General features: G+C 31.6%; 3 protein-coding genes across 3 annotated transcripts; 2 read left to right on the plus strand and 1 right to left on the minus strand.

Annotated features, from left to right (window-relative positions):
- The first annotated feature begins 5,095 nt into the window (after nt 1-5,095).
- Nucleotides 5,096-6,175, plus strand: LOC125827304 (uncharacterized). The gene is made up of 2 exons (XM_049506616.1): nt 5,096-5,624; nt 5,739-6,175. The coding sequence occupies exons 1-2, from the start codon at nt 5,096-5,098 to the stop codon at nt 6,173-6,175; spliced, it is 966 nt and encodes a 321-aa protein (XP_049362573.1).
- A 9,997-nt stretch (nt 6,176-16,172) lies between these two features.
- On the minus strand, nt 16,173-25,367 carry LOC125827329 (probable sucrose-phosphate synthase 1). Its single transcript, XM_049506632.1, has 13 exons — nt 25,180-25,367; nt 22,332-22,421; nt 21,303-21,541; nt 21,146-21,209; nt 20,302-21,000; nt 19,986-20,102; nt 19,710-19,841; nt 19,437-19,613; nt 18,679-18,732; nt 18,527-18,589; nt 17,502-18,410; nt 17,291-17,418; nt 16,173-16,715 (listed from the first exon to the last, which is right to left on the minus strand). The coding sequence occupies exons 1-13, from the start codon at nt 25,360-25,362 to the stop codon at nt 16,442-16,444; spliced, it is 3,129 nt and encodes a 1,042-aa protein (XP_049362589.1). The 5' UTR covers nt 25,363-25,367; the 3' UTR covers nt 16,173-16,441.
- A 21,495-nt stretch (nt 25,368-46,862) lies between these two features.
- On the plus strand, nt 46,863-50,938 carry LOC125827334 (probable glycosyltransferase At5g25310). The gene is made up of 4 exons (XM_049506639.1): nt 46,863-47,165; nt 47,517-47,641; nt 49,815-50,166; nt 50,265-50,938. Exons 1-4 carry the CDS (start codon nt 46,863-46,865, stop codon nt 50,925-50,927), a joined length of 1,443 nt encoding a protein of 480 aa, XP_049362596.1. The 3' UTR covers nt 50,928-50,938.
- The last annotated feature ends 21,151 nt before the right edge of the window (nt 50,939-72,089 follow it).

A 72,089-nucleotide genomic window follows, 5' to 3' on the forward strand; every position in this document is an offset into this window, starting at 1 on the left:
TCCCAAGAGTTGATACATCAACTGCTTGTTTGGCCGCTCTCACGGAAAAGGGTTCGCTCCAGCAAAGCCACTCCTACAAAGCTTAGCCGTTTTGGCAACCTCACGCCTGTGGAGCTGGGTTCACTCTTGCGGAGCAAGGTAACCCTGTTGACCTCCACACCGATGAGGTATTTTCCGCTCCTGCGGCGCTACTCCTACAACGTCGGGTCCATCAGAGCGGCGTTAAAAGTGATTAAATTTCCATCATCCTTCTCTATCTTTCATTTTGAAGAAGGGAGTGTTGATATTTTTCTTTTTTGGGCGATTTTTGTGGGAAATCCTTGCATTGAGCTGAGAGTTGCTTGGGGATGTCGTAAGGATCGATATTCTCGCTTCTAAACCTGTAAGTTCCCATTAAATTCATCAATTTCAGCTAGAAATAGGTTTCATGGCCTAATTTAATTGTTCGGTAGTTTTAGCCGATACAACTCAAATTGTGTCCATTTTGGGGGCACAAGTTCATTTAGCTAGTTAGAACCTATATAGTCAATTTTATGATTCCTTGTGCGGTTTCACAATGTCATTTTAGACCCGATTTTGGTTATTGCAATTTGAATGTCAAAATAATCATATTGATGTCGAGATCACTATTATGATAATATGAAATTATTTGGAGGCTTCTCAGAAGGGAAAAACCTCATTACAAAGTTTTGGAGAGCCCTTATTTGTCTTCGAGGTAGGCTACGACTTACTATTCTTAGACCTTGCTTCTTTATTGTTATAGCATGGTGATTTGCTCAATGTTGGGATGATATTTAGCATAATTACTTGTTGTTTTCGTTATTAAATTGATTTCACCTTATATTGGTTGTTTCGGGTAAAATCTGTGTTGATCTTGATTAGTGTGATGTTATGTTTGTTCCCTTGAGTTGTGAAACAATTAGAATGACCTTATTTTTTAGGTTGGTGACCTTATTATAGGATTGACTAGTATTTGCCTTAGATGTTGGCTTTTGTGGCATGTGGGGCTTGGTTTGGGGATGAATTTAGGTTAGCTACAACCCTTCGGCCTAGGTTGTCACCTTCGGACAATCATATTAGTATGTGTGACCGGTTTGCTGTAGGGAGATGACTACCTAGACTCATTCAAGACGCTACTACTCTTAGTGATATACCTGACTCGAGGTGAGATTTTGGGAAGGACTAGCCATTTCGATGAAAGATTCAAGGGTGTGCTAGGTCCGATAAGGTTTTCCGATATAAAATTTTGGGAATGTCTAGTCATTGCAATGTAAGATTTCAGGGTGTGCTAGGGTCCAATAAGACTATTTTTTGTAAGAGTTTGGGAAGGACTAGTCATTCTGATGTAAGATTTTGAGGCGTGCTAGGGTCTGATAAGGCTTTTGATGTAACATTACGAAAGATGCTAGGTTACATGGTGTTATCCCGATGTCAGATTCCAAGAAGACATTTTTATTTATCATTGAGTTATGCCTTGTGGTGAAGCTATTGTGTGTGTCGCTGGGTTTATGGGGGTTCAACCGAGTTATTGATTGTATGATTATTCCTATTATGTCTTTGTTTATGGCTTCTAGGCTTATTGGGGTCCAATTAGGGTTTAGATAACTTTTTTGCTTTCGTTATTTACCTTATCATCTTGACTATGATTCCTGTCAAGCTATGCCTTTACAATTGCCTAATTATCTTGTCATTAACTCGCTTAATATTATGTTATTGAGATTAAGACTAGCCGTCGAACCATGTTATTTCAGTACCGTTCTGATCCTATAGTATTCAGTATGAAACAGAATATGTTGAACCAATACTCGAAATGAGATGATACCATAATTTTATATCGATATCGATTGGTACCGGTTGATCCAGATTCTGATTTTAAGTAACTAGTCTTGGACACGTGTAACACCCGAAAAACTAGTAGGTGAAACTTGAACTTTACGTGAGACTTTTAGAGTTTGATGTGTGGGTTAGAATCGTAAAATGGCTTCCCGTACTTAGGATGAGGGGTTTAGGGGTTAAACGTCAAGGTACGACTCCCCAAGGACCAACCAAGGATCGTTGAGGAGGACCCTAAAGCCTAACCCCAAATCTGCCCAAATCTGCCCAAAGTTGGTGACCTACGGATGGGACATAGTCGTGGATCAAGGGCTATGATGAGGAACTGCAGGCCATGAACCACGGACCTGCAAGACGCCCCGTGGACCCACCCACGGTCCGTGGGGCTATGATGAGGAACTGCAGGCCTAAAATTCAGCCAAAGATAATGTCTTTTAGGTAATTTCCTCTTTAGTTAGTTTATTGTAGGGTCGTTTTATATTATTTTAATAGACCTATGTAAGGGTTTTTAAACCATTAACTAACCCATATACCTCATAAATCCAAAGACCTCAAGTTCATAACTAACTTTCCCCTAAAAACTCTCTCTAGAACACCAAAGAAGAAGAAGAAGAAGAAGATCAAGTTAGGGCTTGAAGAAGGAGGATTTTTCACACAAATTTGTTGGATTTCTTCAATTAAGGTATGGTAGTCTTTCATTCATGGATAGCTTTCATCCATGGAGTCCTCAAACTCTCAATTCCAAAGTTAGAAAGTCTCCAAAACCTATGGTTTTCACTCCAAGTCATGGATTCTTTCTAAAAACGTTTTTATGATTTAATTATCTTATATTATAATTGAATTGTTGTTTTATGGTGGTTTTATGATAAAATCTCCCATGAATCCATGAATTACCCTAATTTCTCAAATTGGATCTTAAAGTGTGGGTATTGATTGATATTTGTAGAATGTTATAGAATCATGAATATAATGAATTGATTACTTGAATTATGTATTAATTGAGGAATTTCTATGGTTTTGATGTTGAATTTCCTCCAAGAACCCATGAACCCCCATGTCCCCAATTTGTGACTTTGTGATGTGGGTGAATTGTGGTGAGATGAATATTATGAGAGTATGTTGTATTAGTTGAGTTATTTGAATCATGGTGTCTTCCATGTTTAGTGTAGTAACCCCTAAATGTGATTGGTTGAATGTGATCCTTGATATAAGAGGGGTAAATTATGAGACTTATGCCTAATTGTGGCTTCATGTGTATACTTTATGAACGTGATTATAATCCAAATTGTTGTGTTGTTGAAAGGTCAATATCACATAAACACTTATACATGATTATTCCATTATTATTGGCTTTATTATTGTGTTGATTGAAAGTTCATTCTCATAAACACATAATGAGCATACTGTGAAAGTTTTTCTCACATATTGAAGATTCTAGGTTGAAGGTTAGTTCTCACCTAATTGAATCTAACATGAAGACATGGACTGTGAAAGTTTATTCTCACGTATTATCTAATGAGTTATCCTAATGAAACAAGTTAGGATTCAATAAATTCTTCATGGGAATTATGCTTAGCACCGAGTGGATATTGAAAATGAGATAGAGGCTCTCCCGTCTAAAAGGACAGGTTTGTAATGTTGTTCTCATGAGATGGAAGCTCCCCGTTAAGTAAGGTTGGGTTTCTAGAAGCAATCTCCGTATCCCATAAACTACGTGCCCCCGTAGGTTATTTAGTTATTGGATCCACCTAAATGCTAATACATTTTAGTTCTACCTAAGGCAAGTAGGACACCCTTTTTCGGTGTGGGGCATACACCGAATTCCATGCAAGCTCACATGGTCTATGTCGGTTAAATCTAATTCCCACAAGGTCAAGTCTAGGATGAACTATGGCTACTCAAGAAGTACTACTTAGTGTGGGTTGGGTATAGGACTTCATCCATGCATTGCACAAGTAAGCTTTGAAGGTAGCTATGGTAGGTTCCTCTTTTGTCATGACGACTCATGTAATGAATGTGCTTGGGTATAAATGGAAATTTCATTTGATGTGAAGGATACTTGTAATGTTGTATGCTAACTGGGATTGTTTCTATTAGTTGCTTTCCTTGATATAGTTGACTAAAAGTGATTGTTTCCTAGTCTATGAGAAATAGGCTAAGGATGAGATTAAAAGATGGTAAACATGAATGAGGGTCTAAAAAGACTTGCTTAATATGAGTGGGATTATAGGATCTTATCCATACATTGCACAAGCTTGATTTGAGGTGGATCATGAAGTGTTTTTCTCATGTCATGCTAAAACTAGATTGTATTGACTATGTATATGTCCTAAATGGCATTTCTTATGCTCACTAGTTGTGATTGTTGTCTACCATGTTATAGTCTATGTCTTGTCATGATGTCTCCTATGCTTATGACTTGTGTTTTCACACTACTTTCCAAATGATGGTTTAAACAAATAAAGTGCATGCATTCAACTAAATGTCCCTTTTAGCATGATTTCTAAGGTTTTTATGCATGGCTATCATACTTAGTGCATCTTTGTGCTAACTCATATTTCTTATACATTTTTTCACAAAGTGTAGGGTTTGGCGATATCGACTTCCATCCTCGTGGCTAGGATCATAGTAGATCAAGAAGAAGAAGAAGTTTGGTAAGTCCTCATAGCATTCGAGGGCTTGAGCATTATGTCATTTAAGTCTTTCATTTTATGTTTAGAGCTTTTTGTATGGGCTACGTCCCAAAGATTTATTCAAGTGTTGTAGACGGTTTGAGACATAGTGTTGCAGACTCCCACTTATTTTTATAAAAGACTTCGATTGTAAAGAAAAGTTTTAAAATTCTGCACTATTTCCTATTTTCTTATGTTATGATATGCTAAAAGCCTTGTATGAGGCTCTTCAGAGTCTTATACGTCGTGTTAATTCTAGGGGTACTCTTGGGTCGTGACAAACTTAGTATCAGAGCACAAGATTTTGGGATGGTTCTAGAATGTCTCAAACCACGTCTAGTAGAGTCTTGTTCATAAATGTGAAGCGCGCCACATTTATGAGTAAGAGGCTATTGGATGTTAGGAAAACTTTTCTTCTTCATTCTCTAAGTCGTGCCATAGAGTTTATCTCTAGTAGGTATTTCTCTTAATGTGTGCCTTATGGTTTTCTGGATATGACTACTTCAAGGGATAACATTGAAAGGAATGAGGAAGACAATGTGGAGAAAGAGGTTCCCCTCGAAGCTCCTCCCTAATCTCAAACTGACCCCATGGGGGAGAATATGACTAATGCAGAGATTAGGTTGGCTTTTCTAATGTTGGCTCAAGTCATGACGGCTCAAGTGAGCCGGGAGGTTGTAGCTCTGGTGGATCCGATAATGAGTAGGGCTACTTTGAAAGTGAGAGATTTTGTGAGGATGAACCCTCTGGAGTTTTATGGCTCCAAGGTGGGAGAGGGTCCCCAAGAGTTTATAGATGAGGTCTCTAAGATGTTGGACTTGGTGGGAGTGACTCCGGTAAAGAAGGTGGAGTTGGCTTCTTATCAACTCAAATGGGTTGCTCAAGTTCAGTTTAATCAATGGAAAAAGGGTAGACCGGTAGGAATAGGTCCCATAGAGTGGGAAGTGTTCAAGAGTGCTTTTCTAGATAAGCTCTTCCCTTTAGAGATGAGAGAATCTTTGGTGCTTGAGTTTATTAATCTTAGGCAAGGTGATATGAGTGTTAAGGAATATGCATTGAGTTTCACCCGATTTTCTAGGTATGTTCCAATTCTAGTGTCTGATCCTAGGTTGGGAATGAGTAAGTTTGTATCGGGTTTGTCCGATCTAGTGGAAAAAGAATGTCGTATGTCCATGCTTGATCATGTTATTGATATTTTTCACCTAGCGATTTATGACCTCTAAATTGAGAAAGAGAAACTTGAAGAAAGGTTGAGGGAGAGAAAGAGGCTAAGGATTGAGAATGAAAATTATTCTCTTGAAAGTTCCTTCGGACAAGGTCCTTCTAGGTTTCCCCCAAAATTTAGTGAAGAGAGGGTGTCTAACCATAAGCCTCGGAGAAGGAGAGATAGTAAATCTTTGTTGCCAAAACCTACTTATGCTAGGTGTGTTAAGAGACATGAGGGTATATGTTTGGCCCGTACGGAGGGTTATTATGGTTGCGGTGAGAATGGCCACAAGATGAGGGATTGCCCGGTGCTTAAGGCACAAGGGAGAAAGGCCAAACAAGTTTCTCCTAGTGGTTCAAGTGCTAGTGCTCTAAAGCAAACTAGGTCATTTTCTCTCCAAGCTAGAGGTGAACAAGAGTGTCCTCCAAATGTTTCTCCCGGTATGTGTTTCATGCTTATTTAGATTTTGGTAGTGCTTGTCTTTTGTGACTTGATAGATTTGACATGATGGGATTTTATGTTGTCTTTAGTATGAATGGGCTTCATTGTGGCTTTGTGTATTGAGTGGTAGACCCCGACTTAGTCATGATGAGTTTTGAGGTATGTTAAAAGATTTGATGAATAAGGTGTTTTAGATATGCCTAGATGTGTTGAAGTGAGTAGACTCCTCTAAGAAGGGTAAAAGTGTAATTCACCATGGTTTAGAATCACCTTGGGTGAAGGATGTGAAAGTCGAGTGATAACTTCTCCGACCTTAAGATTGAAAGAAATGAGGCTTAGAAGAGTCTATATAAGCTTACTCCCAAGGGGGAGATAATGTGCTTAGATAGCAAGGTCGTTGGGTGTTTTAGATGTTCATGATTTAGATTGGCTTGAAATTCTCACCTTAAGAGGTGTAGTGAGTTTGAGAAGTTTAGTCCCGGTTTGGTAGGCTCATATGAGATCTTAAGTGGTGTTGGTAAGGTTTCTTGTGAGCTAGAATGCTTAAATGAGAACCTCTCTAATTTAGAAGTACCGGTAGAGGTTTTAGACCGGCAAATTAAGAAATAGTAGAATGACGAAGTTGCTCTCATGAAAGTGGGAAGGAATGGTCTTTGTGTGAAGGTATTAGGTGAGGGTGTTACTTGGAAAGCCAAGAGTCAATGAGATGTCCCGATACCCTTATCTTTCCTTCTATTCCTCCTTTAGCTTGAAATGATAAGTTTCCCTTGACTTGTTTCATGATTGTGAAGTCTTGGATGTTGTATGTGTTCCATAATTTCCTTGTATTATGCATGTTCTTGATGAAATTCATACTAATGAAAAAAAATGAGTTTTCATGATTTATATTCCTCATGTTGTTTGCATGGGTATGAGTTGCCTATTTGACTTCATGAGATGTGTTGATGAACATGCTTTAGTATGCTTTTGAGAGTAATTGCATATTGGCTCCATGATGTTGTGTTGAGCATTATTTTAGTTGGAGAAGTGAGTTCCTCCTATGAAAATGAGAAATATTGAGTTTCGTGCATGTTGGGTTGTTAGATGTAGTTCCTATTTCCTTGTATTGCATTGATTATGTTTTGAGATGGAGTTGATGTTTTCTCATTTGAATTGTGCATTATTTTGATGTTTCATGCATAATGGGCTGCTAGTCTTGAGTCTTTAATTCCGTGAGGTGTTTATAAATGTCATTCGAGGACGAATGTTCCCAAGGGGGACATATTGTAACACCCGAAAAACTAGTAGGTGAAACTAGAGCCGTACGTGAGAGTTTTAGAGTTTGATGTGTGGGATAGAATCGTAAAATGTCTTCCCGTACTTAGGATGAGGGGTTTAGGGATTAAACTTCAAGGTACGACTCTATAAGGACCAACCAAGGGTCCTTGAGGAGGACCCTAAAGCCTAACCCCAAATATGCCTCAAACTGCCCAAAACTGGTGACCTATGGGGCGTAGGTCCATCCAAGCCTCGTGGGACATGGTAGTGGGTCAAGGGCCATGATGAGGAGCTGCAGGCCATGAACCACGGACCTACAACACTCCCCGTGGACCCACCCACGGTCCGTGGGGTTAGGTCATGGGTCAAGCATATAGGCTGCCTCAAATTCGGCCAAAGGTAAGGTCTTTTAGGTAATTTCCTTTTTAGTTAGTTTATTGTAGGATCGTTTTATATTATTTTAATAGACCTATATAAGGGGTTTTAAGCCATTAACTAACCCATATACCTCATAAATCCAAAGACCCCAAGTTCATAACTAACTTTCCCCCAAAAACTCTCTCTAGAACACCAAAGAAGAAGAAGAAGATCAAGTTAGGGCTTGAATAAGGAGGCTTTTTCACACGAATTTGTTGGATTTCTTCACTTAAGGTATGGTAGTCTTTGATTCATGGATAACTTTCATCCATGGAGACCTCAAACTCTCAATTCCAAAGTTAGAAAGTCTCCAAAACCTAGGGTTTTCACTCCAAGTCATGGATTCTTTCTAAAAATATTTTTATTATTTAATTATCTTATATTATGATTGAATTTTTGTTTTATGGTGGTTTTATGATAAAATCTCCCATGAATCCATGAATTACCCTAATTTCTCAAATTGGATCTTAAAGTGTGGGTATTGATTGATATTTGTAGAATGTTATAGAATCATGAATATAATGAATTGATTACTTGACTTATGTATTAATTGAGGAATTTCCATGGTTTTAATGTTGAATTTCCTCCAAGAACCCATGAACCCCCATGTCCCCAATTTGTGACTTTGTGATGTGGGTGAATTGTGGTGAGATGAATATTATGAGAGTATGTTGTATTAGTTGAGTTATTTGAATCATGTTGTCTTCCATGTTTAGTGTAGTAACCCTAAATGTGGTTGGTTGAATGTGATCCTTGATATAAGAGGGGTAAAACATGAAACTTATGCCTAATTGTGGCTTCATGTGTATACTTTATGAACGTGATTATAATCCAAATTGTTGTGTTGTTGAAAGGTCAATATCACATACACACTTATACATGATTATTCCATTATTATTGGCTATATTATTGTGTTGATTGAAAGTTCATTCTCATAAACACATAATGAGCATAATGTGAAAGTTTTTCTCACATATTGAAGATTCTAGGTTGAAAGTTAGTTCTCACCTATTTGAATCTAACATGAAGGCATGGACTGTGAAAGTTTATTCTCACGCATGATCTAATGAGCTATCCTAATGAAACAAGTTAGGATTCAATAAATTCTTCATGGGAATTATGCTTAGCACCGAGTGGATATTGAAAATGAGATAGAGGCTCTCCCGTCTAAAAAGACAGGTTTGTAATATTGTTCTTATGAGATGGAAGCTCCCCCGTTAAGTAAGGTTGGGTTTCTAGAAGCAATCTCCTTATCCCATAAACTACGTGCCCCCGTAGGTTATTTAGTTATTGGATCCACCTAAAGGCTAATACATTTTAGTTCTACCTAAGGCAAGTAGGACACCATTTTTCGGTGTGGGGCATACACCGAATTCCATGCAAGCTCACATGGTCTATGTCGGTTAAATCTAATTCCCACAAGGTCAAGTCTAGGATGAACTATGGCTACTCAAGAAGTACTACTTAGTGTGGGTTGGGTATGGGACTTCGTCCATGCATTGCACAAGTAAGCTATGAAGGTAGCTATGGTAGGTTCCTCTTTTGTCATGACGACTCATGTAATGAATGTGCTTGGGTATAAATGGAAATTTCATTTGATGTGAAGGATACTTGTAATGTTGTATGCTAAATTGGATTGTTGCTATGAGTTGCTTTCCTTGATATAGTTGACTAAAAGTGATTGTTTCCTAGTCTATGAGAAATAGGCTAAGGATGAGATTAAAAGATGGTAAACATGAATGAGGGTCTAAAGAGACTTGCTTAGTATGAGTGGGATTATAGGATCTTATCCATGCATTGCACAAGCTTGCCTTGAGGTGGATCATGAAGTGTTTTTCTCATGTCATGCTAAAACTAGATTGTATTGACTATGTATATGTCCTAAATGGAATTTCTTATGCTCACTAGTTGTGATTGTTGTCTACCATGTTATAGTCTATGTCTTGTCATGATGTCTCCTATTCTTATGACTTGTGTTTTCACACTACTTTCCAAATGATGGTTTAAACAAATAAAGTGCATGCATTCAACTAAAATGTCCCTTTTAGCATGATTTCTAAGGTTTTTATGCATGGCTATCATACTTAGTGCATCTTTGTGCTAACTCATATTTCTTATACATTTTTCACAAAGTGTAGGGTTTGGCGATTCGACTTCCATTCTCATGGATAGGATCATAGTAGATCAAGAAGAAGAAGTTTGATAAGGCCTCATAGCATTCGAGGGCTTGACCATTATGTCATTTAAGTCTTTCATTTTATGTTTAGAGCTTTTTGTATGGGCTACGTCCCAAAGATTTATTCAAGTGTTGTAGACGGTTTGAGACATAGTGTTGTGGACTCTCGCTTATTTTTATAAAAAATTTCGATTGTAAAGAAAAGTTTTTAAATTCCGCACTATTTCCTATTTTCTTATGTTATGATATGCTAAGAGTCTTGTACGCCGTGTTACGTCTAGGGGGTACTTCTGGGTCGTGACAACACATGTTTTGCACCTGAGTCTTGTGAAAGGTATGCATTACTGACAAAATCACATTTTAATCAGTATCACAAGCTATTCAAAAAAAATATAATTCAAAATAGATGAACAATCAATGTATTCAAATAACTTCTTTATTGTATGTCAAATGATTATGCATTTGATGAACCTACAAAACTTAGTTTGGTAACTAAAATAATGAGTTACATTTTTATGTTATTACGTCCAAACATATGATATATTAGTATGTGCAAAAATGAATAACAAAAATGATTAATTGTTCTCATTTAAATGCACAATAAGAAAATTTCTACATATACCTTAAATTGATATCTATACTTTAAGTCCAACACCCATACAATTCTAAATGCTTCATGGAAGAAAAATTCTATAATATAATGGAGAAAGAAAGCAAGAACGAAAAGTTGAGGATATTGTAAAGAAAGTCCTCATGCTGTGAAAAGAAAACTTTGTTATTGTTAGAGACAACATATCAACATAAAATTGTTCATTGTTTAATACTACACATGTATTAAATTTACTCTCTTTTTTTTCGCTGCTATTTTGTCTTCTTGATTACCAATTTTCAACATATTTCGGTTATCCTCTCTTGCAACTTCTAACTCTCTTACCTTCTCGTGTTGAATTGTGTAATTTCCTTAATTTGATTTCCTATTGTGAGCTTCCATCTTTGTAAGTTGGTTTTTAAATAGCATTAGGAAATGACCCTTTAAATTCAAATTTTAATTATGAAATTGATTTCTACATTAAAGAGATGAATGACTTTCCATATTATAACTTTTCAAATTCTTCCATTATGAGATTTATGATTACGATTAAAAGCAATATCAATGTACTCATTTATCAAGAAAATGTTAATTTAATTATTAAAGGGCTTTAGGACTTCAAATTCTACGATTATGTAATTAAAATATTTATATTTAATCAAATTTTAATTTAGTAGGGGGGCAAAATAGTAATTCAACTTTTCACTTTGGAGCTTCCCACTTATAATAATACTAGTCCTCGGAACGTGCGTTGCACATTTGTCCCCTAATTGACATTAGAAAAGTTAATTTATATAAATAAATATATCATAGTGGAGTGTACATATATTCATCGCTAAGTTCAAAGCTAAGTCCTTTTGTATGTAAGTTTGACATAAAAATATAACTCTTCACAAAATATAGCATGAAAATCTTATGTCAGATGTTGGAGGTTTGATTTTATTAAAGCTTCATGAAAAAAAATATTTTATTATATTAGAGGAATTAATATATTTTAACTACTAAATGTAAGTTTTAATAATCAAAAAAGAAATTGGCATAAAAAAGATATGTATTAATAAAATTATTACAAAATGTCTAGGTGGTGTGACATTAAATTTATAGAAAAAACTACAAGTTCAAACGGAAAAGAAAGAAAAGTAAATAAAGACATGACATTCATAATAAAAGACATCATATTAAAATATATAGGCAAAAATATTGTAATAATAATTGAATTACATTCTGTTAGAAGTCGACTTGCTATAGACAAAATGTTTCATATGTATAAAAAAAAGTAAAATTATTAAAAAAAAAATAAACAGAAAAGAAAGCATGACTATGTTAAAAATACAGATACACTATATTTCTTGAACTAATATTAAAGGATCGGTATATACAAAATTAAAAATGAATTCTAATACAATAAAATTTAATGTAACATTTGCACTAATTTTTACTTTACATTATTTTTTATTTTATTCTTACTTGTGCACTAATTTTTGTACCTCTCTGTAATAGTTAAGTACATGGATTTTCTAAACATTTGAGATTAGTTTTAAAAAGATAAATGATTATCAAACAACGAAAAATACATAACTATAAATCTTTATCAAAGACTTACTCTTTACGGGTCTAGTTGTGAAAATATTTTGCGGGATTTAACATGCTTACCCTCAAAACAATTAATTAAAAATATAAATTGGGATTAGCTTGATTATATTTATATTTTAAAGATAGAAGAAATGAAGAATATAAAAATAGTAATCAATTACGAAGTTATATTTATATCTTAAAGATAGAAGAAATGAAGAATATAAAAATAGTAATCAATTACGAAGTTATATTTAAAAACTCAAAAAGATAGAGATATGAAAAATAAAAATTCACTTACAACTTCATATTGGAGAATATTCATCTTGTAACTATGATAATTTACATATTTCTCAACAAAAGAAGATGAATATGCATGAAATTTTAAAGAATACAAATAAATGAATCAGTAAGAATTCTTACAATTACATATTTGTAATGAAAATTTTTACAAATGATGTAGACTAACCTAATGTAGAATGAAAGATGAGCACAAATTTGGATGAAAAGGAAATATAAAGGGAAAATGGTCTGAAAAATACTCCAACTTTGGTCGAAATTGTTGTTACGATACCAAACTTTATGGAGGACCTTTTACCCATCTGCACTATTTAATAGTGTATTTTAAAGGTATATATGTGCCCACGTGGACACGTTACTATTTATAATGATGCAATATTTATGATGTCCACGTAGGCACATATATACCTTTAAAATACACTATTAAAAAGTGCAGGGGAGTAAAAGGTCCTTTCCAAAGTTCGGTATTGTTACAGCAATTTCGGTCAAAGTTCGGATATATTTTCAGATTTTTTTCCCAAATATAAATAATGTTGTGTGAGTTTCTTTGATAGACTCTTCCTTACCCCCACTTATCTTACAAATTAAAATTGAAGGTTATTAGACTCTTCATTACCCACATTTAAGATCTTGCATTAAGTCGAGGTGCATGAATATGTGATTGCATTAAGATCTTGGTTGATTCATGAATTTAAATATAACTATTACTTAATATTTAATTAATTAAATAGATATTAATATTTAATTTATTTTAGGGGTAAGATAAGGACAAAATGGTAATCCAACTTTGAGGTTAAGAGCTTCCCACTTCTAATAATATTAGTATAGTATATGGGCACGTGTGTTGCACGTGTACTCCATAACGATGACTATGAACTATTAAAAAATCACATAATTTCTTTTAAAGTAGTATTTGAGTTACAATAAAAATATGAAAAGTAAAATGATAAATGTTTGTAGTGTATAGTTAATTCATAGACGATTTTTTTTGCATTTAATCTTCCCCTAATTATAATTTTGATATATAAATTTTATATTTGTTTTAAAAGACAAAATAAAGTAGCAAAATACAAACATAGAGGCTCACTACCTTATGATTAACTTCCTTAAAATGTCTTTCTTGTCTCATAGAATAGAGTAAAAATATTGAAATTCTTCCTTAAAATATCTCTCTTGTCTCATAGAATAGAGTAAAAATGTTGAAATTAAATTAATAGTTACAGGAGACACATTTCAAGACGATAAAATGTTTAACACTAATTAGTAAAAGATGAAATTCTTCTTCTCATTAAGTAGAATGCAATTAGGTAATTCAAATTTATAAATAAGAAAACTTAATTAGAAGGAAAAACTAAAGAATTAAAGTGCAGCGATAATAATTAAAAGTTTGTTAAAATATATTTTACACTTTTTGTTAAAAATATAATAGGAGTTATTTGCTCAGAGGTTAAAAGCTCTTCTAACTTCTTAAGCATTTTGGTGTATCCTTTTTTTGACTTTGGGATTTGGATCTCATGATAATTTTAATAAAAATTATCTAAAAAAATATAGATTTTATCCACTAGCACATGTAAGAATAATTCTTTACAAATATTTAAAATCTAAGGTGCAAAAAATGTAATTATTAATAATTTAAAATTAGAATATCTTGTAGGCATTAATTGTATGTTTTTACATGCCTTGTATACTATTTTTATTATTCTATAGCAAAAAATATACCCTTCAATCAAATACATTCTTAGAACGAAATTACAAATACACAGAATAAAAAATATTATATATAGAAGCAAGTTTAGCACAAGGCTACCAACAAAAATAGAAAAATTCTAAGACAATCTTTTCCCTGCTTTTTATTGATAATGCAAATTGAAACAAAGCTATAGTAATAAACATTCAACCTTTGACCATAAAAAAAGAGTTAAAAGTTTTGGAAGACAAGTTAACGAAAGTGACATTCAACTACATAAATGGAGTGGTCTTATCATAGTTCTAATCTCGGCAAATAAGTAAAAAAAAAAAATACATCAAGCTCCAATATTCTAGTAATTAAAGTGTTATTCATCCCTATAATCACATTATGTCTTGTAATCTTGACACAAATCCTTTTATCTTGAAAATTTCTTCACTTGATTAAAGCTTCTCTAGTCTTCCACACACAAAAATTGTATCACATATAAATCTTTCTATGAAAATACTATTGAAAGACTTGTATTTATAGGAAAATGAAGATATAGCTTTGGAATATGAAGATTCACTTACAAAGTTGAAAGGTCAAGTATTACAAAAATTAAAGACAGATATTAATTAAGAACATAAATTAATTTGGAAGATGAAACACATACATGTATCTATTTAAAGGGATAGTTGTTATTTTTATTTTTATTTTCTATTTAATTTACTCACATTTTTACCAACTAAAATTATTACAGAAATTCTACTATTTAATTAATTAAATATTTTAATAACATTTGGATTTAGCATAAGGGTAAAATGATAATTCAACTTATTTACCTTGAAATTTTCTTCACTTGATTAAAGCTTCTCTAGTCTTCCACATACAAAAATTGTATCACATATAAATCTTTCTATGAAAATACTAATTGAAATATTTGTATGTATAGGGAAATATATAGTTTTGGAATATGAAGATTCACTTACAAAGTTGAAAGGTCAAGTATTACAACAAATTAAAGACAAATATTAATTAAAAACATAAATTAATATGGAAGATGAAACACATACATGTATCTATTTAAAGGGATAACTTTTATTTTTAATTTTTTTCTATTTAATTTACTCACATGTATACCAACTAAAAATATTATAGAAATTCTACTATTTACTGTTTAATTAATTTAATATTTTTATAACATTTGAATTTAGCATAAAGGTAAAATGGTAATTCAACTTTTTTACTTTGGAGCTTTCCACTTAAAATAATATATGATATGATATGATTATTGTTTTCTCAACAGTTAAACTCATTTGAACTCGAAGAAATAGTTTATGCTATAACTTTTAACAAAGATTCTAGCATTGACATTAAAAGAAAATAATTCCATTAAATCCAATAAAAGAAAATGCTTCCATTAGATCCACCAAAAATAAGACAACAAAGGTATTTTTGATACCAAAAACAAATGGAGGGTAAAATTGACTATCTTCAGTAATTCAAGGGCAATTTTAGTCTTTTCTTTGCCATGTCAGTGATCTAAATGACTCACGTGGATATTTTTTTAGTTTAGAAACATTTATGGTCCAAAACATACAGAGAGGGTATTATTTATATCAAAAGCAAATGAAGGATAAACGTGAGTTATTTGAACAACATCAAGTGTAAATTTGGAACTTTCCGTTTAAAGATTAATGACTCGTGGTTTACCTCCCAGTACCCTTTAGAGGCTCCAATCAGAAAGCACGATTTCTCCTCCAAAAATGATGAAAAAACTTAGATATATGTACTAGCACAATTTCTTCTAGGAATCAAATCCAACCCCTAAAGTTCAGAATTTTCTACATACCAAATCCTTTTTCTTTGGTTGCTAATAACATCATACCTTCTGTTATCTTCATTCAAACAGATTGTGAGCTCATTTCATTCTGTATAACAAAAAAAAAAAAAAAAAAAAACTTGAAGAGACTACTGACATCGCACAGCCAGGGGCGGATCTACATGGAGTTCATGATCGAAAAATTACACAATGTATATAGGATCAAATCTGTATTTTATGTCTATATTTAATATTGAACCCACTCAACACAAGTAAGGGGCTTGGTTCAGCGGCTGTGGGGTTCAGAAACTAGTAGGCACACAGATTTGAATCTGGCTAGCAACATTTCTCAATGTTTTAGTTTGAAATCTGGTACAACTTATTTGTCAGCTCTATTTAGCATGTTTTTTTTTCTAACCACCTCAACGGAAATCCTGGCTCCACCACCACACATAGCAACCAAGACATTTGAATAGAAATAGCCATCTACTCCTTAGAAAAACCAAGATTATTTAGCGCTACACTAATATCTTCCTTGCTGCAACTTCCACATTCAACAATGTTAGAATTCATGGCTGGCAAAACATGCTCAAGAGGGTAGTTCCTGTTTGAATGAACTTTAGAAGCATCACTGCAAACTCCATTTAACACCACAGTTTTATGTACTCCTCCAACCAATAATTCATAATCCGTGTCTCCACTTTCTCCGGCAAAAACCACAAGATTTGACAAGTTAATGCCCCATCGAATGAACATGTACCTGAACATAAGGTCTAATGATTAATATAGATTTTACAAATGCCAGCGGCTATTGTCTCTTTAATCTTGCTAATACATATATTAAAAGCCCTAATACCATGGATTTCCATGTATTAGTAACACACACCTCAACACACATGCATATATTGAAATTTTTTACCAAATAAGATATTACTAATACACAGAGTTAGTCACATGCATTATTTTTACTAATAAACTCTACCAAATGACCCTTAAAAGAAACAAGGGAGGACAAATTTGCAAATGAATGAAAGTTGATGACAGCATGAAAAAAGATGCATATGATTCATCAAAAATGGTAGAACTTTTTAACCATGTATTTCCACCTAAAATACAGTTGGAACTGGTTGCTGTTCCCCTTGTATGTAAAGAAAAAAGAAGTCATTTCTTTAGTTAACAAAAAAAAGGAAAAAGGTGGTAGCAGAGTCAATATCCTTAGAAAAATATTGCCTACCTAAACTAACCTTATAGTCATAATTAAGACTTGGGTTGACAATTTGATGCAAGGAATGTGAAAATTTTAATTTGTTAGAAAGAAAAGAGGCAGGAAATGACCTGAGTGCTTGTGATCTTGAAGCAAGAACAGGAATGACATTCAACCTGCTACCGCTTTGGCAATATATTGCATGGCATCTTAACGCCTGAATTCTCAGTAATCTCCTAACTTCCTTCACAGGAGGAACCTAGACAAAAGAAATAGATCTCAGAGCATTAGATTACTTAAATGAGTCACACTGAGATGCTTTTTTGGAGGAGGTCAACTTACTAATGATTGATCATTTATTCTGAAAGAAAAGCAGTGTGCAGATGCTGAATCAATCTCCTTTATAGCTATCTCAGCTTTGTTTTTAACTTTGTCATTTAGAGAATCTGCCCAACGAATTATAGTTTTCCTTAGGTCTTCTCCACCCCAACGATAATCAATGTGAGTTTGATAATCTGAATCCACAGTAAAAGAAGGCCCTGAACATTTCTCCTCAGAATTTAAACATGGATAATAAACTTCCCCACCACTATTGCAGATATAAGCATCAAAGTCGTGTGGTTTAAGCTTGGATAACTCCAAAAATGACTGCACCTCACTAATGGTCAAGGCTGTTGACAAGATAAAACCAATGGATGATGCCTTCTTGACTGTCTCAATAATTGTTTTGGTAACATCAGCTAAACCAGCTGGGGTATCACAATCCGCCGCAATTACAATTAGCTTCCTTCTCCTTGACAGTTGAAACTTACTTTGCTCTGTTTTCTCCATGGACTTACTTACTGGAAGTGTTGAGACCATATTATCCAATTGACGCTTCTTTTTTGTGGCATTTTCCACAAAATCTAGGGCAGTCACTGAAGTACCACTCTTTTCATTTTTATCCCCGTCCAATGAGAGTTTCAAGCTTAAAGACAGATCTTTAATATCTCTCAAGGAATCTTCAGGTGAATCTGGTTCTGAATCGGAGCATTCATCCTCATTTCGTTTCCATTTTGGCTGCCTTTGTTTGCAAGACATCACTCGCGATAAATACGTCTTGCAGTGCTCTGGCCAAGAGAAGAGGTGTATATTTCGCAATCCGCTGTCCCTACATCTTGCCCAAAGGTGCTTATCAGCTACTAGCTTCAAAAGTGCATCAGCAACAGAATGTTGATCATGGGGGTCAACTAGCAAACCATTGTCAAGCACCTGAAACAAAGTAAATGGTAAGTCCTCGAAAACTAACATGACATGTCTATATTTAAATCCAGTGGACAAAAAAAAAACCCTTGAAACAATTAAGTAGGCTCCATCAGAGGACAAACCCGGTTAATGTCAACTGGACCACCATTTTTTGTGGCAACCATGGGAAGACCATGAGCTGCTGCCTGTTTGAATAGGAGACATCAGTTTGCAAATGGACTTGGCATACATATTGTAAATCTGAAATTACGAAAAGAGGAAATCAGAAAAGCACCTCAATCAGAGTGAGTCCAAATGGTTCAATGAAAGCTGGATTGATGAAAACCCCCTGCAAAATTGTGATATTTACAAGTGAATTTAACAAAGAGATGAGATGCTTAATTATGAGATGTCAACACTCTTTTTGGCCTTTTCAGCTGCTATAACTAAGTGAAAAAACATTGCTGTCGATATGAAATTGAAAGGCTTTCACAGTCTGTCACCTTTCACTCTGTCATTATTCATTTTGTGTCTGTTTTCTATGCGTAGCGCATAGTATAATAGTAACCTTAAGAATTACAGTCTATCATGAATTTGACAGGTTTCGAAATCAATTCTCAGGTCACTGGAATTGAAGCAGAAGTCTTGACACAATCCCTCATGAATACTGAGGCAGCAGACGCTTCCAACTACCGCAACTACTTTCCCTTCTGTTTCACAATCCAAAACTTCCATCTAAATACTAGGATAAGGAAAATGCAGGAATATTATGTTTCTTTTATTCTGTAATCTTTGGATCATGATAAAGGTTTAACACTAACCATGGATATGTTGTATCATCACGCGATTCACTATAAATGAGTGGTCTATATTAAGAAATAACAATTAAGTGATTCATGTGTCTTCAATCTGGCAGTTACTCGGGGTAATCACTGTACAATCAGAAATAAGAGAATGGAGGTTCTGTAGGCAAAAGAGATTATGTGGGAACAAGCTACACAAATAGTTCACACCAGGAAATGTCACAGATATTTATGTTATTTGCTGATCTACCTTTGACTTTGCAGCCAGACGATATATCTCAGGAACATCAGATTGCTTGTGATGCTTAGGATACGCAACTTGACCATATAAATCATACTTGTCAATCAGTTTAATTATTGAAACAAGGACAGATGAGTTTGTACTGGACATTTCATCAATTACATCACGATTTCCCATCACTAATGTCTGCAATGAAACATAATAGAAGAACATTAGGAAGAGAACAATTAACTGCATAATAGGCTGAATATTGATGAGTGGAGGGTGAATTTGTAAATTTACAAGGTTTGCGAGCTCTCTCAATTGTCGGCACTCTCCAAATGCCTTGACTAATGTGATTAAGTTTTTCTTTGGGTCAGGCCTTGCAAGAGCAAGTATCATAGGCTTGTGTGGATTGGTAAAGAAGCGCATGATCTGTCAAAGAATTATAGTTTTGAGTTAGAACCAACATCAAATCTGCACAATTTTAAACAAGATGGTTGAAGCAAAAAAGAAACAAGAGCCACATAAATCTTCAATTTAGGAGATGAAGGATTCAAGGAAGATAATGATTGAAACCTCCAACCAAATGGGTGGATCTGCACTCCCAACATTATGTTCATTTCCTTCGACTTCTCCATCCATGTCACCTTCGAGTGGAATAATATGATGAAATTCCATTCCTGGAGGAATCACCTGCCAAAGTAAAATAACAAAGTTAGTATAATATATACACACGAAGAGGGAAAGAAAAGAACAAGAAAAAGATGCAAGGATGATGCAAGAACAATAAATTCAAGAAGTCATCAGCAAAGAGTATACGAAAAGAAAGAGAGGATATTCCTAACACAGTGAATACAGAACTAGTCTAAATAAAAAGATTTAAGTGTCTCACCATTGCGCGAGGCATAAATCTGCCGTAGCAACTCACAGTGCGTTTCGTTCTTGCCCTGAGTTTACGTTCTAACTTTGGATCAAATCCATCATAGAGATTCCATTGTTCTTCTATCTCCTGCCGTGTACTAGTAATTATCATCTCAGATACATCAAGAGATAACTCTTCAGCCTCTATGCGCCGCATTATTTTGTAAGTTGCATTTATCTCCTCTTTTGGTTGTCGTCCTTGCTTTAGTAGTTGTTCCAGCTTGTCTCGTCCAAGTGAATGGCCAGTCAAAACCATCGGTACATTTAAAGCACCTGACAGAAGAGCAGCAGATTCACCAGCATCTGCATAGTGTCCATGGATAGCAACAGGCCAGAGTGGCTGCCCACTACCAGTTTGCTCTCCTAGAACCTTCGACATCTGGACGATGTGACTAAGGGCACCATCAACAAATTCAGGAATATGAGGCCAAAGTAACTCTTTCGGGATATATTTATCTTTTGGACCAAATGGTATGCGGATGATGTAGGCACCACCACTTTCCCCTACTTCAGGCATGGCATCTAAAGAGTCTGTTAGGTTTATCATTTCTGTTGGTTCACCATAGGTCCAATCTACATCAGGTGCTGACACTTGTCTTGTCAACAGATCAACACGATAAACTCCAGGCATCATGCCTAAAGCTCTGGCTAATTCCACAACATACTTGACCTGTGTTGAAAGAAAGATTCAAACCGACCACAAGAAACACAAACACAACAGACACAGAGCATTAAAGAATTCGGACAGATAGCGGATTAATGTAATGCATGTATGAGTAACTGTGCCCACGAAGTGTTATACAAAGAAAATATACTTGGCCACCAGTGTCAGAATCCCGACCAAGCTCCATGTTTTCTCCCCTTATCAAGCCATGAAGACTGCAAGCAAGGTTTCTGTTAGACAGACTGATATATGTATTAAGTATGAAATATATTTAAACACAAGATCTCAGGAACTGAGAAGAACAGTGCCTGATTAACACAATGTAAAGTTTCTTTTCCATGTATTGATTAGCCCAATTTGCCATCGCATCCACAGAGCTGACCCTGGACATTCTTCCTCGGACACTATCACCATGAGTTGAGAGGTCACCAACAATGTCTATCTTTTCTCCATCTGATAAGTCTGACATGTCAACAGTTGTTTCTCTCCGTGCCCTTTCACGCTCACGATGCCTTTTCGCCACACGCTGAGCTTCTTCCCCTTCAAGCTGAAAGTATCATAGCAAGGGCACACATTACTTTATGATTGAAGCAATTAACAATGTTAGACTTAGCATGTCTCAGTAACCAAGGACATTGAGAATAACTAGAGCAAGTGGCAGTAACTGAGGGCTATCACCATCCAGTGTAATCCAAAATTTGGAAACTGTCATAGCAGCTGGGCGCCTTTTAGTGACTTAAGATTATGAATGTACGAATTTGTAACTCTTTATGGAGGGAAGCCATTGGACAAAAACAGGTTACTATTTTTTTCCTTCTGAATTGAACTTGAATGAACTTCATACACAGACGGAATAAAGATGTCATACAATTGGCATGATTAATATTAATGGTATTGCTATGGCTTTAATAGAAAGTTTCATATTCATCATAAAGATTACAGGTGAAGTTTTAAATATAGTAAAATGTGGTAGAGTGCTGTACAAAATAGAATCGGTGAAGTCCCCAATAAACATTACACAAAATCACTTTTACATTAACGTGAGAATAACCTATGTTGCTCGAACTCTTCAAAAATGCCAACGGGTGTGTGTCGGATTCGCCAAAAGTAGTGTATTTTTGAAGAATCCGAGATAGGTGCGGCATCAAAAGTGAAGAGTCCGCGCAACTAAGAGAATAACCATCATTGACTTTCAGTTATAAACTCATTGAAAGGTGATGCAATAATGTGAAGTCAAATAACTATTAAAACGAACTAATGAAATCAAACTTTTTGAAATAAAAAAAAAAAACACATCAACCCTAAGTACAAGCCAGGGATATAATATCCACAAGAACCTGTTTCTTCTTGCGAGTCAAATTCCAAATCCTCCAGCACATATTTTCCAATCTTGTATTCCTCTCCTGTGAATCCCGAATTGATGAAGCCTGTGACATATTTCAAGAGGCCTGCTTAATACTCATGTCAATGCATATCCAATACAGTTAGACCATACAAAAACAAAGAAAAAAGAATCTAACAGATTAACATCTTTCTCAGTTGATAAGTACAAAGAATAAATATTTAAGGTGTATGATAAATAATTACAGTTACTTATCGAAGCAACAAACCATTATTCTCAATGAAACATCTGTCAGAATTAACATACTCCAATGTGATGAAATGCCTTTGAAGAATAAAATTATTACCTTCTTGATTAAGTTAAAAAAAAACTTATTTTAAACCAAAATGAAAAGGTAAAAGCACTAAATAATGAGTATCTGCTTCAACTTGCATATCTTTACGTAAATATAAAAACACTTCCATTAATTTGCTGAATAGGGCCTTTATAAAGACCAGTTAAAGATAACCTTTTGATCTACTTTAAGGCTAAAATTCTAAAAGTGGATATCCGGCGAGTACACAACCTTCTAACGGGAGAGCAAAAGGAAGTCTTGTTGTAAACTTTCAACCACCAATTTTTATCACTATTTTCCCATGTTTAATCCTTTTGAGTTAGACACATTTCAAGAGGAAACATTGAAACCATACTTCAAGACAACGAAACTACACCAAATTGACAAAGGAAAAGGGGACAGTACCTATCAAAACAAAAAGGATGGATCACTCTAATTAAGGGAACAGTTCGCATCTATTCCACATACTTTACTTCCATGTTTCCAATTCCCTCCTCAATCCGTAAAAACTTAAAGAAACTAATGAGGAATTTCATATGTGATGGAATGGATGGAGATAAGGGTATCACCTGGTTGAATGAAGATGATCATGACTCTGATTACAGATGGGGGATTGGGCATTTGAAAATTGAGCACTTTGAGTCGATCTGTCTGAAGTATGGGTGCAGTCAATATGGTTGATTTCCAGATGAGGTTACAACATCATGAAGTTGGAACATTGTATTCATCATCATACTGGATAGGATAAATTCCTCAAGACTTATTAAATTCTCAGGGGATTAGGAACAAGATACTATTACGGCTCAAACTACCTAGATAGATGAATTCCACTAATTGTTCTCAATTATCAATGCTGTGCAAAAGGGGTTATGTTGGCCAAAGTTCGTAAAAGGGATAGAACCATATCTGTCTGTGAGAAGATGTTTGTAGAATTGGAAATGCAATGAGGTGGAAAGGTTCCTACAAAAACTCTTCACCGCAACCAATTCAGGTTGCCTGATAAGTTATTACCGTAAAGATCATCCTGTGAAATTGTTTACTGCTGAAGTCCTATAGCAATGATCTAATCAGTGGTAAATCATTTGATTTCTTAACTTTATGGGGAAATCAATGGCCGATGTGCTGTCCGATTGATTGCATTTCACCTTCAATTAAACAAAATGCAAGATTTTGGTTCCTCAAGCTAACATAAATTAGCATAATATTTTCTATGAATGGGAAAAAGTGATAGGTGAGGAGCACAAAGTCCTTGACGTTGACCTTGTGATTGGTTAGGCGGAGATGGTCATTGTGCATACAGACAGATCAACCTGAATTAGGGATGTGGGGATGATTCTCTTGAAAGAACAAGCACTGGACATGGCATTGGGTGAATCACTCCTAACCAGCTTAGATGACAAGGTAGAGCATAGAGCGGTAGAACTTCCCATTGCCATCGAGATAATAGGTGGTCTCCTTATTTCTGCTTACATTGTCGTCTTTGCAGTTGGGAAGAATTAGCATCTATTGTTTTGCTTTACCGTAGGTGGGCGACGGGTGTCATTGATATTACAGTTGGTATGAGTGTCCTGGTTCATTTGTGAAAATTAGTAGTTTTATATTTGTTTGGCTTGAATCTTGATGGAGGCAAAATCACAAGCCTATGTAATTGGGCACTATTTTGATCTTTGCCTAATTTGTCACTAAGATTAGTACTCAACTTATCCAACTCAAACTTTATCAAGTGTAAGTCCAAAACTTATCTTTTTCATTTTTATGCTTGAGATGATGACTTGATTTGCTTTTGTTAGTTGAGGGTCCAAAATGTATGTTTCTTTTACCAGAGAAGTATCAAAAACACTTCTAAACTTGACCCAAATTATTTGTTTCATCCTCGAACTATTGACTGCCTTAAAAACACCCCTCTACTTGACTAACTAAACTTAGATACACCCCTGATACACACTCGATATGCAACATGACATAGCAAGTGGTCTCAAACCCTTGTATAAGCATGGAGTTTTTAATAAAAATGGAGTTGAAAACACCCCTAAACTTGACGAGAATTTAGGAGTGTATTTCACTAATGTTGCAAGATCAGGGGTGTATTTAGCTTCAATTAGTCAAGTAAAGGGGGTGTTTTTAAGGTTGTCAATAGTTCGAGAATGAAACTAATAATTTGCGTCAAGTTTAAGAAGGGTGTTTTTGATACTTCTCTCTTGTTTTATTTGAAGAACAAATGTATTAAACGAATTACAAAGGGACGAAGACTAAAATCACCACTTTCTCAAAAATGGAACTATAAAATTGCCGCTCCAAGTATATGACAGTTAACAAAATCATTGTAGGCCATTGAATCAATTCAGAAATTGGATAAAATATTTCTTCTTTTCTTAATGATATTGGTAGTGTGACATAAAACTGTTGGAAATTGTTGAGTAAAAAAGGAAAAAAACATGCTGATCTATCCTGCAGAGACATTCTCCGGAATCGGCAAAACTGAAAAAAAAATGAATAAAGGATGACTTACGCGAACCCAAGAGCGATGAAGATCGGTTTCATCGAAGCCAGTGATGACTTCCTCAACGAAATAACGAGCTGGACTGAAACGACCTCTTTCCCTTAACAAGAGAGAGGATTTTGGATCATTGATCGGGGGACCGACGTCCAGGATCGCCTCAAGGTAACTGTTTATCCATTCGTTTCCCGCCATTTACAATGTGAAATGTTGCAAACAAAATCTTAACAATTCATCATGATGGGTGCAATGTGAAATCTCCTCTGCTTTGTGTTTTTTTGCATTGTAACGCATTGTGGGTGGGTGTGAGAGAGTGAGAGAAAGAGAATGTTAGAGCACTGATCCCGATGGTTACTGCAAAATAAATGGCAACAGAGGAGGTACATCTTGACCGAGTAACTGCTAAACTGACACAAAATTTTGGCCAGAAACATATAAAAAACTATACTCTAAAAACATTTTATTTTCAAAACAAAGTTAAAGCCTTTTCAAAACAATATTACTAAATTTTAGGATGCATTTAATATTTTAACTACATGAACTCTTTGGGTCCCATCTATTAAAGCATTTAATGGTTGGGGAATTTTCATATATAGTCACTCAAAAATAATTTAACTATGATTCATAGCTATAGTTTGTTAATTACAATTTGTAGCTACATGTTAGAGAGAGGAGAGAGGCAAGCAAGAGAGGGCGTAGAGTGGAGAGAGACAAATTGTATATGTATAGTTGTCGAATAATATATGTATATATGTCAAATAATTATATATATGTAACAGATATACATATGTATTTATATATTTGGCGAGCGAGATTGGGAGATGGAAGAGAGAGGAGAGCGAGATTGAGAGAGGGAGGAGAGAGGCGAGCAAGAGAGGGTAGAGAGTGGAGAATTAATAGGAATAGGGTTCATATGTTTTGTATAATATGAAGTTGTATACTCAAAGTCAGTGTAAAGTGTGAACTAGAGGATAAAGGGAAAATACAGTAACTAGTAAGGTATTGAGATTAATATTTAACATTTATGAACAGGTAAAAGTAGTAAATTACTACAGTCTTTATGAGTTGTAGGTTTACCCAATAACTCAATATTAAAAATCAAAACTGAATCGATAATCCAATAATTTTTCTTATAAAACCATTACAAAACTGTTAACCCAATAATCCAATAGCAATAAACAAAAATGTTTTTTTCGATTCAGTTTATCGGTAGGTTTGATTTTTTCACATATGTCACGACCCAAGGTAGACCCTAGGCGTAACATGGCGTATAGAACCCCGAGAAGCCCTATACAAGCCACTTAGCATACATCATAAAAGATAATAAAAACAAAATAGTTTAAAAGTAGCATTTCATATAAAAAAAAGTTGACAAAAGCGGAAGTCTAAACATAAGTCTCTAAGTCATCTATTATATCATAAGGAAAGTAATTGGGATGTAACTCATACATTACATACAAGGTCTGAAAAACAAAAATGACATGAAAGCGATAAAAGCATCTTAGCCCTCGGATCATGAGGACTCACCAATCTTCAAAGCTCAAATGAATCAATAAGCCACGAGTATGAGGGATAGGAACGTTGGACCCTACATTAGTGACAATGTAGGCACAAGTATGCATTAGTACATGGAATGTACCAAGTATGATAGCAATGCATAAGAGTTACAAAATCATACTAAAAGGACTTTTCATGACATGCAATGACCAAGCTAAATCATAAAATAACATGTTAGAAATCATACGTCACATCATGGTCAATGCAAGTGAAACATCGTATAAAGCACATGTGAGATACTTTAGAAAGTGACCTTAGTTCATTATTGTGTGAAGTTTGTCTTTAACCGGCATAGATCATGTGAGTTATAACATGGAATCTGGTGTCTATCCCACACCAAAAAGAGATGTCCTTAAAAGAGATGTCCTTACTTGCCAAGGTAAGAACCATAAACATGAGATAAAGTGGATCCATTAGCTAATGTCTATCTAAGACAAACCTATGGTGGCACATAGTTATGAGTAGGGGTGTACAAGTCAAACCGAACCGATGAACAAAATCAAATTAAAAAAAACGATTTGTGGTTTGGTTTGGTTGGTTTGGCGGTTGAAAAAAAAACCGACCACTATTGATTTGGTTTGGTATTAAAAGAAAAAAAGTCAAACTGAACCCAAACCAAACAGACATATATATATATATATATATTACTTTATTTTATTTATAGATAAAAAAATATTATTTATAATCTACTTTGTTAATATTTTTTTAGTTAGTTTATAGTTTTCAATGTTTATATATTTTATTTAAAATTTGGGCTTGTAAAATATTGTGTGTGTATATATATATATATATATATATATATATATATATATATATATTATTTTATTTTATTTATAGATAAAAAATATTATTTATAATCTACTTTGTAAATATATTTTTAGTTAGTTTATAGTTTTCAATGTTTATATATTGTATTTCAAATTTAGGCTTGTAAAATTTGTAAATATTTTATTTTGTATTAAGATCTGAAGTTACAATTATATTGTTATAGTTTTTAAAATTCGAAGTTAACAATTTACTTTGTAAATATTTTGTTTTGTGTTCAGTTTGTCTGTAGCCTTTAATCTTATTAATTTAACATAATGAAAGTTGATATTTCAAAAAAAATATTTTGTACTCATGTGAATTTTACCGTCTTTTCAAAAATTTCTATTCATTTAACATTTTTTAAATTTAGCTTATCACACAGGTAAGTGAAAATATATTTGATCTCTTTTTCAAATACCGTATAGTTATAAAAAATCGAAAAACTGAAGAAAAAAAAACCGAAAGAACCGACTAAAGTTGAAATCGAAAAAAACGACTTTATGTGGTTTGATTTGGTTTTTAGATATAATAAATCGACATAATTGGTTTGAATTTTTTAAATGAAAAACCAAACCAAATCGACCTATGTACACCTTTAGTTATGAGACATGGGTAATCGCCGCTAATCCACTCGGTGCTAAGCATAAATCCCACAAAATAGTCATTAATCTTAACTTGTCTTATTATCCATGGAAAGGTACAATTAAGTAGACAATCCAAGCTAGAGTTCATTCAAAATAACTCCTTAATTTTGATTCAACTTATGTGAGAAAGTCTTTCAACCTTATGGATCATTTTTGTGAGAAACCCCTTTCACAATTATGTTTAGAGTAGTATGTGAGAAATCCTTTCACAACAACAACATCGATGTTGTACTCTCAAAGCAACCTTAAATCATTTATTAATTTCATAAAGAAAATATGCATATCTTCATAAATTTATCTTTCATAGTTCATAAGCTTCATCATAGGAACATAGTCTAGAAATCATGGATCATGCATGGGTTCATGTGAATTGAACTTGAAAACATGTAATTACTTCAATTCATGCATAAAAAGATAGAAAACAATCAATTGGATCATAATTGAAAAAAACCCATGAGAATTGGATAAAACTCTAACTTCAATTTGGAGCATCTAACTTGTAAAATTGGGTAATTTAAGAACCCTAAGGAGGAAAGGACTCCAAAGATGAATATTATCATACCATGATGTCAAAAACCCACAAATATTGGAGGATTGGAGACTTGTAGTTGAACCCTAGTTCCTCTTCTTCTTCCTTAGTCTTGAGAGAATTTAGGAGGATGACTTTGGTTAGTTTTAGGGAATTTGGAGAATAAGTTGAAAAGTGGTAGTTTAGGGCTTAAAAATGTTATATAGGGCTTAGGGTAGAAGGTAAAAGGACATAGTATTGGGTTAAAACAATTAGGAAAAGACCCAAAAGCCCCTTTAGAAATAATTGTTGTTCCCCATCTACAATTGGACTGGTCAATCGTAGATTGGTTATTGGAACTTCAAATGTTAATCAATTTTGGCGAAACCCTATGTATGACTCGTAGGTCTTTCGACGAACCGTACATACCAACTGTAGAACCCAAAGGTTGACGGACCGTCTCAGTGAACCGTAAAAAGGCTACTGGGACTTGATTCAAAAATTTTATTTTCCCCAGTTCCTACGGTTTCCATCTACGGTCCGTAGATGGGATCCGTAGACACAAATACTAGCCCAAAAATTATATTTTCCTTCTTTTCCAAATTCGAGGTATTGCAATATCTCTCCTCTGGGAACATTCGTCCTCGAATAAAACTCAAGACATCATAAGGAGGATATGAAGAAGATCTAACCGTCCAACAAGAATACAACTTCATCAACTACACATAACCAAGAAGAAATATCAACGCCAAGCTCAAACATATTCTAAACATCATTTCATAGGGTATACATGCAAATCACACTCAAATGCATATAATCATGAAGAAATCAATCAAGTTACTTCATTTTCTTAAAAATCAAGTTTTCATGAGCATACATACATGAAGAAACATGAGAATAACTATGACACATGAAACCACAAGAGTGAACCATGAGGAACTAGATATCTCAAGCTAGAATAGGGTCGGAGGGAAAGAAATTAGGATAACGGGAATTCTTATCGGACTCGGCCTCCAAGTAGCACTCTCAACTCCTTGATTTCCATAGTACTTTCATGGATGCAACTTCCTTATTTCTCAACTTCTTAACTTGTCGATCCCAAATCTCAACCAGAACCTCTTCATAAGAAACATTTTATTTTACTCTCAAACCTTCCAAGGGAACAATGGAGGTCGGATCTCCAATGCATTTATTCAATAAGGAGACATGGAAAACCGAATGTGCCAATGTTAAATCATTAGGCAAATCAAGTTCATAAGCAATTTTACCAATATGCCTCAAAATCTTATATGAACCCACATAATAAGGACTAAGCTTCCCTTTCTTCTGAAACCTCATCACACCCTTCATGAGTGAAATTTTCAAAGACCCAGTCATGTACATCAAACTCAAGGTTTCTCCTTATAACATCAGCATAGGACTTTTGTCAACTTGAGTTGCTTTCAATCTTTCCTTAATAAGTCGAATTTTCTCCATAGCCTCATGTACCAACTCGGGACCAATCAAGGAAACCTCACCAACTTCAAACCAACCTACAGGAGATCTACACCTCCTACCATAAAGAGCCTCAAATGGAGCCATACCAATGCTTGAATGATAGTTATTATTGTAAGCGAACTCAATCAAAGGCAAATGATCATCTCAATTTTCCTTGAAGTCCATCACATAAGCTCTTAACATATCTTCAAAAGTTTGGATAGTACGTTCTTCTTATCCATCGATTTGAGGGTAAAAGGTCGTACTAAGCTTAACACGAGTATCAAGGCCCTTTTGGAAGACTTCAAAAATTGAGAAGTAAATTGGGTACCACGATCAGAGATAATGGATAAGGGCACTCCATGCAACCTAACCATTTTCCTCAAGTACAACTTAGCATAGTCATCCACCGAATAAGAGACCTTGGTGGCACATAGTTATGGGACATGAGTAATCGTCGTTAGTCCACTCGGTGCTAAGCATAAATCCCATGGAATAGTCATTAATCTTAACTTATCTTATTATCCATGGAAAGGTACAATTAAGTAGTTAATCCAAGCTAGAGTTTATTAAGAATAGCTCTTATATTTGATTCAACTTAGGAGAGAAAACCTTTCAACCTTATGAATCATTTTTGTGAGAAAACTCTTTCACAATCATGTTTTGAGTAGTATGTGAGAAATACTTTGACGACAAAAACATCAATACTTTACTCTCAAAGCAACCTTAAATCATTTATCAATTTCATACATAAAACATGTATATCTTCATAAATTCATCTTTCATAGTTCATAAGCTTCATCATAGGATCGTAGTCTAGAAATCATAGATCGATCATGCATAGGTTCATGTGAATTGAACTTGAAAACATGTAATTACTTCAATTCATGCATAAAAAGATAGAAAACAATCGATTGGTCATATTTGAAAAGAACCCATGAGAATTGAATAAAATCTTAACTTTAATTGGAGCATCTAACTTGTAAAATTGGATAATTTCAGAACCCTATGGAGGAAAGGACTCCATAGGTGAATACTATCATACCTTAATGTCAAAAATCCACAAAGATTGGAGGATTGGAGACTTGTAGTTGAACCCTAGTTCCTCTTTTTCTTCCTTAGTCTCGAGAGAATTTGGGAGGATGACTTTGGTTAGTTTTAGGGAATTTGGAGAATGAGTTGAAAATTTGTTTGTGTGGGGCTTAAAAATGTTATATAGGGCTTAGGGTAGAAGGTAAAATGACAAAGTATTGGGTTAAACAATTAGGAAAAGAACCAAAAGCTCATTTATAAATAACTGGCAGGCCCCATCTACGATTGGGCCTACGATTTGTAGGTCCTTCTACGGACCGTAAAGGTCAATCGTAGATAGGTTACTAGGACTTTAAAAGTTAATCAATTTTGATGGAACCGATCTATGGCCCTACGAAACATATATACCAACCATAGAACCCAACTTTGACCCTCAAAATTTCACTAAGTCTGGAACTCACCTACGAGATATATCTACGACTCGTACAAAGGTTGACTGACCGTCCTAGTGAACCATAAAAAAGGTATTTATATTTGATTCAAAAAAATTATTTTCCCTAGAACCTATGGTTTCCATCTATGGCATGTAGAAGCATACCGGTTCATAGATGGGACACGTAGACATTGACACCAGCCTAAAAACTACATTTTCCTTCTTTTCCAAATCTGAGGTGTTACAACATTCCTAGTTAATGGTGTATGCCAAGTTATTTGTTGATATCCTGACTTCATCCTTAGATCCTTTTGAGTTGATGTGTTAACTAATAGGTATGTGCATGCCTTGACAAGGTATTGTAAAATAACTATAGTGAGTGTTGGTAGTTCATGCATCTGTAATATAGTGTTTAGTGTTGTTTGAGACAAACGAATGTTCTAAGTTAGAAGGTGTTGATGTGCCGGCATTAGACGACATGTTTGATACTTTTAACTATGAATAAATACTTGTTCTTAAGCAACAATAGAGTCATTTAATGGTTTTTCTACTATGTTAGACATGAAATTACAAAAACAGGAAAGGAAGAAAAATGGAGCTAAGTGCAGGCAAAAGAGGCCTATGAGAGGAGCCTTGACGGACCGTCACATGTTCGACAAACTGACAACTTCATCGTTATAGCCAAGCAGTAGCATCACCAATTAGAGGCTCATAACGGTCCACTTGACAGACTGTCATACATGCGACGGGCCATCGGGCAGACCATTACTAATGGTATACGCATAACTACTACCACGAGATGACGAAAAGTGTGATGAGCCGTTAGACGAAATGTTAGATATGTTTCAGAGGGACAACTTTCACGTTTTAAATTTCAAATATTTTAGGACTACAAATAGTATTTTTCTAGAGCTTATTTGATTATCATTTTTTTTAGAAAAGAACACATGAAAAGTTTGAGCTACATCTAAAGTTTATTCAGAGATTACTTGGTTTTTGAATCAAATTCTTATTTGATTATCTTCAATTTATAATTAAATTCTTATTCATAGAATGCAATTGAGTATTTATTTTCAATTATCATGAGTGCCTAAATCTCACGACCAAGGGTTATGGCAGACATGACGATTTGACCTAAATAAAAGGTGCTTATGGAATAAAACTTGTAGAATTATTGTATGTCTTGTAGTTCTTTTATTTTATCTGATTTCTAATGGTTCCAAACATAAGAATCTGCCCTAGATTTAACTTGTTAGAGTAAAAAAAAAAAGGTGTATAACCTAGGAAAAGAGCTCACGTTCAAGTCTATTAAAACTCTTCTAATGGTTGATATTGTAGTAAGATTAACCAACTCAGAGTAGATGTCATTTTTCTGGTGGGATAGCTTTACTCAGGCTAATGGCTCAAATTGAAAAATCAATTACATTCAATTATCTCTCAGTGTATATTCTTAGAAAATATTATGCTTGAGGATTAAATAATACAAAAAAATTACGATATTATTTAGGTCTAGGAATACTTCCATATTTCACAAGCACAAATTTGAAGAAGGAACTCTTAAAAGTATGAGACTATAATTTCATGATTTAAAATTTTTTAAATCTTATTTTTTTTGTGTAAATAGATATACAGGTACATTCTTTACCAATTTTATCTCATAAAAGATGTTTATAAAGTATAATTAAATAAACAAATTATCATGAGGGAAACTTAGTTATTTTTAAATTTTTTACATTAATAATAATTAATATTAAAAAATCGTTAAAAATAAAGTAAAATAAGAAAGGACGTAATATTATAAAGGGAAAAGGGTCTGATATACCCCTCAACTTTGTCATTTAGAGCTGATATACCCCTCTTTATGAAAGTGACTCATATATACCCCTGATTATATACAAATGGCTCACATATACCCTTTTCCTCTAACGAAAATGAAAAAAATTAATTTTAGTTTAATTTTTTTATTATTTTTTTAAAAAAAATATAACCCCATATGGGTATATTTAATCCTCCTCAAACATTTTTTTTTTGACTTGTTTTTGTTTCAATGACTAATTTAGATTTATTATTTTGATGGTCAAATTTATTTATGTTTCACTAATATTCTTGTAAAACTTGTTATAGATGACCAATTTTTTTTCTTCAAATACAAAATTAAATTACAATATAGAAAAAAAATAGTTTTAAATTATAATATAGCCACAAAAAAAATAGTTTTAAATTTTTTTCTTTACAATAAGGAATGAAAGAAAAAAATAAAATAAGAATAAGAAACTCAAATAATGATAATCAAAGAAGTCAAAAAATAATTTATGTATGAAAAAAATTAAAATATACCTCAAACTTTGCTAGAAGAATCATATATACCCCTAAATAATTTTTAAAAAAATTAAAAGTCAAAAATATAAATTTAAAACTAATTTTTTCACTTCCGTTATATGAAGGGTATATGTGAGCTCATTTTGTAATGGTAGGGGTATATGTGAGCCGTTTGTATAACGGTAAGGGTATATATGAGCCACTTTCATAACGAGGTGCATATCAGCTCCAAATTGCAAAGTTAAGGGGTATATCAGGACCTTTTCCCTATTATAAATGATAGGGAAAGTTAGAGTGATAAGGCAAAATATAAAGAGATGTCTCTAAAATTATCCAAAAAAATTAATGAGTAATTGGGTGGGTGGTTCACAGTGGAATTGAGGGTTTAAAAGTTATACAGATAAATAAATAAACAGTAGATACAAGAAGAAGTCTCTTTCGTGTGTTATTGTTTCCTTATTTACATTTATCAAATTTTTCTTTTCTTTATCTTTTTTTGTTGGAGTTAATTTTTCAATGTTTTCCTAGGTGATTTTCTTTCATTTGATAATTTTTATATTAAGTAATATTTACATTAATATTTAGAAGTAAAATAGAGGGAGAGAAAATTAAGAGGAAAACTGAAAACATTGGTGTCTATATTATAAAAAAAAATGGAATACTATGCATACAATTAATAAACTGAATTAGGCTTCATATTATATCATCAAAGTAAGCTTTAATTTACTTTTTTTAATTAATTTTGTTACCTTTGTATTACATTAGACTTAAATTATTATTTGTATGCAATAAAATATAATAAATACAATATAACTAATTAACCTAAATCCTTCGTATTTACACGTTCAAAAAATATTGAATTTAATAATTATATCAATATAATAGCATTCATCTTTATTAGTTAAACGAATATTGCATTTAGTGTAACGTTAATAGTTTTATAAAAAAAACATATTGATTTCTTATTGTTTTATATTAATACACTAAATTAGTAAGTTGAAAAGCCTGAAGGTCGTTAGAATGTTGATTGAACTTGTTGTTCTTCATTAAAAGATTTTACTGTCAACAAAATTGTCAATTTGTTATAAAATTAAAGCAAAATAAAACAAGAAATATAGAAGATGAAAATAATAGAAATAGAGAGACAAGAGATGAGAGCTTTTCTTATTCTTTCAAGTATTCGAGTATTTACAATATGAACTCTTATGCCTCTATTTATAGTGTTACGTAGAGGTATACCAAAGGTTAGTCATAAACATGATATTAAACATGAAGATAGTGGAGAAGGTTATGGAGGTTTAAGGTTACCCGAATGATGATCATAAAGGTGGAGATTATCTACATAATGGAGGGAAGTAATTGAAATAATTAGTGATAGTAACTTCTTGGTGTAGTGGATATCCACACCATAATATTTTATAACACTCCCCATTGGATGTCCATAGATAATGTGTCTCGTTAAAACCTTATTAGGAAAACCCTGTGGGAAAAATCCTAGTGAAGGAAAAATAGTACACATATCTTTTATACGCATTATTTGCTGCCTCATTAAAAATCTTGCCAGGAAAACTCAGTGGGACAAAACATCAGTCAAGGAAAAAAGAGTACAATGCGTATTATACTCCCCTTGATTGAAACACCACTTAATTTCTTGTCATGATGTCATCCAATCTTATATACCATATTCTCAAATGTTGATATTGGCAGTGTCTTTGTGACCAAATCACATTCATAAATATGTTGCATCCTTGAACTCATTCTGATACATCATGTTATGATTTCATCGATATGATGAGACTTTGAGCTTAGCCAAATACACTCTTAAAAATCACTTTATTCGTGACCTCGATATTGCATGTAAATTGTTCATTCAACTTGTTCATAACAACAATCATGTTGTGGATACTTTCATATGTAATTGATTGTCTTGTAGAATAACTTGATATAAATTCAGTGTGATACGACTTTCTCCTGACTATGATATAATTTCCTGAATATGATAGGGCATGATTCCAATCAAACACACTTCCGACTTACTTCATAGATCAATATTATTTCTCCATGATTTGAAGAAGTGGTTATTAGTGTTTGATTCTTTGAATGTCAAGATATTGATGTGCCTCCACATGTAAACAAATAACTCATATGCGACCAAGCTTTATGTAGATCAAATAAATAGTCTTCATCTACATAATAAAATATTTTTCTTGATTCGGAGAATGATCATCTCAATTTTATTAAAGTTTGTCTTTTCTTCTCAAAGAAAAGCACACATCTTCTATGTGTTGAGTCACTTGTTTTGTTAGCTTCTTGGCATAACTTAAATGATAATATGACAATCTCTTCACAAAACTTTTGTTATGTACATCAAATAATCTTCTATCATTTGTATAATCAACAATTTGTAAGTACACCAATTGCACTAATACATGATATTTTCTAATTATTTTCAGGAGATCGACAATATTTTTTTCTCGATGTTAAGCAATCTCAGAACCACTTGGTACTCAATACAATTGATTTAAGACATTTTAAAACCTTCGAGGATTTTCATACAATTGTCATCATCTAGTTAAACATAATAATCATTCATTATACATATTCAAGTATTTCATCTATTGTCAGATTGAAACAAGTCTCATTGCATTCACCACTGAAGATTATATCTTCATTTAATAATAATGTTAGGACTTTTGTGAAAACACTTTAGGCCTTGAGGAACAAACCGCACTTTATATCTTACGGTTATACTTTTGCACAATGGTTCATTTATACCCCACTGTCATTATATCTTGATCTATGAACTATACATTCAAAAACATCACTTTTATAAGTAAAACAAAATATACTTGAATAGTGCATTTTATTTGGCCAATCATTTATCTATCTACACCATATGACATATTTGAATTCAAGATCCTCATAATCATTTACAGCATTGAGTGCTACATCATATCAAAGATACCGTCGACGGTGATTTGACTTGATTTCAATACGACATAACTTATCGAGATCTCTTCATTTTCAGGTACCTGAACCTTTTCCAAGGTTTTATGAAGTGTTATGTCATTGTGCTCTTTCAAAGCATTTGCCTCATTGTCATGATCATTTTGACAATTTGCTCATCTCCTTCCTTAAGGAGTTTTGTGTTTGGAATCGATTGGTCTATCATGCTTCTGGTGTACCATACACTCCGTCCTTCAAGAACCATTTATTAGAGCATTTGCAGCTTAATTAAAATATTGGATCAGCAAATACATCTGACAAATTATTTGCAACATTTTGCAAATGAATTATCTCTTGACCTTCAAGTTCACATTTTTTTAACGATGATTTAGATAATTCACTCCATACATAATTTTCAATTGCTAATCATATATCCCTCTAATGTTAGGAAATCTAACATTTACCTCAACCTCATTTGGGGATTCATCTTTGTGTGTGGTGGATCAATGAAATCATATGTGCACACGTCAAATTTTTAGATGGAAATTATTTGGTTCCTGACCCTGAACCGATTGTGATGGGGGAACTTTGTTTGCTTGATGCGTACATGTTAAATAAACTCATTTCATACCAGATTTTATTTGAGAGATTTGTTCTCGTAATCAATAGTCTTGCTATAATTGGAGGCATACAATTTCTGCTAAATAAACCAGCATTATCAACATAATTTTATAGTTTGGAACTATGTTCTTAATTTAACAATTCGAGCAAACAATCTTACAAAAAAAAACAATTTGTAAGTTGATAATAAACGCACATGTGCCCATACCATAGATGTATCTATTAAATTATAATAGTAAGCAGTCCACATGGCAGGTGAACGGGACCATATTCACCTTTTTATATGTTCCAAATAATTTCAGGGGATACTATCCCAATCGTAGCTGGTACAGTGATCATTTTATCATGAGAACAAGCAACACAAGAGAATTCTTGGAGAATCTTTTATTTCTTCAACATATAGCCACGTGAATTCTCAATTTCTTTTGCATCATATTTGAACCGGAATGACCAACCGGTTATGTCAATTGATATTTATTCTAGTAAACTTCTATTTACTTTTGCATGTGATTCCATCATCATACTCATATTTGTATACAACAAACAAGAGAAAAAAATGAGTAATCTTATACGTAAATATTTATAATCCACTTCGATTGTAGTAATCTGAAGACATTAAATCTTCCCATAATTTATAGTCTCAATAAAATAATTTTTTTCTTTTCAATTCCTCTGAACTTAAAAATTTTCTTTGGAGACATACTACAATCTCAATATTATGAACAATTATATTCCTCCGGATAGTAACAAATTTGCCCTTTCAGAACTCTCAATTAATTCTGTGTACTACCACAAATTTAACAACACCATTCTTATGGTGAACAACTTCTTCAAGGAGAAAATTATTACATGCAAGACTTATTTCTTGACAACCAATGATAAATTTGTGTTGTCACACAACAATATTTATTTTGGTCATGACCACAACCTTTATAGGAAAAAATTATTTCTTTCTTTTGTCCTTCAATAGTTGTCACGACCCAAGGTAGCCTCTAGGCGTAATTTGGCGTATAAAGCCACTTAGCATTCATCATACAAGAAAATTTAATATAAGAGATAAAAAGACAGCTTCAACATATAAAGTTTTATAGAGAAAAAGCGGAAATCTAAACATCGTCTCAAAGCCATTTAGCACATAAGAGTTTATCGGGGCGTAGCCCGTACATCAAGTTCCCAAAACTGAAAGTAAAGACAAAAAGTAAAATCAACCTCGGTCCTCGGAATATGAGGATTCACCCAACTTCAATCTTCTATATGAGATCCTAGCCATGAAAGTGCGAATTTATAAGGTCGGTCCCTATATTTGGGGAAATGTAGGCAAGAGTATGTGTTAGTACAAAATATGTACCAAGTATGATAGCCATGCATAAGACATTTGAAAACACGCTTAAAAAGGGAAATTTTCATAAGGTGCAATGACCAAGCTAAAACATGAATGTAAAAGAACTAGAAGACATAAGTCATAAAACATGGTCAATGCAAATAGACATCATCTTAAGTCACATGTGAGATACATCTTGAAGTAACCTTAGTTCATTATTGTGGAAGATTTACATTTAACCGAAATATAAGACCATGTGAGCTATCAACATGGAATTCAGTGTCTACCCCGCACCAAAAAGGGGTGTCATAGCTACTTGTCAAGGTAAGACCATAAACTTCTAGCGTATGTGGATCCACTAGCTAATGTGTATCTAAGACAATCATCTTATGGGGGAACATAGGTATGGGATAAATAGATTGCTTCTAGAAACCTGACCTCTACTAACGAGAGAGCTCCCATCTCGATATCCACTCGGTGCAAGTGTAAATCCAATGGAATAGTCATTTTCTTAACTTGCCTTTATTATCCATGGAAGGGCACGTCATCTTGCCAATTCAAGCTAAGTCCTAAGTCATTCATGGAAATGTACAATTAAGTAACCAATCCAAGCTAGGTTTCATTAGAATAGCTCCTTATCTTTGATTCATTTTAGGCGAGAAGACCTTTCAACCTTAGAATCCTTTATGTGAAAAAACCTTTCACATTCATGTATGAGGTAGTTGTGTGAGCAATCCTTTCACAACAATTAACCACTACAACAACATATATGCTTTTACTCTCAAACCAATCTACATCATCTCATCAATTCCATAAGAACATGTATAATTCCATAATTCACCTTTCATAGTTCAAAACCCACTTTCAATCATCAATATATAGAAAACATGGGTTAGACATGAGTTCATGGGAATTCATCATAAAATCATATAATTATCTCAATTCATGCTTGATAGATCATAAAACAATCAAATAAACCAATATTTAAAGGAACCCATGACATGGAAGAAAAACCCTAACTCAGTTGGGGATTTCTAACTTGTAAATTGGAGAATTTGGAAATCCATGGATGAAAACTATCATACCTCAATGCCAAAAGCTTGACTTCAATGGTGGAATTGAAGACTTGACTTGCAAACCCTAGCTTTCTTCTTCAACTTCTAGAGAGAGAAATATTTGAGAGGAAGACTTGTTCTTCTTTTAGGAATTTGAGAGACTGATTTCAATTGGAGAAATTTGGGGGTTAAAACACTTATATAGGACTTTAGGTGAAGGGTAAAACGATATAGTATTAGGCTAGAATAATAAGGAAAAGACTCAAAAGCCCCTAGGAAAATAATTATCGGACCTTAACAACGGCTAGACTTACAGTCCGTTGGTCAGACTACGGATCAACCTGGTCAGTCGTGGTTTAAGATCAGAGACACCAATTGAGGAACCCTATCGACGACACCCACCTACGGACTGTGGGTCCAATGACGGACCATGGACCACGGTGGTAGGTCCAAACATTTTGATTATGAATTCAACTAACTCTGGGACTCACCTCCGAGACCTATCTACGGCTCGTGCATTGGACGACAGAGTGTCCTGGTGAACCGTTGAAAAATACATAAAACTTGACATTTTTGGAAAGCTGGACTGGCCTACCTACGGTTCGTGTGTCAGACAACGGACCGTTGGTGGCGTCCATCGGTTCTGGCACCATATTCTGCAACAAGTAAAATTTTACCCTTTATGAATCTGAAGTGTTACAATAGTTCATAATAAAACATACTGCAATATTTGTGTAGTACTCAAAGTATATGACCAAATGATCATTTATGTCAAAATATTTCTTTTCAATCTCTCAAACCTCTCGTAGAGGTGAGATGTGACATTTATCCAACCATACATGAACATGTCTCTATCCATACGAACATAAGTCACATTTTATTCAAGAAATAGACCATAACCATTTGAACATGCTCTATAAATTTTAATTGGAAACTCATTGTCATGCTTTGACATTATCAAATTTATGTGACGACCCACCTCAACATCACTTTAAAGGTCAAACATACTAAATGTACTATCACTTTGTATTCCTATATTTTGATGAAGGATTTATAAAACTTTTCAAATTGGATTACATCAACAACAATGTGCTCAATAACCTTTCATATCACTTTGATGACCAAAAATTACCTTCACATTTGAAGGACCATCTTAAGAACCCATAATGTTCTTCCTTTTAATTACCACAATGATGACCATAAATATTTTACCACATTAATATTCATACATTCAACCACTACTACCACATTCACATAAAAGAATGAAACAAATTAATTGGGCGGACTTTATGAGTTTTAGTCAAAAGTATACAATTTTATGTTAGTCATCATCATATCATCACTATAGTTCATTAGGACTTAAACATGTTGTCTTACCCAAATAAAGACATCTTTGGTCATAAATAAATGGGACTTGAACTCAACTTCTTATTATCATGGTGCACTGAGACTTTAACTCGATGTCTTACCCATTTGGTGCGGTGAAACTTGAATTCACCGCTTACTCTCAATCAATGTCTTAATAAATCAAATACATTACCAAAAAATAAATATTGAATACCATAAATATAATTTGAATTTGACTTAAAATAGAAGAAAAATAAACAAAATTAATTAATTAGAACAACATGTTGGAACCATATAAAAGTCTCAAGTTAAAATAAATTAAAACATTTTAACAGTCCTTCTCAATTTGTTACAAAGATTAACATAATTTACTAACCATTTTAAAATAACCACAAAACAAACTTTATTAGTACAAGTGATATATTAATAACTCAACAAGTAAATGTTTAGATAATGAAAAATAAAGAGGTACAAAAGTAACCAATAATGATGATCCAATCCGGAGGCGAACCCAGGATTTGAATACTACTGGTGCATCAGTATTATGAGTTGATAAAAATAATAAAATGTGGTGATAGCTGGAATCAAACCGCAGTCGTGTGGGTGGTCACACTCGCTTTGTACCGGCAATACTAACTGCCTTTTATGCTCTCCATGAGGGCACTTTAATTTATATTTTAGTTTCTTCCAATTTTTCAATATATATATATACATTTTAACAGTCCTTCTCAATTTGTTACGAAGATTAACATAATTTACTAACTATTTTAAAATAACCACAAAACAAACTTTATTAGTATAAATGATATATTAATAACTCAACAAGTAAATGTTTAGATAATGAAAAATAAATAGGTACAAAAGTAATCAATAATGATGATCCAATCCAGAGGCAAACCCAGAATTTGAATACTACGGGTGCATCAATATTATGAGTTGATAAAAATAATAAAATGTAGTGGTAGCTGGAATCAAACCGCAGTCGTGTGGGTGGTCACACTCGCTTTGTACCGGCAATACTAACTGCCTTTTATGCTCTCCATGAGGGCACTTTTATTTATATTTTAGTTTCTTCCAATTTTTCAATATATATATATATATATATATGTACATAATTTTTTCCGAAGTTAACGGGTGGGCGTGCACCCCCACCTTTACATGTGGGTCCGCCTCTGATCCAATCAATATGTATATGACACATAACTCAATAACTAATTTTTTCTAACTTGGAGAAATTACATACCTTATCTTTACCTTTTTCTTATCACGGGTGAAAAAAAATCAAGTTGAAACTTCATTGAAAAATTGAAGAATCGGGTTGGTAACGTGTTGTAAAATTAAAGAAAAATAATACAAGAAATATAGAAGATAAAAACAATAGAAATAGAGAGACAAGAGATGAGAGTTTTTCTTATTCTTCCAAGTATTCGAGTATTTACAATATGAACTCTTATGCCTCTAATTATAGTGTTACATAGAGGCATACCAAATATTAGTCATAAACATGACATTAATCATGAAAAGGTGGAGGTTTTGGAGGTTTAAGGTTACAAGAATGATGATCATAAAGGTGAAGGTTATCTACATAATGGAGGAAAGTAATAAAGATAATTAGTAATAGTAACTTCTTGGTGTAGTGGACATCCACACCATAATATTTATAACACAATTACTATTTTTCTCAAATAATTGTCATCTAATTATTATCGTAATAATTAAAATATAATTTTATAACTATTAATTATTTACTTATTTGTAAAAGGTAAAAACTCCTATAATATTTAACACTTTAAAATTGACTAATATTTTGCTTGCCTTTTACCTTTTAAAGCATATTTTTCATTAGACAATTATAATTTAAGTTATTTTGTACAAATCTTTCCTTATTTGAACTAAATTGCAAAATCAAAATACCTTACATGTTACTCCCTTTGTTCTTGTTTACTTGTTCAATTTTTTCAAATTTGATGTTCATTTTTGACAAATCAAGAAAGGATAATTTTTTTCCCTATTATATCATCAATTTATTAATATTGAGTTAATGTCTTTAAAAGATGTAGTGAGTAAATATATTTGAAACCTCATCAATTAATAAGATTAAAATAGTAAACTCGTTATATCAATCATGATTTTCTTAATAGGTGTGTCAAGTCTTTTCTCTTGCCTCGAAGTAGCACAAAACCCTACCTTAATTGACATAGGAGAAGGTAACAATAAGCAAAAAGCTTCCTTGATTCTTTTTTCCTTTTTCTGATATTATATCTTTAGGACATTCAATATTCAACATTTTCAATTCAACCAATCCTAAGGTAAAAAGATGCATTTTATCGACAACATTAAATCCTTCATCATTTGAACCATGTTATACAACATATTTTTTCTGTCTCTATTTACTTGTCAAATATTTTCTAATTTTATTTTTTTTATTTTTTTTCATTTTTGACAAATTAAGGGAGGGCAATTTTGTTTTTCGTATTATAGTACTCTTAATTTATTAATATTAAGTTAATATTTTTTTTAAATGTAGTAAGTAAATATATTTGGAATCCTATCAATTAATAAGGGTAAAATGATAATTTTACTATAAAGATCATTATTTTCTTAATAAGTGTGTCAAGTCAAAAAATTGACAAGTAAATAAAAGGAAGGGGGAGTATTTGTAAAAGAAATAGTGAAAAACACTTTCGACTTCCTTTAGGTCAAAGTGTTTTTTTTTTTTTAAGGGAAAAAGGAAAAATATATCCTCAAACTATCGTAAATGGTATACAGATATTCTCTGTCATACTTTGGGGACTTTGGTGCCCCCGCTGTCCAAAAACTACAGCATATTTGCCCTCCACTCTAACGAAAGACCAATTAGAGACACGTGACGCATCCTACGGAGGGATCCGTTTGACCAATTAATTATACTTAAAATTTAAAAACCCACCCATTTTTATTTTAAACCCACCCGAAACCCAAAACATGTAATTTGTTGGGTCCAAAATAAAAATGGGTGGGTTTTTAAATTTTGGGTCTAATTAATTAGTCAAACGGGTCCCTCCGTAGAATTGCAACACGTGTCCCTATTTGGTCTTCCGTTAGAGTGAAGGACAAATATACTCTAGTTTTTGGACTGTTGGGGAACCAAAATCCCAAAAGTATGACGGATGATATTTATATTCCATTTATGATAGTTCAAAAATATATTTGTCCTTTTTCTTTTTTTCAATGATAAAATTTTAATTTAGGAGCTAAATCCCTTTTCTTTTACTTGGAAATTGGAATCATTGGGAACTCTTTCTACTTTAAATTGTTAGGGAATATCTCCTCGTATTCTTAGTTCTATATCTACATATATCCAGTGTGAAAAGAAAATTTAATTCATCGAGATATAATATTCCATGAATATTACTAGTTTTATTTTTATTTTTCACTCATTAATATGTTTGTGGTCTTTGTTAAGTTATTAAAAGTTATTCAATCATATATGGATAAATTTATATAAGATATTATTGATTGATTCTTCAATATTTTTATGTTAATGAAGGAAGATTAATGTGCAACGTGTCAATGAGACTTAATATCGATTGCGAGCGAATTTAAAGACATGATTTTTTTTCCCCCGTCATATTAGTACTATTTATGTTGTTATTATATTAATTGCATATTTATAAATATAATATTCTCAAGGTAATATTTCTTTTCGGAATCATACTTATTTTTTTAAAAAATAAATAAATAAATATATATATATATATATATATATATTGTAAAAAAGTGAAAATTATTTTCTTGCCATAATTTAGAAGAGTGTGGTTTGTAATGATAATAAGCAAATCATAATGTCAACTAGGGTTGTTCATGGTTATGGTTAAACAACCAAATCGACCGCAATCTGAATCAAACCGATTAAAAAAACCGATATTTGGTTGGATTTAGTTAGGTTTGGATTTTGAATTTCGAAAACCGATACTATTTGGTTTGGTTTTGGTTTTACAAAAGAATATCCGCAAAAATAACTAAACCGAACCGTTAAATTATATATATAAATTTTATAATTATTTATATATTATTCATAAATAAAATATAAATATTTTCTTAAATTTTAATTGACTTAAGTCTTTAACTTTATTATTTTCTTAAGCCCAACACTTAAATTTCAGCCCAAGTATTAAAATCCTAATTCTAACTCAATCAAAAATTTATTATTTAAGTGATTTTTACATTTGGAGCACTGATTATTTTTTTGGTTTATTAGGAAAAATTCTCAGTTGTCACAACATGCAAGATTCAACATGTTATATATTTATCCAAGACAACTCTGCTAATATTGATTTTCCACTACATATATACATTGCTTTCTCTTTTTAGATATAAGTCTTCTAACAGGGTAATGAGTTTTTTTAGTCCTGTTTCAATTGTTCTATGACTAGTATTGCTTAATAAAATTTACAATAGCTTTTCTGATTATTTATGTACTATGAATTCGTGTCTATCGAGATGCATATGCCCTCAAAAAACTAGATACTTTCAAACCGAAATAACCAAAAAAATTGAACCAAACCAACAATAACCAAACCGACGGTTATTTTTTTGATTTGGTTTGGTTTGGTTTTAGAGATTTAAAAACCGATTAATTGTGATTTGAATTTGGTTTTAACCAATAACCAATACAAACCGAACCATGAACACCCCTAATGTCAACCCTATTGAAAGTGAAACTGTAATTTTTAAAATATTATGTTTCACATAGATAAATATATGTTGCATTTTAAAAAAAAATATCAATATAAAAAACAACAAAATTTATTATTATAACAGCCAAAGCGACGAAATAAATATAAACTCAACAAATTATTTGTAAAAAATATAGATGAAACAAATAATACTCCCTCCTTTCCAATTTATATACAGAAGTTTGACTTGAAAGGAAATTTTAAAAAAATAAATTAAAATTTGTGGTCTAAAACAAGTTAGAGATATTTATGTAGATATAAATTATTGGTAAAACAAGTATTTTAAAGTTAAATTATTACTAAATATAAAAATATTTTTTTTTCCAGACAGACTAAAAAGAAAATTAAGTTTAATAGAAATTGGAAGAGAAAAAGAGTATCATATTTGAGATACAATATTTATTTTAATGTTAATTTTTAGTAATTTAATTGATTGACGGAAGAAAGACGTCCAAATTGTGCGATAAAGGTGATGACTTGCTAATAGTTTCATCCCATAAATTAAGTTTAATAGAAATTCGAAGAGAAAAAGAGTCATATTTGAGATAGAATATTTATTTTAATATTATTTTTTAATAATTTAATTGATTAACGTAAGAAAGACGTCCAAATAGTATGATAAGGTGATGACTTGCTAGTAGTTCATACTAGTTCAGCAGTCCACAGGAGGATTTTTCGAAAAAAATATCGCTGTGAATATCCATAAAGGGTAAGGAGTAAAAAGTAAATTGAGTTATACTAACTTCAATTTCATTAGCTCTCACGTCCTTCACACCTTTTTTCCGTTCATTTATATTCACCCCAAACCCAAACACAATCGAAACGTAGAACAACTTCTCTTTCCCCGCCATAACCGCCTCTCTGAATTTTTTATTTTTAATTTCTCTAGTCTCTCTCTAGTTCTAGTGTATATGATGATGAAGAAGAGTGGTGGTGATGATGGCGGATTACTTTATACTTGTTTAGGTGTACTCTGTTGTGTACTGGTTCTATCTGTGATAGCAGTTGTATCCATTAGGTTTTCCGTTTCTGGAAGCCCTTTTCCATCGTCTGTTTCTTCTGTAAATTCTGCAACTGTTACGATTGTTGAGTTGCAGAAGAAAGTGATCGCCGCCACCGTCGCTAATCCAAATCCATCACGAGCCATCGCTTCCGATCTCTCTTTCTACCGGAACTCTTCATTCTCTCCGATTCCTAGAAAATCTACAGTTGTTGTGAGTGAATTTCAATGCCCCTCCTTAAATTTCATCGACAATTTTATCTTTTTTGTTTTTATCGATACAGCTTCCTTTAATGCTTTATTAGAAAACGTTATATATATATATATATATATATATATATAATATATATATATATATTCCAAAAGTTTGACTGATTTTCCAATGCATAACCTTAATCAAAGTTTTTTCAGTGCTGCATTCAATGATTCATAATTTGAAGCTTTTAAATTTGTTCTCATGTGAAACTCTATAAAGTTGAGTTTGAGTTTGAGTTTTCGTTTGTTATGGACGAGCATTTTAATTTTATATATATGTGTGTGGATTTGATTCTGGAACTTTCGACAGAGGAAAGATGATAAGATAGAGGAAGGACTAGCACGAGCAAGAGCGGCGATTCGAAAAGCTGCTGGTGTTGGAAACCTGTCTATGAACCCTGGTGGGATCTACCGCAATGCAGGCGCGTTTTATCAGTAAGTCTCATTGAATTTCATATATAGAAAACAATTTAACAGAAGGAACTTTTTGCAAGTCATAACTACTTTCCTTCTAAGTTACTCACCACAGCATACATTCCAAGTATGTGCTCTTCTAATTTATTACTCCTTCCTGTCGCAATAATTGTTCATTATATTGATTTGGCATACAGGAACTAGTTAGTCATCTTAACATTGAAAAATGGGAGTAAGTATCAATACACTTAACATACACATTGTATTTAATTAGTACATAATTAAATAAATGTTGTGAATCATTGTTTCCCAAACTCCGGCATATATAGAATGTAACATGTAATTTTAAATTAGATCATTTCATACTTTACTGATTGTGATTGAGATGTAAGCTATTTTTAAAAAGAGAAAAAATACTCCGTTGAACACAAGATAGAGATAATACTAGAATTAGTACAAGTCTTGTAATTGACGCATGGTATGTGTAGTGCGCACACACTCAAATGTTTCTTTGCACTTGATTGCCTTTATTTTGTGTGGGAAAGTCATTCATTGCTTTGCATTGCTTGTGGACTGTGGACTGTGGATTGTGGTGCCCCTTACAAACAATCTTTCCTATTTGTTGGCTGTCAAACAAAACAACCTTTCCTATCCTTATGAATTTACCCTTTCCAATATGATTTCTTCTTTCTTTTTTCTCCACACATTTACAACTCCATAACAATACACGTTTGACTAGTTTCTCACGTTACCATTTACTACTAGTTATTTTCCTTACTTCCCCTAATAGATAAGTAACATGATTATTGTCCTCTTTTTTTCTTTTACCACTAGAAATTCTAACAACTTTTATTAATCTCAAGGAACCCATTAGCAAATTAAGCAATTGTTTTGTTTTGACTCAATTTTTGGCCATTGCTCCTAAAAATAAGAGGAATCCTAACAACTTTTATTAATCCCATTATTAGCAAATTAAGTAATTGTTTTGTTTTGACTCAATTTTTGGCCATTGCTCCTAAAAATACGTCTGCTTATCTATACGGGATTTTTTAGAAAACATACCGTTTTAGTATAATATATTTATATTTAAATTAAATAACTGATTTATATTGTGTCTTCTCTAAATAGGTTTGTTTTACCGTAAGGACACAACTCTTTGTTTATTTTATAAATCTTATTATTCAAATAATTATATTATGTATGTAGTTAGTTAATGTTTTTTTTATATAGTTTGTGTTATAAACTAATAAATTAGTGTTGCTTTACCAAGGAAATGATTTTTCACCAACCCTACTGAATATTAAAAATATATTAAGCGTATAAAAGGAAAATGAATAAAAACAACTAATTTTCATAATATCTATATTTTTGCAAAAGTGAGTAGCTCAAAAGTTGAAAGACCAATTTACTCTTTTAATAGAATTAGTATATTTTTTTATTTAATAATATTTATTATTAAATAGAAATATGAAAAATATTTATTGATATATAGTGTCTTCCCTAAATTATTGTGTTTTTTCAGTAGTAACTGTTAATTTGATACGTTTGAAGATCTATTTTCCACAAATTTGAAATTAGACAAAATGGTTTTGCTAGCCTTAACAGGATTTGGATGGAAACAAAGAAATATAATAAAGATTTTTAATTTGTTTTCCCGTTGATACATTAATAGTGGACCTACATAACTAAGAGCTTGTTTGGAATGATTTTGCAAAAGTCATACGTTAGAAATTCCAACTTATGACTTTTGATTTATTTTAATCATTTTAGCTTAAAACTAAGGATTTTTTAAATTTATAAGCACTCCAAAAGTGCTTTAAAATTATTCTAATTCTAGCCTTAAAATAAGTCAATCCAAACAGGGTCTAAGTTAGAAAGTTTGTTGCTGTGCACGGAGAAGAATAGCACGAGAAAGTCGGTGTTATGATATGCAATAATGTGATGATGATGCTCGAAAAAGTAATTGTAAATAATTAGGTAAAACAAATTAATAAGATTAGTGTCATTGAGTTTCCAATTATGAGTAAAGTCATGCTAATTGGTTTTAGTATAATTTGGCTTGGCCTTTAAGCGTTTGGATTTCACGTAAGCAACACTTTTTTTTATTATGTTTATTGGGAGTAGGTACTATTGGTATGTATGATTGAATATGATTTGTACATGTTGTAAATAGTAAGTATATTTATTATTGCAGGAGTTACAAGGAAATGGAGAGGAAGCTGAAGGTGTATGTATATGAAGATGGAGACTTCATATTAGTCCATAATGGACCGTGTAAAGATATATATGCAAGTGAGGGAAGGTTCATCAGTGAGATGGAATATGGTAACAATAAATTCAGGACAAGAGACCCTCATTCAGCCCATGTTTATTTCATGCCTTTTAGTGTAGCTTGGATGGTTAAGTTTCTTTACGTCCCTCTTTCATATAACCTTGCACCTCTTAAACAGTATGTCTCTGATTATGTCCGACTTATATCAACTAAATACCCATTCTGGAATCGAACCCATGGAGCTGATCATTTCATGCTTTCTTGCCATGATTGGGTGAGCTAAATTTATTACTACTCTACTACTTTTGTTTATGTCTTATTATTATATCTTCTGACACATGGTCTGCCTGCTGCTACCTACACCTATTTCAGGCTCCTGTTGCTTCAAAGGGCAATGATTTCCTGTACAATACATCAATAAGGGTTTTGTGTAATGCCAACTCTTCAGAAGGTTTCAACCCTCAGAAAGATGTCAGTCTTCCTGAAATCTATCTTTACAATGGTGTAGTGTCCCCAAAGCTGCAGTCTCCTCCACCAGCCAACATTTCAAGGCCTTACCTTGGATTCTTTGCTGGTGGACTTCATGGCCATATCCGGGAAACCCTCTTTGATCACTGGAAGGAAAAAGACTCACATCTTCGTGTATACCAACAATTGCCTAAGAACATGGATTATCCTTCTGAAATGTTGCGCTCCAAGTTTTGCCTATGCCCTAGTGGGTATGAAGTGGCTAGCCCAAGAGTGATTGAAGCCATTTATGCGGAATGTGTTCCTGTTATGCTATCAGATCATTATGTCTTCCCTTTTAGTGATGTGCTAAACTGGGAAGCATTCTCACTACAGGTTAACATTTCTGATATCCCAAGGCTAAAGGACATCTTGTTGGCTGTTCCAGATGACAAATACATGAAGCTCAAGGAAGGCATGAGGGCTGTAAGGAAACATTTTGAACTTAACCGGCCTGTTCGGAGGTTTGATATGTTTCATATGATATTACATTCTATATGGCTCAGAAGACTAAATTTAAGGCTCTAGGTCATATATAGGAACCTGCTATTACTATTATTATATAAATATAAGTTACAAAAGAAGGAATAGGGTGTGAATGCAAGGGTATTTTATTTCAATGCCTTTAATTTTGAGTTAGATCGTATAGAATTTGTTTGTAATAGCATATTTTTCAGATGGCTTAACAAAACTGTCTTTTCTCAACAAGACAATGTAAATGAAAGCATTCTTGATCCATTTGAGAACGGGACAAGTTTTCAGTGTTTATTCTACAAGATATATAATATCCTTGAAATTTTGTCAAAACTGAAATGTGCAAGGAATATGTTCTCATCTAACCAATTTACATATATGATGTTTGGAAACCAGCATGCAAATTGGTTTACATGATATGACACTCTTAATCAATCTCTAAACCAGCAAATACTTGACATGTTTCACTATAGATAGCAACGAAGCCTTTCCCTTTCAATTTCATCATCTGATTACTGACAACACAATCAATCTCATAGTGACTTTTGATTGATTTGACAAATTCTAGTTAGGTACATGTATTTTCTTTCCAGAAATGTATCGCGTGAAGAAAACACTCTCGCCTGCTCTCCCTTAATATGGGAATTAAAGCAATCCTAGTTTATTGTAGGTCTAAAATTCAACTATACTATTTGTATGATTTATTTTATGTTAACCCTAAACTAAGGAAGGCAAAAAGGGAAAATTATGCGGTTAAAGAAACTTTTACTACTTAATTAGTCATCATAGCTATAGTTAGTTATAATTACCACTAGCGACTAATATTAACCATTAATTATGTGGATTGACTTTGAGTTTGTATAATTAGTCACGTTTGTATAATTCACCACATTTGTATAATTCGCAACTAACAATTCTTTCGTTGATTTGTATTTGTATATGACGATGATTTCCTTTGGTTTTTTTGTTTTGTCACCATATACATTCAATATTTTTGTGTATAACTTTTTAAAGTTTGTATAAACGTGTAGTTTTTGGATTTTGTATAATATAATTTATATAATGTAATTTGAATATAATTTGTACAACTGTTTAAAGTTCATATGTTTATGTTTGTATCAATTTGTTATTTCGAGTTCTACTATATTGTATAATTCCAGACTTTATATTACTCAATTATAAATAAAAAAAACATGAATTACATAAACGTACCTACGAATTATACAAATTATAACCCTCTCTCCTCCCTCTCCCAATCTCGCTTGCTGCTCTCCTCCCTATAACATGTAGCTCGAATGTAATTAGCAAACCATAGATATGGAGCGTGACTATATGCAAAAGGTTCCCTTAAAAAAATTAGACTTGTCATATCTAATTCTAAAAATTTGATAACTATCACAAGTTAACAAGGGTCTTTGCAACTATTAGGAAGGAGTTGTAGTACTTAGCTTGGGCTGGATATTGTTTTTACTACATGTGTTTTGAATGATTATATATGCATAGAATGGCACCAACGTATGCGATCATACTTATTTTCCCCTTTTTAACCTTTTGCCGAGTTCGCCTCATATCTAATTTCATAATTTAATTCTACATTCTCATATTAGTGTATTGGGTGTAGATTGGTTGCCGTGAATATTGAGGGATAAATTAAGAAACGTTGGAGCATAAGTGCAAGAAGCTTTAGATACCAAATTAAGATTTGGCATCTGCTTTCGAAGAAGAGTTTTGAGTCTTCGACTGGTGGGTGACCTAAGCAATGATACCAACAACTAATCTATGTCTTAGACTAGCAATTGTTTCATTGTTATGGCGAGAGTAACCTTGTAGTGTCGAGTGTACCATCATGCTAATACATACTTACTTGAAAACAAAATTTTACATTAATACATTGTTTTCCCCTTGATTTTGAGGATGTATATATATCTACATTGAATAATGTTTTCAAAAAGGACTAACCCTATTCGGTAGGAAACTAGCTAAAAGTCTTCTTTCAATTATGAACAGTTGCATTAGAAAGTGGTGAGTTGTCCTGGATGCTTCTGCACAATCTAAACTACCTGTAGACGCGACATGATCAATAGGAACCTGATAGACCCTAAACAAGCCACTTGAGATAGCATGACACTAAGATAACAACATACCAAAATGAAATGAATCATAAATCTGAATAAGTTTCAAAAGTATTATCTCAACATAAGAGAATATAAATACAAGACTGAAAATACGAAAGCATACACTACTAAAAAATTGCCAAAAAATGACTGACTGAGTCGCTTTTTTGGCCAAAAGCGACGCAATTAATCTCGTCGCTTTTTGGCTCGACACTTTTCCAAAAGCGACAGACTGTGTTGCTTTTGTTTTTTTAAAAAAATATTTATTTTTTTTTGAAGAATGCGACGCCGTCCGTCGCTTTTTTTATTTTTAATTTTAAAAAAGAGACGAATGTGGTTTTTGCTTTATGTGGGAGCAGCGCATGTGGTCCAGATGGATTTACAGGTCATTTTTTTCAAAGTTGTTGGGAGATAGTAGGGGAAGACATCACAAAAGTGGTGAAGGCCTTTTTCTGTGGGCAAGAGCTACCCAAGTTCATAACCCATACAAATTTAGTGTTGCTGCCCAAAAAAGAATCAATAAAGAGATTTACAGATGTGCGACCCATAAGTCTCAGTTCTTTTATAAATAAGATTATCTCTAGAATGGTACATGAAAGGATGATATTGGTTCTACCAAATATTATTTCACAAAACCAATCAGGTTTTGTTAAAGGAAGAAGCATTACAGAGGAGAAATAAAAATGTTAATGTGGTGGTGAAGCTAGATATGGCTGAGGCATACGATCGGGTCTCTTGGATTTGTCTCACAAAAGTGTTGAAACAATTTGGTTTTGCAGAGGTGATAATAGATATGGTGTGGAGGCTAATTTCTAACAATTGGTACTCTGTGTTAGTAAATGACATTACTCATGGTTTTTTCCAATCATCAAGAAAATTGAAACAGAGTGATCATTTGTCACCTACCTTATTCATAATTGTTGCAGAAGTGTTATCCAGGGGTTAAACATCTTGCATAGGGATGAGACAATAAAGGGTTATGGGCTCCCGAAGTGGTGTCCGGAGATAAATCATTTATCATATGTTGATGACGCAATTCTATTTGGGTCAGGAGACAAAGGTTCAATAATCAAAATGATGAGGATTCTTAAGGACTATGAAATGGTGTCTGGGCAAAATCTTAACAAATCAAAGAGTTTCTTTTACCTTCATGACAATACTCCATTGATAGTAGTTATTAGAATGAGAAGGTTGACTGGGATACAACAAGAAAATTTCTCTTTTACTTATTTGGGTTGTCCAGTGTTCTATGGAAGGAGGAGATCGATCTATTATGCGAAAATGGTACAGAAAATTGTCAAAAGAATTTTAATGTGGCATAACAGATTTTTGACATTTGGGGGAAAATGGATACTTATCAACAATGTGCTCCAATCTATGCATGTGTATATGCTATCAGCTTTGAACCCACTCAGAAAGGTTTTGGATCAAATACACCAAATTTTCGCTAATTTTTTTTGGGGAAATTTGGGAGGAATAAAAGGAAAGCACTGGGTGGCATGGGGAGATTTATGTTATCCAAAGGTAGAGGGAGGAGTTGGTTTTTGATCATTACATGATCTAAACAAAGCTCTCTTTGCAAAGCTTTGGTGAAACTTTCGAGTTTCTACAACATCATTATGGGCAGAGTACATGTGGAACAAATATTGTAAGAAACTACATCATGTGGTTGTCATAAGCTTGGGTGCTTCACATGTATGGAGGAAAATGATCACAGTCAAAGAGAAAGTGGAAAAAGACATTTGGCGGCAAATAAAAGTTGAAAATTCCAGCTTTTGATTTAACAACTGGACTAGGCAAGGAGCGTTATATTATACAGAAGGGGATCTGGCACAAGAGGAGGAACTTGAAGTAAAAGACTTCATTATAAATGGAGTGTGGGATGAGCCAAAACTAAGGAGTATTTTATCAGAGGATATGACTGAGCATATAGTATTGAACATCAGGCCTAAAACATCGGAGGTTGACATTGATAAGGCGTGGTGGAGTGGTAATACGACTAGTCTCTTTACTGTTAAATCAGCGTATCATCTAGTGAGAGGTAGAAAGGCAGAAGAGGATTGGAGAAGGTACATGTGGATTAGAGGAATGCCAATCAAGATTAGTTTCTTTTTGTGGAGAGTATGGAGGAGGAAGATTGCTACAGATGATAATCTTAAGAGGATGAAAATACATGTGGTGTCCAAATATTACTGTCGCATGGAAGGGGAAATGGAAACAACGACTCACCTATTACTAACAGCTCCCATAGCCCAAAAGCTATGAAAGCAGTTTGCTTCATGTGCAGGTTTAAATATAAATGGGTTGAATTTACAACAACTCATTTTCAAATGGTGGGAACATAAGGCGTCAAATAAGTTGGAACAAATTCTGAAAGTTGTTCCAGCAGTAATTATGTGGGAATTGTGGAAGCGGAGAAATTCTATTAAGTATGGAAAATAAGTAACTTACAACAACATGTATTATCAATGTCAATTGCTAATATATAAGTTAGTAAGGACAAAATTTCCATGGATTAAAAGTATGGCATACCATTGGCCACACATGGTGGACAATCTACAGAATTACAAGGCAACACTACATTACCAGGTGGTCAGATGGATGAAACCAACAGAGGGATGGGTGACTTGCAATACGAATGGAGCTAGCAAAGGGAACCTAGAGAGGAGTGCAAATGGATAATGTATAAGGGACAAAAATGGAGACCTTATATATGCGGAGGCTCAAAGCATAGGCGAGACCGCTAATATGGTGGCGGAGGTAACATCGGTGTGGAAGGCATTACAGTTTTGTTTACAAAGTGGTTTAAGGCAAGTGAAATTGGAAACAAATTCATTAGCTTAAAAAAACATGATTAGTGGGAGTTGGAGAATACCATGGGAGATCGTCGAGAAAGTGGAAGATATACATGAAATAATGCAGCAAATAAATGTACAGGTTTGGCATGTTTTTAGAGAAGTGAATCAGTTAGCAGATGTCATAGCAAATACGGCAATAAATGCAGAACATAAGTTGGTATTTCAGTATTTTCATCAACTACCAAGTTTAGGGAAAAAGATTCTTAACATTGATAATCAGGAGGTCCCATCAGTTAGGATCAAAACGAGGAGAATATACAACAACAACAACTGTCAACATGCTTAGTTACAACATTAAATCCACAGGGTTCCACAACTATACCATATGCAAGGAAGAATCTATCTATTTTTGGAACAAAAAAGCTGCATAGGAACTATTCATTAGCTATAACAGCCAACAAAAAGTGATACAGAGACCAGCAAAAGTCGAGAGTCTAGGAGCCATATCTGAATCCAAAGCATGCATCCAGCAGAGAAACCGAGATGAAGAAGCACGGGAGCCAACTGGTTTACTCCTATTCAGCCTCAACTGGAAAACACAAGGTGTTCGATGCATAAAGAAAGTTGGAAAAGATAAAGAGTTTGGGCAGTACTTACACAGATCTACAAAGCTGAAATGAAAGGCTCACAATCTCCTTCCTACACCGGAGAGTTCACCTGCAAGAAAAAAATGTTCAGCTAGAAAGAGGAAACTAGGAGACAGAGAAGGATAACAAACCTTTTGGAAGCAGCAAGTCACAATGTACAAGGAATGTTGGTCATGCAGGATGTTGATTACCCCAAGATGAAGAGTCATGAACTTAGTGTTGAAGAGCACTATCGAGAACATCTTCAAGCGGCGGTCAGTGAGAAGGAAATGAAGAAGATGGAAAAGTGGAAAGAGCTAAGTGAACTAATTAGGAAACCCTACTGTATATGGTATTGTATGTATGACCTGATGGGTTGTTTGGGCCGTTCAGGTGACTTTTTTGTAAGCTTGATCATTTATTGGCCTTTTTAAGGCATTAATAAAATGGACTTCGTGTCCAAATTAATTTTAAAAAAAAAGTTTGTCGCTTTGATTATTTTTTTATTTTTTTTAGAATCTTGAAAAGCGACGCACAATGAGACCCCGTCCGTCACTTTTTTGGAAATAAAAATTTGAAAAATCCAAAAAAATGACGGACCAAAGGACCCTGTCCGTCGCTTTCTGGGTTTTATAAAAAATAAGATCCATAAAAGCGACGGACAAAATCACCTTGTCCGTCGCTTTTTCTGCATTTTTTTACAGCAGAAACTGCCAATTATGTTGTCCACCTGCAAAAGCAATTCAATTTTGTTCAACCCCAATCAAACACAAAACATTATAAAGAAGCTACAGAAAATATAAAACCACAAACTTAAATTAACAATCAAAAATATCTAAATCACAATTTAAAGACTAATAAAGTCTTTCAAAATTACAAAAAAATCGTTTCAAAATTACAAATAGTTCATAAAGACTATATTTTATCAAGATTTCTAAAGTTCAACCTAATAATTAGTTCATAAATTCTATAAATTAAGATTTCTAAAGTTCACAACTTAAAGTTTAAAATCCTACAATAATTCAAGATTTCTAAAGTTCACAACTTAAAGTTCTAAAATCCCACAATAATTCAAGATTTCTAAAGTTCACAACCTAAAGTTCTAAAATCCTAAAATAATTCAATATTTCTAAAGTTCACAACTTAAAGTTCTAAAATCCCACAATAATTCAAGTTCTCTAAAGTTCACAACTTAAAGTTCTAAACTCCTACAAAAATTCAAGTTTTCTAAAATTCATAACTTAAAGTTCTAAAATTCTACAATAATTCAAGATTTCTAACGTTTCACAACCTAAAGTTCTAAAATCCTACAAAAATTCAAGTTCTCTAAAGTTCACAACTTAAAGTTCTAAAATCCTACAATACTTCAAGATTTCTAACGTTCACGATCTTATAAAGTTCTAAAATCCTACAAAAATTCAAGTTCTCTAAAGTTCACAACTTTAAGTTCTAAAATCCTACAATAATTCAAGATTTTTAAAGTTCACAACCTAAAGTTCTAAAATCCTACAATAATTCAAGATTGTTAACGTTTGCAATCTTATAAAGTTCTGAAATTCTACAATAATTCAAGATTTCTAAAGTTCACAACCTAAAGTTCTAAAATCCTACAATAATTCAAGATTTCTAAAGTTCACAACCTAATTAAAGTTCTAAAATCCTACAAAAATTCAAGTTCATATCTAATTTCTAGAATTTCTAAGTTCAAGAATTTCCAAGTTCAAGAATTTCTAAATTCAAGAATATAATTCAAGTAACCCATAATTTTCAACAACAATCTATATATAATATAAAGGAGAAACATAGACAAGGTGATGTGGCACCTCTCTATGGCCTCCATTTATATTTATATTTTTTCTCCTTTTTTTGAGATTTTTTTCTTAATTCTTTTCATTAAATATTTTCTTTATTAAATAAAAAATTCAATCATATTTACTATGTTAATTATATCTGTCACACCCCTATTTGCGCAGGCGGCGGATGGGTTTTCCCAATTTAAGTGACGGTATTGATTTAGGGATTATTTTATTTTTTCAGAGTCGCCACTTGGAATTGAGTTATGGTGTTCCAAGTCACCTTTTGTTTAATCCCTAATCAAAAGGAAATGACTCTTTATATGGTCTGCGAACTAGAAATTCGGGTAAGGAATTCTGTTGACCGAGGGGAAGGTATTAGGCATCCCTCGAGTCTCGTGGTTCTAGCACGATCGCTTTTCTTGACTTATACTAATTTGTTACTATTTTTGGATATATTATGTCTACAGGCCATGGTTTGCTTATTATTATTATTATTATTATTATTATTTTTATTGTTGAATTTTTTATTAGTCTTAAATCGGATGCATAACTGCATTCCCGATCTTGACATTTAGAGACATAACTGTCTTTCCCTCTCAAGCGCACCACCTAATATTCTCAGTTTACAAATTTTAGTTTAAATTTAATAAATTTGACGATTAAAATAATTTGTCCAAGGTGCATAACTGCATCCTTAGATTTTTTTTTAGGTGTTTCAAAAAAGATGTGTAACCACATTCTTATTGGAAACTTATTATTATTATTATTATTATGCTCATCTTTAAATATTTTCATAAAGATGTGGAATCACATTTTTTATTGGAATCCACTTTACTATGTGTCTTAACTAGTTTGTAGTTCGACACGTCTTAAAGCTTGACTAAAAAATAAATAAATTAACAAAGCTATACGATCTTAAAAAAAAATAAAAAAATAAAGAATAAATTTAAAGTTCTACAACAAATATATCCTTTATCATGTTTAATCCAATTCTTTTTTATTGTTTATATTTATTGAACAAGTGATGATAAAAATAATAAACAAATGCACACCTATCAAGTTAAAGATGCCATATACATATTAAGGAAAATGAATAAAATTGACAAACAACTTGCACTATGATATGAAGACAGCATTTAGATGTACTATTCGTTATAACACTAAAGCAAATTTATTCTTACTATATTAATAACATAGAAGCCTCTTGATTTAAATTAATGAAAGTTAATTATTAAAACAATTTGGCCAAGGTGCGCAACCGCATCCTTGAATTTGTCCAAGGTGCGTAACCGCATCCTTGAGTTTCTTAAGTATCTCAAAAAGATGTGGAACCACATCCTTAATTGAGAGAAATTTAATTACGTTTGTACTCATCCAATGTATAATAGATCCTAATATATACCTATTATTATGTTAAAACAGTCTAAAAGTAAATGGCGACGTTAAAATGTTAAAGTAACCTAAAAACCTTTTCTATATTTCACTTATCACTTCCCCCCCCCCCCCCCCCCCCCAAAATATTACATTTAATTAATTAAATCTCATCTTATTAACATAGTAATATTTCCAGTCGTTTAACAAAATGGAGCATTGTTATTTGAGATATGCTTTTTACTATTCTAATTATAAATAATAATTTTTTAATGAATGATAGAAAAATAATTAACAAATTAAGGTCACGCTTTAATTAATTATTAATAATACGTGTTGATATATCTTAATAACAAAAGAAAATATCTTAAAATAACACTTTTTATTTCTGTAAGTTAGTAAACTCAAATCTAATACCCTAATTAATGAACCCATAAAGTTGCTTTTAGAGAAAAATAAAAGTAAAAAAAAACATCATTAGTATTTATGCTAAATTTAAACTAGCATTAGATCTATGACCTATAGAATACCAAGATTCTAAAACACTTTAAATGATAAGATTAAATTGCATAAAAAATGTATTTTTTGGCTAACAAACAATGATTTACTTAGTCCGTTTTTTAAATTATGCTATCAACGAATAACTCAAAACTATGTGAATTGATCAAATTAATTAATGACAATCCACAAGTCAGATTTCGGCTTGATAAAATAGAGCGAATAAAGAAAAATATTGAATCCTTAGTGAGCAAGAAGCAATTATACGTTATATCATATTTTAATCCAAATGCAACACTACAAATATTTACATGTATTTCAATATTATAATGGCGAAGCTAAACACACATGAAATTTGAATAAATTCAGGACACCGGAATTAAGTACTATATAATCATGAAAATCAAATTATAAAATAAATGTTAAATAGTACCTCTTGCGAAAATCAACTCACGAAAGAAAAGCAATTCTAACAGGGAACCACGAACTCGAAACCACGAAAGCAAACCTTGAACTCAACCTTTGTTTGTGAGTAAATTAAAATGTATTATAAGAGGACAAATATGTATGTTGTGTGCGCGTGCAGGTTATTTTTTTCCTTTTCTTTGGTTTTGTGCGTTTCTCTCTGTGTGTGTATGCTTTTGGTTGCTCTCTTTTTCTTTCTTCTTCCTTTTTTTCTTTTGGTTTGTACGTATGTGTCCTATATATAGGATAGGTTTGTTTTTTTTTTCTTGCAGATTTTAGTAGTAGTCTAGTGGGTATAGGAGTGGGTAGTGGGCTGTTTAGTTGAGGAGAATGTGAGGGAGTGTAGAGAATTTGTGGGAAAGTGGGAGTGTGTGGGGTGTATGGTGTTGTTGTTTATTTGTTTATTTATTTTAAAAAAGCATCCAACTGTTTTTGCTCTTCTTTTCCTTTTATTTTCTTACGTGTAGTATGTCTTTTGGTAGGTATAGGAGTGGGGTAGGTTTGTTAGATTAATTAGGTTATTTTTTTATTTACTTTAGTTTTAGTTTTATTTTACTCTTAAAATAATAGATTATAATAGCATATCAACTAATTATTTAAAATTAATAAAAATTTAAGAAAAAGTCAACTAGCTATAAGATAAGATCAATTAAATAATACTAGCTTATTTATAAAAACTTAATTTCAAATATAGATTTTTTGTAATCTTTCATTTCTTTTTAAACAATTGACAATAAAACTTACCTTAAAAGGTGATTCTATTTTGTTGTTTTCAAATCTTTTAAAATAAACTTAATAAAAATAAGATAAAAGTCAAAATATTTAATTTATATTTATAAAAATATTTCAGCTCTAAAAATGGTATAAAATTTTAAGTTCGGTCAAAAATACGTGTCTACAATATCTAATGAGTTACAAAAAAATCACCATCTATTCATATTCTCTACTTAAATAACATGACTATTCAACTCATTTCTAACTATTCTTATGGATTATCAAATCTATAAATAACAATCATACATAGAGATGTTGAATATTCATTTTTCATTTTCTCATTATTAGTGTAGTTCTTTTTCTCTTTTTTATTCTTCATCTTTCCCATAAGAAATTATAGAAACGATAATGACATGATATGTGCTTCACTTTGATGAAGATCAAAGATATATTCTTCAAAGATTCATTACAAAGAGATGTTCACATTAGTTTAGTACAAGTTCATCGAAATGAAGAAGGAATCTTAATTATGTTGAAAGATTCATCAACAGAGACAATCATAAAAGCATAAATGTTAGAAAATTCACTATGTCAGCTAAGCATTCAGGGAGGTAATCATAAAGGCATTTGACAACGTATTATTTTGATTTCAATATTCTAAATTTTTGTCATGGTTGAAAGGTATATTATTTATTGTACATTTCCCATAGCTATTGGATATTGTTGTGCTTAAAAATCTATATAAAAAATTCAAGTTGCACCTCTCTTTGGCCAAGGATTCTATTTATTTTGTTCCTCAATTTTTTGACAATTTTTTCAGTTAATGTATTATTTTTATTTCAATATTCTAAAATTTTACCATGGTTGAAAGGTATATTATATATAGTACATTTCTCATAAGTATTAGATATTGTTGTGCTTAAAAATCTATATATTACTACTTATTAGAAGTGAGAGTTGAGGTGTACCAACACTGCACTATTAAATTGTACAAAAGGGATCATGAATTGTACTATATATGTTTGGCCTACTTTATTGTTGAATCAACATGTGGATTGCATGTGTTTCAATATTTTAGATACAAATAATTCCCTACAATTTTCAATGTCATCACTATTCCAATTCTCTTTTTTATTTTATTTTACTCCTATTTAGAAATGGGAGTTTGGGAGGACCAATATTGCACTAAAGAGTTGGACTAAAAGCTATAGAAATTGTACATTGAGGCCCACCAAAAAGATGAACTATTCTTTTTTTCTACTTTCCATTCTCCTCTTTTACTCTCTTTAGTTTATCTTTCATCTTAAATTTTTCATACATCTTTAAAATATTTTGAATTATTAATTATTATGAATTATAATGTTTTGATTTTTGCGTAGTTTACAAATATATAAATTTCATTTTTAAAAAATTGAAGATATCATACGCAAATTTATGGTCAAACTTAAACTATTTGATTTTTGAGAAATAAAAAGTGTCACATAAAATGGGACAGACGAAGGATAACTCTCAATTAAATTTATTTCACTTTTTAGTTTCCATTTTTAACATAATTTTTGAAGTTGGATTTGTAGGAATTCTATAGTAGACCCATTTAAATTTGACTTTTTTGTTTTAAATTAGAGAACTTGGCCGCACTTCGCACGATCATTAAAATTAAATATTTTTGATTAATTTTATATTTACTCTGTTGTTTAATCGTAATAATATTATTTGTTTTAATAATATGAAGATTGTGAAAAAATAAAGCTTCACAAATGTTACATCTATTAAATGAGGAAGAATATATTTTTTATCAAATAAGTTAAAATATATTTGCTAATAACAAATTCTTCCATTGCATGAAGTTGATCCTTTAATATATAATATATATTCCGGTGTACCATTCTCCTTAAATGTCTAAGAAATATCTCATAATGTCAAATAACACTATAATACTCCCTTTGTCCCTAATTACTTGTCCACTTTTAAATTGACACATTTATTAAGAAATCAATTAATGACATAGTGAGTTTATCATTTTACCCCTATTAATTATGAAGTAGATGAAAAGTTCTGCAATTTTCAAAGTAATTAGTCATTTAATTGAGGGTATAATAGGTAAAAAAAAAAGTTCTTTCTTGATTTGTCAAAATGGACAAGTAATTAGAGACAACTATAAAAGGAAAAGTGAGCAAGTAATTAGGGACAGAGGGAGTACTAAACAAATGCATCAGCAAATGAAATTTATATTAAAAATATATTGAATGATGACGTAATGATACCTTAATAGAATTTCCTATCCATTTAAAAAAAAAAAAAACTTCACCCTTTCAATTTCGTTATATCTTCTTATTTAGTAGAAGAATCATCATTTATTATATTCTACTTCACCTTAATTGTACCATCAAAGTTTTAAGAATAAACATTAAATTTTGAATCGAAATAAAAAATCATTGAAAAATGACAGAAAAAATAATAATAGTATATGAAAATTAAAATAAGGTGCAAGAAAAGCCTTTTCACGATAATTTTTATAAATATATTGATAACAATTAAAATGAAGCTGTTATTTTATCTTTAAAATTGAGTTTGATTGAATTGAATTAGTACAATGAGAAAAAATATTAAACTAATAACTTTTTAATGTTATTAAATGCATTTTCTTTTTAATTGAGTAGTAGATTAAAAGTTCCGAATTAGGATATTAAAATAATATCTTACTCTCTCCTTAATTATTATGGTATTGCAAACATTTATTTTCCTTAAATGGTGATTCATTTTTCATTTACAGTTATATCCAATTAATTTCTAATGTATTGAATGTGGTTATGGGATATTGAAATAATATCTTTATCTTTCCTTAATCATAATAAAATTATAACTTAACATTTATTTTCTGAAATGATAATTTTGTTTTAATTCCTAGAACATATTGTTTACTATATTGAATGTAATTATAATAAAACATATTGTATTTAGTATGACAAAAGAACTCAAAAATTTGAGAAATTAGATAAATAGTAATCTTAGCTTCTAAGAAATGTCACATCATCATTTACATATCCAACTTTATATATATAAAAGAGTTAAAAAAGAAAAAATAAGTGATTTAAGAAAATTATATAAATAACATTAGTGATCAGATGAAGATTAAGAAAAAACGTCAAATAAATTAGTAGTATTGATGATGATAAAAGTTAAATAAATCATTTTTTCTATTATTTAAATTTTTAACATAAATTTTCCAATCTTTTAAAATTAAAAATTAAAAAAAAATCGAGGCAATAATTATTTTAAAGAAAAATTTAACCAAAATTGTCAGAAAAAATTGATAAAAATAAATAAGTATCTATTACTAAGAATAGTGTCACTACATTTTCTATTTTAACTTTATTGTTACATATGGATAGAAACTTTTAGAAGAAGAAATGATTCAAAAATTTAAAAATAATGATTCCTTAAATGGTGATTCCTTTTCTATTTACAGCTTTTCAATTAATTTTTAATGTATTATAAATGGTTATGGATATTGGAATAATAATTTTAGCTTTCCTTAATCATAATAAATTATATTTAACCTTTGTTTTTGTGAAATGATAATTTTCTTTTCATTCGTACAACATATTCATTAATATATTAAATGTAATTATAATAAAACATGTTGTATTTAGTATGACAAAAGAGTTCAAAATTTTAAAAAACTAAATAAATAATAATCCTAACTTCTAAGAAATGTCACAAATATATATATATATATATCTAAGAAAATGATATAAATTACATTAATGATGAAATGAAGATTAAGAAAAGAAGTAAAACAAATTAATAATAATATTGATGATGATAGGAGTTAAATAAATCATTTTTTATTTTTTGTAAATTTTCAATATAAATTTTTCAGTCTTTTAAAATTAGAAAATGCTAAAAAAAAAAACCTAAAACTAAAAATCGAGGCAACAATTATTTTAAGGAAAAAATAACAAAAAATGTCAGAAACATTGATAAGAATAAATAAGTATCTATTGCTAAGAAGGTGTCATCCCACATTTTCTATTTTAGCTTTATTATTACATATAGATAGAAACTTTAAGATGAAGAATGATCCAAAAAAATTTAAAATAACAAATCAATTATGTAAAAATACATGTGTAATTCTTATAAAGTTATGATAACTAATTTCTTCAAATGAATAATTAAATGAAAGAAAAAAAAGTAATTAAGAAAATAATATAAATAACACTAATTATGAGATTAATAGCATTGATGAGGAAAGGAACTAAATATGATCATCTTTTTAAATTCTTTTTTAAGAAAATATATATAAACTTTAATTAAAGATAAATAAGAAAAAAAACTTTAAAGATACAAAAAATCAAGACAAAATAAAAGAAGAAAGAAATTAGAAGAATAATGAGGTTGAAAGAAATAATATCTAATTTTCTCTCTTTTCAAATCACAAAATCAATTTTTGCTTGTTCTCCTCCTAATTTGATACGAATTCCATAAATAGAATGATTTTTTCTCTAAATAATTTTTCTTACCCTTTGAAACACTAATCAACCTTCTTATAAATTTGTCAACCACAATGGATTTTCTCTCCTTGTAGGAGGAATAAACATTTTTTCAAAAAGTCTTTTATTTTGAAAAGAATTTTTTGTTACATAATCTCTTTCTTTACATCAATGTCTTCACAAGAATCATGAAATATTCTCTCTTTCTCTTTTATTAAAAAAGTCACATGACCTAGAAATTTGATGGACATCTTAGCGACAGAAGTTGATACCATATATTGATCATCATCATCGTCAGAAGAAGAAGAGACAAAGTGAAGAAATTTGTTCTTATTTGTTACAAATGGTCAACTATTTTTTTTATTTTATAGGCTAAATAATTATAAACAGTTATGAAAAATGAATAGTTTTTATCTTTTCATCTTCCATTTTCATTTACTTAAATCTATATTAGTGTATTGGATGTTATAAAGGGCATAATTAATCGGGTATGATATAAATACTTTTTTTTAAAATACAAATAAGAAATACAAAACAAAGATAAAATGTCAAAAAAAGGAGAAAAAAGATGAATAGAAATACTGGTCATAGAGAGATGCCACATCAGATTGTCTATATTCAGCTTTATATATACATATATAGGTTCATGCCCTTAGATGTTATTTTATTACTTTAGCTGGCATCGACATTTTTGTAAATCTGATATCTACTTTGGAACATTTTATAATGTGGCATAGGCTGACAATTGAGATCATAAATTTAAAAATAATAAAATTTAATTTAATATAATACTAATATCAATATCATAAAGATATATATATATATATATATATATATATATATATATATATATATATATCATTTAAAAAATATATAAAAAGTATTATAAATTGTAATAATTAACTGCTTTATTTTTTTAAAATCATATAACTAATATGATTTACACTCCAAAATTCATAGGTGTCACATAATTTAGACATTAATTCTTCATTACTCAATATATGTAATTATATCAATGACATATAAATTGAAATAAAAAAATTACATATTTTATTTGAAAATCACATAATAGTACTATAAGGTATAATAATTAACAACTTAACATATTTTAAAATTTTAGTTGACTCTCCAAATTCCATATGTCTCATGTAATTGAGACAGAGAAAAACATATATTGGTTTAAAATTATTAAAAATAGTATAAATTATAATAATTAACAACTTAAAATTTATAAAAAAAATCCTTTAAAAAAATTTAGTTGACTCTCCAAATTCAATCGGTATTACAATAATTAAAACATAGAAATTAAAATAGATTGGACTCCTGCTAACATTTATGTTTCCTTTTTAAAAAAAATTTCTTTTATACTTTATATAAATAAATTTTTTATGTAAAAAGTATTATAAATTATAATAATTAATAGCTTAAAATATTTGAAAACATATAAAAAGTTTTTGTTAACTTTCAAAATTTCATCTATACTACATAAATTGGGAGAAATATAGATATATAGATATTTTAAGTTGCTAATTATTGTGAGTTATAGTACGTTTTATGTCATTTTCATATATATTACTCGCTTTGTCCTGATTTATGTGATACAAATGAAATTTCAAAAGTCAAGGAATTTTTTATAAGTTTTTTTTTAAATTAACTTGTTATTTATTGTGATTTATAATATATTTACGTAAAACATACTCTAAATAAAAATAAAAACATACTAAAAAATTGATTAACTTCAAAGTTCATATGTACCACATAAATTAAAACAGAAACAGTAACATATATTGGGCCCCGTGCTGGCACGGGGTCCCATATCTAGTTTAATATAAGCTAGAGTTTAGAAATGTGAAGTTGCACTTCTCTTTGGCCAAGGCCCAACGATTCTATTTATCTTTTTCTTCAAATTTTTTTGACAATTTTTCATATTTTTCTACTTACTTATTATTGTACAAAAAAAAAAATACCAATTACTACTCCTCTATTTATTGTTACACTTAAAAAGTCTCAAAAATTATTTACACTCATTATTATTCTTTATAAAAAATAATTAAAAGTCTCAATATTTACTACTTCAATCTTTCAAGATATTTGTCTCTTTTTTTTGTATTTTTTTTCCTCTTCCAATTTTGTTAAACACAATGGAGTAATACAAAAGAGAAGAAGTTGATTTGCTTTCTTTCCTAATAAAACTTAGACACCCAAATTCATGAGTTTTTTTTTTGGTCTTCATTATTTTATTTATACTAAAAAATTTATCTCCATAACTTATACCTATTGAACTTTTACTTTAATTAATATTATTAACTCATTTTCTTTAAATTTTCATATTTATAACCCCCATTATTTAATTTCAAAATTTAAGATACCTTATGATATTACTTTAATTTTGTCAATATAAATTCATATTTTTTGTTTCATATGATTCCTACTCAAGATTATTATTTTTATTTCATATTTGAAATAGTGATATTTTATATTATTATTGTAATATCATATTTATACTTTAGTTTGACTCCATAAAAAGTTTCTTGGATGTGGATAGAAGGGGAGCTGGATAAAAACTCGAAAATATGTGCTTTGATTATGTAACTTTTTTTCATCTTTGTTTTTGTGATTACGAACTTAACAAAAATGTGTTATCTCTATATTTTTTTAAAATTTAGGTTCTTATAAAAATTCTAATTGTAGTAAATTACATTTTCACTTAGGCTCAAATTAGTTATTTGTAACTTTGCCAGAAATAGCTAACTACGCTAACCGACGTTCAAATTTTACTGCTCATGGCTCAAAAGAAATGTATATTAAATATTGAAATACACAATTCTTAGGTGTTTCTTATGGTGAAGAACCATTTATATTTTCTCTAAATTTGTTCATTTCTTCTACTTTAAAAGAATTACCAAAAGAATAATATAAGATATACACGAAAATTAGCAATGTAGGTTTATTTAGATGATGATTATGGAGAATACGAGATTTTTTTTTATTTAGACGATGATGAAAAATAAGAGAAAAACCAATGAAAATGAAAGGATTAAGTATCATAGAAGAAATTAAATTGAAATGCTTATCACTTTTTCCTCCTATTTTTAGTTTCATCATTTTTTTCAAATAAAAAGAAGATTCGATAGTAAATTTAATATTTAATAAAAACAAGAAACAAGAAATCAAGTCCTTAAATATATTTATTCGAATTATACGTATTGACATCATAATATATGATTTTCTTAATAAATTAGCCTTTTAATTTTGAAAAATATTTGATAATAAAAATGTAATTCGCTTAAGCTCTAATTCTACAAAAATATTTGTATTGTGATTTTATCATTTTCTTATTTCTATAGTTGGTTTTTTATTTCCTGTGTCATAATTAATTTCTAAAATAAATTAACATATATTTTTTATAACTGCGCGAAGCGCGGTCAAATTCCCTAGTATAATACATATAAACAAAAATACAATGGCAAATTGAAAAATTCAAGTAATCTCTAACTTCTAGCTTCTAATTATTTCTTAGTTCTAACTTCTAATACTTAATTTACAATCATATTTAAAAATCCTCAATTTTTCTAACTTCAACTTTCAAACTTACTAAATTCAAGAACTTCTAAGTTGGAAATATTCAACTAATCTAATTTCAACTTTCATATACTATCCAATATTTTTCTAACTTCAAAGTAATCTAACTTTTATATACAATTCAATGTTTTTCTAACTTCAACCGTCAAACATACCAAATTCAAGAATTTCAAAGTTGGAAAATGCAACTAATCTAACTTCTAACTTCTAATTATTTGTTAGTTCTATCTTCTAATACCCAATTCACAATCATATTTAAAAAAAACCCAATTTAAAAGAAAACCCAAAAATAAAAAATCCCCAATTCTCTACCTAACTAACAATAATCAAATATACAAATTAACAATTGAATAACACAATTCATCAAACTAAAACAATATACTAGTTTATAACAAATCAAATATTACTAGAATTGAAAAAAAAAAACTAAAATTAAACCCTAACCTTAACAAGCTAAGGAAAAGAGGCAGTGGGGACAACGGGTGATGGCGCCAACGGGACTAATGCTCAAGGAGAGAAGGGCGACGGCGGCGTGGGTGGCGTGGGGCAGCGGCGACGCAACAATTTGGTTTTAGAGAGAAGGGAGAGAAGAGAGAAGAGAGAGAAAGGGAGATGGGGAAATGGGGGGGGACCCGTTTTTTGGTTCAACGTAATTTAAAAAAAGCGACGGACAACGTCTCTTTGTCCGTCGCTTTTAAAAAAATATTTGACCAAAATTTTGACTAAAAAGCGATGGACTAAGAGACGCTGTCCGTCGTTTTTTAAAAATGTTTGACTAGATATTTTGACCAAAAAGCGACGGACTAAGAGATGCCGTCCGTCACTTTTTTTAAAAACTAATTAATAAAATAAAATAAATTAAAAACGACGGATAGCGTGGTTATTGTTTAATTTATAAATAATTATTTTTATTAAAAAGCGATGGACGGCGTCTCTATATATATTAAATAAATAATTATTAATTATATATATATATATATATTTAGCGTAAAAATCAGCGAAAAAAGTGACGGACTAAGAGATGCCGTCAGTCGCTTTTTTGTAAAATAATTTTAAAAATAATTATTTTTATTAAAAAGCGACGGACAGTGTGGCAAATGGCGTCGCTTTTTGGAGTGACGCAGTCCGTCGCTTTTCTATCCGTTGTCTTTTGGCAGTTTTTTTGGTAGTGATATTAAGTCTGACATAAGTCTTTACTAATCATAGGTGTGGCTAGGTCAAACCCTAGCTCACAAAATAAGTCTAAAAACTGAAATGACAAGAAAAAATATAAACTGATAAAGTGGTCGTGTCCTCGAACCATGAGGACTCACTAATCTGCTAACAAATGTTGATCAATCCAACTAGTCACGGTCAGATGGAGAAACGTCACACCCTATATTATGAAACAATATAGGCACTAGAAATATATGTGACAGTACTTAGAATGTACTGAATATGGAGAAAATACATAAGCATAAACATGAAACATGATAATGCATAACCAAGTAAAACATATATATCAATCAGATAAGCTTAGTTCATAAATCATGAAAAGGTCAATGTAATATATAAATCACGACATATGTACAAAATATAAGCTAGGTAAAAAAAACATATATTTTGTGGGATGTTTACTATTAACCGAAGTGTTCTCCTCCTACACCGAAAAAAGAGTGTCCTACTTGCCAAGGTAAGGACTATGTTTGTTCAAACTTAGGTGAATCCACTAGCTAATGTCCATTTGGGACAATCCTATGGAGGTACGTAGTTCGAGAAATTTCAGAATCCCCTAGTCCACTCGGTGCTAAGTAAACTCTCAATGAAAACATTATAGAGAATCATATCATATTCATAATCTTAGTTTTTAAAAAGGTAAGAATCTAGTAATACCATTTCCTCATCAAGACTCATAAATCATAAGAATAGCTCCTTTAGAATATCATGATTTCATAACATAATCAAGTTATTTGGGATACTTAATCAAAAACATCTAAATCATGATAAAATTTTCAAAATAGCTTCATAGGACCCTTAGTCATGGATACCACACCGATTTGACATACTAGTAGTGAACTTTGTTTTATAAGAAATTTGATCCATGATCATTGATGGCATTTCATATTCCGTACTAATTGAAACCTACTATAGAAAAATAATCAAAAGCGTTGATGGCATATTGGGAAGTAATTCATGTCATGTGTCCCATTCTCATAAAGCCTATATATAGATTACTTCAATCGGAAGCAAACCTAATTTCATAAAAACATGAGATACTTTAATCGAAACATCCTAAAATCACAGTCTCAACAATTCTTCATGCATGCATAATTTTAAAGCTTCAAAATGCATGAGTTTATAGGCAAATCATTTGAAAAGATGTAATTTGATCAAATCATGCATAATATAATCAAATATAAGGAATTTATCCACAACGAATGAACCCATATTGAATCATATAAACCTTAGAATTTAGGGAAAACCATAAGATAGAAAATAGAGAATTTCTTGGGACTTAATGAATGGAAAGAAATGCACTGATGAGTTGCATATATACCTTGATAAATCTAAGCCTTGAATTGGAAAGGAGAGCTTGGAGCTTGAAAAATCATAAAACTTTCCTTGAGATCCTCAGAGAGAATTTGGAGAAGAAGACCTTAAGGATTTTTTGAGTGAATGAGAAGGAATGAGTAAAATTTGAAGAGTAAAATCAGTTATAGGATCTTAAAATAGTCTAGCAACGACATAATTTATGTGTTAAAAGGATAAAAAAGACCCAA

This window comes from Solanum verrucosum, unplaced genomic scaffold (assembly GCF_900185275.1).
Source record: "Solanum verrucosum unplaced genomic scaffold, falcon-dt-bn FXZP01000106.1, whole genome shotgun sequence".
NCBI lineage: Eukaryota > Viridiplantae > Streptophyta > Magnoliopsida > Solanales > Solanaceae > Solanum > Solanum verrucosum.

Bases quoted from the DNA above. Each gene is read 5' to 3' on its own strand.
- LOC125827304 (XM_049506616.1), top strand. From the start codon at position 5,096: ATGGGGGAGAATATGACTAATGCAGAGATTAGGTTGGCTTTTCTAATG. The intron at 5,625-5,738 runs GTAAGTTTGTAT...AAATTGAGAAAG, and splicing joins TGATCCTAGGTTGGGAATGA to AGAAACTTGAAGAAAGGTTG.
- LOC125827329 (XM_049506632.1), bottom strand. From the start codon at position 25,362: ATGGCGGGAAACGAATGGATAAACAGTTACCTTGAGGCGATCCTGGAC. The intron at 21,210-21,302 runs GCACTGTTCTTC...CCTTGCTTGCAG, and splicing joins CTTTACATTGTGTTAATCAG to TCTTCATGGCTTGATAAGGG. The intron at 19,614-19,709 runs GTAAATTTACAA...GTTTCATTGCAG, and splicing joins TGAGAGAGCTCGCAAACCTT to ACATTAGTGATGGGAAATCG.
- LOC125827334 (XM_049506639.1), top strand. From the start codon at position 46,863: ATGATGATGAAGAAGAGTGGTGGTGATGATGGCGGATTACTTTATACT. The intron at 47,166-47,516 runs GTGAGTGAATTT...AACTTTCGACAG, and splicing joins CTAGAAAATCTACAGTTGTT to AGGAAAGATGATAAGATAGA. The intron at 50,167-50,264 runs GTGAGCTAAATT...CACCTATTTCAG, and splicing joins TGCTTTCTTGCCATGATTGG to GCTCCTGTTGCTTCAAAGGG.